At 43.3% G+C, this 69,511-nt stretch overlaps 6 protein-coding genes across 8 annotated transcripts; 4 read left to right on the top strand and 2 right to left on the bottom strand.

Annotated features, from left to right (window-relative positions):
• Positions 1–7,666: 7,666 nt before the first annotated feature.
• On the top strand, positions 7,667–11,510 carry elovl1a (ELOVL fatty acid elongase 1a). Its single transcript, XM_056292766.1, has 7 exons — positions 7,667–7,751; positions 7,889–8,079; positions 8,277–8,357; positions 9,010–9,066; positions 9,179–9,284; positions 10,904–11,043; positions 11,202–11,510. Exons 1-7 carry the CDS (start codon positions 7,691–7,693, stop codon positions 11,508–11,510), a joined length of 945 nt encoding a protein of 314 aa, XP_056148741.1. The 5' UTR covers positions 7,667–7,690.
• A 9,514-nt stretch (positions 11,511–21,024) lies between these two features.
• Positions 21,025–25,364, bottom strand: cdc20 (cell division cycle 20 homolog). Its single transcript, XM_056292765.1, has 11 exons — positions 25,247–25,364; positions 24,513–24,714; positions 24,223–24,365; positions 23,980–24,076; positions 23,771–23,896; positions 23,360–23,556; positions 23,148–23,242; positions 22,810–23,047; positions 22,547–22,672; positions 22,288–22,405; positions 21,025–22,130 (listed from the first exon to the last, which is right to left on the bottom strand). Exons 2-11 carry the CDS (start codon positions 24,688–24,690, stop codon positions 21,952–21,954), a joined length of 1,497 nt encoding a protein of 498 aa, XP_056148740.1. The 5' UTR covers positions 24,691–24,714; positions 25,247–25,364; the 3' UTR covers positions 21,025–21,951.
• A 2,185-nt stretch (positions 25,365–27,549) lies between these two features.
• On the bottom strand, positions 27,550–31,587 carry LOC130124180 (uncharacterized). Of its 2 annotated transcripts, XM_056293629.1 has the most exons (6): positions 31,350–31,587; positions 31,026–31,220; positions 30,680–30,925; positions 29,598–29,696; positions 29,258–29,275; positions 27,550–28,824 (listed from the first exon to the last, which is right to left on the bottom strand). In XM_056293629.1, the coding sequence occupies exons 1-6, from the start codon at positions 31,402–31,404 to the stop codon at positions 28,739–28,741; spliced, it is 699 nt and encodes a 232-aa protein (XP_056149604.1). In that variant the 5' UTR covers positions 31,405–31,587; the 3' UTR covers positions 27,550–28,738. The 2 variants fall into 2 exon arrangements, with proteins under 2 accessions (XP_056149604.1, XP_056149605.1); XM_056293630.1 differs by lacking the exon at positions 29,598–29,696.
• Positions 31,588–32,961: 1,374 nt separating this feature from the next.
• Positions 32,962–39,995, top strand: LOC130124400 (uncharacterized). Its single transcript, XM_056293855.1, has 2 exons — positions 32,962–33,071; positions 39,614–39,995. Exons 1-2 carry the CDS (start codon positions 32,962–32,964, stop codon positions 39,993–39,995), a joined length of 492 nt encoding a protein of 163 aa, XP_056149830.1.
• Positions 39,996–44,085: 4,090 nt separating this feature from the next.
• On the top strand, positions 44,086–49,757 carry ppp1r7 (protein phosphatase 1, regulatory (inhibitor) subunit 7). 2 transcript variants are annotated; one of them, XM_056292982.1, is made up of 10 exons: positions 44,086–44,164; positions 45,019–45,114; positions 45,388–45,443; positions 45,554–45,619; positions 46,381–46,511; positions 46,729–46,891; positions 47,073–47,189; positions 47,365–47,469; positions 47,616–47,702; positions 47,874–49,757. In XM_056292982.1, the coding sequence occupies exons 1-10, from the start codon at positions 44,110–44,112 to the stop codon at positions 48,048–48,050; spliced, it is 1,053 nt and encodes a 350-aa protein (XP_056148957.1). In that variant the 5' UTR covers positions 44,086–44,109; the 3' UTR covers positions 48,051–49,757. The 2 variants fall into 2 exon arrangements, with proteins under 2 accessions (XP_056148957.1, XP_056148958.1); XM_056292983.1 differs by having other exon boundaries at positions 47,616–47,727; positions 47,874–48,016.
• Positions 49,758–51,193: 1,436 nt separating this feature from the next.
• Positions 51,194–61,787, top strand: ubxn7 (UBX domain protein 7). The gene is made up of 11 exons (XM_056292906.1): positions 51,194–51,290; positions 53,648–53,804; positions 54,419–54,483; positions 54,597–54,662; positions 54,819–54,931; positions 55,718–55,864; positions 56,538–56,628; positions 58,211–58,341; positions 58,603–59,107; positions 59,250–59,329; positions 59,460–61,787. Exons 1-11 carry the CDS (start codon positions 51,221–51,223, stop codon positions 59,619–59,621), a joined length of 1,587 nt encoding a protein of 528 aa, XP_056148881.1. The 5' UTR covers positions 51,194–51,220; the 3' UTR covers positions 59,622–61,787.
• Positions 61,788–69,511: the final 7,724 nt, after the last annotated feature.

Raw genomic sequence — 69,511 nt, 5'->3', positions numbered from 1 at the left:
TTTTGTTAGTTCACGACTTTGACTATGTTTCATGAAATCCACGGGAAGTGTTATGTTTTAAAGGAACCGTTCAATGGGTCAGTGTCGGTATTTGGCTCTCTCGCTGATCTTTTGCCAGAGTTTACGTAACCGTGCCTTGCAGAGGCCGAAAGTGGCACATTTCTAATCCCTGAGAGGAGGGTTAGAATTAGATGTCCTGCCCTACACGTGGGACTTTGCCTTTTAAAGCTTCTAAAGACCACCGTGATGTTCTACAATAAAGACAAGATGGATTTGTCTGCGCCCCTTTTGACACGCAAAGCACACTTGGCTGTTTTTTCCTTTCTTTCCATGTTACAGTGCCTCGGAGGAGCGATTTTGGCTCCCAAAATGAAGGTAAAAAGCATGGCCGCCCCGTTTGGATGTGACCCAGTGATCTTCTCACTTAGCACCAGACTCTGGGTTTTTATTCCATAAATCATTAGAAAGATAGGCTATGTTGATAGGCATAAACGTTCTACACAATGTGAATACAAAAATATAGCCGAGTGCGCATCCAAACCAAAGAAGGGCAGGTGCAGGAGAGAGGTTTTACCATTAAATTGTTGCAAAATAATGTCACTTTCATTCAGAATATTACAAATAATACAACTGGGTTTGAACAACGGGTTTAAAAGTCTGATTGCCTTGTGGCATCACTTCACTTGAGTTACCAATGGGATGTATGAGCGCCCTCTAGCGCTCAGACATGCCCATATCCTATAGAGGTCAATGAGGACTAACGGCTAATGGTCTACTGAGGAAATCCCCTATAACTTTATATCATAACATCTTGCGAGGAAACGTAAACGACAATGTAAACAATCAAGCACTAAAACGCTAAATTTAGAACAGATATTACAAGGATGGTATTGTGCAGGTTCGTAAACCTGTATCCACAACGTTCAGTATTCAAAACACAAGCTTTTATTACTCCCACTCCATTAATAATCTTCCAAGGTCTTCCCAAAGTAACAAATTCAATCTAGCGATTTACACAGACATAACTGCACAGCGAGACAAAGTTATTTCCTAATATCTTCCCTACAACATTATCTGACTTCCACATTAACAAGGGGTGACTGTCAGGTCAGGTCAGGGGTGCCATAAAGAGACTGTGCTCACCAGGTGTTTGTATAACGGGTATCTTAGTAGTAGTCACATGACTTCCTTCTTCTTCAACTGCACTGTGTAATAGTGAGAACAGTTCCAGCTGCTGACATCCTGGTCAAAGGTCAGGGCCAACAGGATGGGTCGAGGATGGTGCAGGTTAAGTTGCAGGTTACACATGTGATGCTGCAGGCTGTGCAAAGCATTATGAATTCTGGTCAGAGGTTGAATGAAGCTGGTGCAAAGGACTGACCCTGGTGATTTGTTCATCGCCTGGCTAATTTGTAATTTGAATCTCCTGTTACCCGCATCACTGTTGACGGTTTACCTATTCTACACTATTGCACTTGACATGACATGCACTCTTGGCTATAAGATTGCTGTTGCCTGCAAGTTGACACACGATTATAGGTATCTATTAACTGCTGACTCTTGCAGGTTGCTGTGGATAAATGTGCTTGCTAAACAAGGAAATGCCAACGTAAAGGTGTTAATAATATGAATATACTCATATTGCAGTGTCTAATTCTGTTTGAATTTTCAATTTCTTGCAGAATGGACTGCACACGCCAGTGCTTCCATAGAACAACATACAATCGGAATAACAATGAAATAAGATCAAACACTTTGATCGAGAAATTCCTGAGCAACCCATTGTCAGGACGGCAAGGGTCAAATCCCTCCCCTCTGACTTCGGAAGAGCTTTAACAAATATTCCCGTGTCTCTTACACAATAGGAAAGAGGATGCTCAAGACAATAGTGGGATTGTACTCATGAAGCAAATGGTCCAGTGTCACATTTTGCAGCGGGGCCACACGTTTCCAGCAGCACCCGGTCGGACTTAACCCAACATTGAGAACTTGATGGTGATTTTTTTTTCAAATATCATGTTTTAATTTGTGCCTCTTGCTCTTGCGTTGTCCTTTTTATTTAATAAATTAACCAGGATTACTGTCTATAGGGATGTTCTGCCATTGAGGCAATACTCGTCCCTCTCATCCGCATCCCTCTCATGAGCAAACACAGTGACATTAGCCATGTCTTTCTGTCGTTTAGCCAAGCTTTTCTCCTTTTTCTTTCTGTCTTTGTCAGCATCTCTTTTTTTCTCCCTTCTGGTTCTTTCTTCTCCTTTTCATTCTCCTTCATCTTTCTGTCCTCGACTCTTTTCTCATGCTTCCATTTCCTCTAAACTCTCTCTGCTTCTCCTATTGCTCGGCTCTTCATTTCTCCATTCCCCAGCTGCTCTGCTTTTTCTCTTCGGTTACCTTCTTCCTTAAGGGTCATTAGTAATTCACCATCTCTCTTCCTCTCGCTTCAACCACCCCCCCTCGTTCTATTTATGCTCCGTCTGCTTTTCAAGGAATTGGCCCTGTTCTTTTTCTTTCCACGGGGAGATGTCCATGCAAGTATTTCAAATTCTGTCTTCCTTTCAGTTATTTCTCTTCTTCCTTTCTTTTTTTAACATTTTTTTCAGTCTCCTTAATCTTTGTTTCAGTGAGGTTAATGCTGTCCTTTTTACACTCCACAAGCAAAAGAAAAAAAACACAAACTATTAGATTTCCCATTTGGATTGAACATTGCTTTACCCTTCAGTGAAAAGGCATCAAACCCATTTGCCATTGTTTTTATCCTGTCCATGTCTGCAACACATTCACTGGCTTATTTAATTTATCTACTTTCGCCACAGTGGAAACTTGTGTGTTTTTCTATGCAAGTCATCTGATCCCATAGCTCTGTGACTTCTGTCCTTCAAGCCAAATGCTATTTTGATTCTATCATTATTTATTCCCAGGCCTTGCTTTTCTTTTCTTTCTATGGAGGTTCTTCATAAATAGCAGAGGAAGGTAGATGTCAGTGCTGGAATGAAGACGAGGCCAGTTGCCCATTTTTGGTGGAGTCCTGCTGCAGGGAATACTTATGTATGAGTTTGGGAATATTCCCATTCTGATATTAATGGATTAGTATACTTACTGCAAATCCAAACTTTATTGCATTTGGCAGGTGCAAGCACTGAACTTAAAAAAAAGAGCAAGTGTTCAACTTTGCAGAATTTTAACTAAGAAAAAAACACCCCGACTGCATTTGCAGTACTTGCACATACTTTGTCTCGGTCTCCCCTGATTTTATTTAACAGAAAGGGGGAAAAAAACAGAAACAAGGAGCAGAAAACATTGAATCCCGTCATTTTGACAACAGGTGGTGTGGTGTTTTAAGCCAATTATATAGCTGGGGACACCTCCAAGATTGTGAACTGGCTGGCTTTCTGAGCTCTATTCACTGTGGGCTTGCACTGTGGGCTTGCAATCTCAGATAAATCAAAGTTAAATTTAATTAGAATTATGGCAACATTTTCTTACTTTGAAAGCATTTGGTCATTTATGGGGTGGACAATAATGCAATGCATGTAAATGAATAACACTCAGGGATACAGAGTAAGGTGTCTAATCCCCCAATCCAAATTTTCAAATGGTTTTCTAGATGTTCACAAGCCTATCAGGGCACATCATTCAAATTTTACAGATTTACCCGCTATCTTTGTCATGCATTTGATGTCTCCCGTGCTTTTGTGATGACATTGGGAACTGTAGTTGCCAAACTGCTATATCTGCTATACAACTGGCTCAGATGCAATGTTGATTTACTGGTCAAGTTGTTAACCATATAGAATCTAGTTTACACCTATGTCTGTGAATGTTCTCATTCATCCAGGTCATGGTTATCCAAAGGAATTGAATCGAGTGCAACTGGACTTGGTATATATCCGTGAAGACGTTTCGCCTCTCATCCAAGAGGCTTCATCAGTTCGTGCCTTTCTGACTAGACCAAGCTAGCCTGACTGGCTGGTGATGAAACTCAGATATTATAGTTTGCACCTAATAGATTAAATAGACAAGTGATGGAACAACAGATTCCAACAATGTCACTGTCATTGCAGAGAAAATGTTTATGTGCTTTGGAAAGCAGGTGACTGGTGTCACGCAATCTCAACCACTGAAAATGTAACACCGAGTCCACCATTTAATTCAAGGCTTTTCAGCAGCGTAGCCTCAGGTCCATCCAACTTGTCTAATTTCACAATCACCTGAAGACAAAATTAAATGTGAGTCTCGTGGATTCTGTCTATTCCCTTACAAGGCTGCTCAGCAAGGAGCTGTGGTAGTCCGCTGACAGCATTGTGTTGTAATGTTGTTTGCTACTTCCCGAGTAATGTCGACTATTTGGACAAAATGTAGAGCCAAGTGAGTATCATATGGTCACAAGATCCACAAGAACAGCCATTGTTTTGTGGCATGTAGTAATATGGCCACTATGAGAAACAGATGACCCTCTCCTCTCACTGAAAGGAGAGACAATAGTCAGAACTTTCTTGTTCACAGCCTATGGGGGTCCAGACCTCCTCCTCCTCCTCAAATCTTTCTATAATAGTTTGGGGTTTTACAGTCCTAGGTAGCATAATACAGCTGTGATCTACAGAATACTGACGTTCAGTTCAATCACATACATTTACCTCATGCACACTGATCGTAATGGCCAAGTGGTGTCAACATTTGGACTCTAACCCTTCGCCAATTAACATGTCCTTTTGATGTTAATTCCCTGCAGTCTTGGTTATGTGAATGAAGAGGTGATAGGCTTTAAAGTAATCCGTTGTCAAATAAGTACCAATGCAAAACTCTAGCTCATGGAGGTACTGTTTGTAAGCCGTTGTTTAAAGTTACTCCCTGGTGAATGTGGCTCCTTTAAATGAAACTGTCGGACATTTTAAAGAGCATAGTATCTTTTCCGCATTGTAGCGAATTCAGGAGGCAGCCAGGAATCGAACCCGAATAGCCCGGGCCACGGCGCTAACCAGTCAACTAAAGCGTCCGACTGACTAACCAAGGGCTAGCGAGTCTAGCCATCCTTGGTCGTTACACTACCCCCCCCCCCTTCGATAAGCGCATCCCCGCGCTTATATCTGCTCCCCCACGCCTCTGGGCGCAGGTGCTTCCGATGGCCTCACGGTTTCACCATCCTACTTCTGACGCCAATGTAGCGAATTCAGGGGGCAGCTCGCCAGCCGCCGCCGCAGCCGCAGCCGGGTTCGATTCCCGGCTGCCCCCTGAATTCGCTACATTGGCGTCAGAAGTAGGATGGTGAGACCGTGAGGCCATCGGAAGCACCTACGCCCAGCGGGGACGAGCTTCTTTAAGAAGGTCGGCAATGTAACGACCACGGATGCCCATAGACTCACTAGCCCTTGGCTAACGGGTTGGACCCTTCAGTTGACCGGTTAGCGCAGGGCGACCTACCCAGGTTCGATTCGGCGGCTGGCCAGCTGGCCTCTGAATTCGCTATAATATGAATGTTTGATGAGCCGAGTCTAAGAGAGCACACCTTTAAATGTCCTGATGGTACCCAACAGCAGTAGCCTTGTAGCTACTATTTCTGGAGTTTCAGTGGACCGATGTGAAATATGTACAGCTGTGATTTAAGGCCTGCGTCTGCCTAGTTTAGCTTTGGATTGCACTTTCTATCTTCAGAGTATCATAAGACGTTTGTAACTGCTTTCTCTGGCCTTGTTTCTTTCCCCCGTGGAAGATTGCCTATGTTATGCTTGCAGTATGAATTGTACAACACAATCACATGCACGAGTTTTTCCATGATGTGTAAGCATGCACGTTATGAAAAATCCCTCCCTCCTCCACATCCTAAAGCAAATTAATATGGAAACAGTAATATTTCCTATCCTTCGGCTCTTTGTTTTTGTTTGTTTGTTTGTTTGTTTGTGTTTTTTTTCACTTTTGCATTTCCCTCTGACACATTTGTGCCTGGATGCCAGTCATTCCAGACAGCCTGTCATTCCAAGGTGCAGGTTCATGAATCAATTTCAAGGCTCTTCCACGCCACACACCCATCCACGGTGCTGGGGAACAGGTAGAACCAGAGCCACAGGAGAGCCGCCTAGCCTGTCACAATAGCATGGGCGGGACTGGTGCTGCCAAGTGATCTGTGGGTATGCTAAGAAGGGATGGGTAACAACACATTACATTAATTTTTGTTTCATATAAGTGACCTTTAACCCAAATTCAGCTGGGATGGATGTAGCTGAAAATCCTCCCTATTCAAATCTCGAGCTCCTTGAGACTGGCGTTTGAGGAAAAATAGGGCAAAATTGTGTTTGATGAGTAACATCTAATACCATGGTGAGCCAAAATATGCGTTTCTCCTGTTACATTTTCTCCCAAGTGAGGTCATCTTCTCAGGTGAAGGTGTGTTTTTACTGTGTAAGAAATATGCGTTCGGCTGGGGTTTTTTTTTTTAAACCAGTGCCTCCAGCTGTCAGACCCCATCCTTTCAACAACCATTGATGAGATGGACCAATCACAAGCAGGCAAAGTCACGATAAGAGGGCGGAGCTTAGAGCTGAAACAGGGTGTGGTTTTGAAACTAGCAAGGCGTTGTCTGTAGTAGTAGACAGGAGTTTAAATTGAGTTGAATGATTTCACTTCCACGCTTCTCATAGTTAGCCTACCAGTTTAAACTCTTCTCTTTGTTTCGGTCTCTCTCTCTCTCGCGCGCGCACACACACACACACACAGTTGTGAGTGTTCTGGTTTTTGGTGGATGTTCACATATTTCAACATTTAACATTTGAAGACACTGGGAAGCTACAACACACGGCTTGGGATCACATTTGCTCTGTTTCCATATCGTCAGTCAAAATTGTGTTGTTTATCTAATGTGGCCTGCTAATTGAGCACCTACCAACACTGCTGCTTGCTCTGGCTGGTGCAGCTGCCTTTCACACTGCAAAGAAACTGGGCTACAGATTTACACTCGGCAGGTGAGTCACTAACGCAACAGCATGTACCCAAATAAGCCTTCAGGGGTGCCAACATGAATGATTAATTCCTGTTAAGATTCGTTGGACATGTAATTCATAACTTTGCTGGTACATCTGTGTTGTTTAGCAAAAGCTTTCGCTCTGCTGCATTGTTGTCAGACTAGTATCGTTTATCAGATACACGTACCCCATACAGTACTCCGAGCTTGTTAGGCTGCAAGATAACGAGACATTTTTCCTATTTTGATAGTTTAATTTGCAATTGTGCACATAGCTAGTGGGCTCACCTCTTTGCCTCACCTGTCAGACTTGCCCTGTTAGTCAGTGAGAGTGCCTCATTGTTTGAAATTGACAATGCAGATGTTTCAGAGATGCATCATAAAGCCAACATACACCTGGATTATGCAATGATGTAAATCCTAGAATGGTAGTAAGGGATAGTTAAAATACTATGCTTTGAATTGTTTGGTGAACTTGGCATTACTCCTTGCGCCGTGCAGGTTGCCCTGTTTATCTGTTGGTAGGCTGGACATGGGGTCTCTGGAAGGTGCTTGATGAGCTTGTTCAGCTGTTTCCTGTTTGTTCAGTCTGTGGAAAAGCAGCTGGACTGGCTACTGTGTTACTCACCTGTCTTGTTGTTTCAGCCTCTTCATCTGCCTTAACCCTCAACTTTTGACTCTGGCTTTTGGTATATTTCAGGGTGGGTTTTATTCTGGGTGAGGAAGGTAGTCACCATGCTGCAAGAAATTGTATCACATGTCCAAACATTTCACAACTACCTTCTGAAGAGAACTGGTGAGTTATTCAAATGTTCCTCACATCATTCAGCCATGCTGCATTGGGCGATTTAGTGTAATGTATGCTCTCTAGGTGACCACCGATGGTTTCCATGTGTTTAGATACTGATGAGTTTGGAATTTTGTTTTCCCTAGATGCCAGAGTGAGAGACTATCTATTAATGCAGAGCCCCATTCAAATGACCACCATCCTGTTTGCCTATATAATTTTCTCGGTGTATGCTGGGCCTCGAATCATGGCCAACCGCAAGCCTTTTCGTCTCAACGTGGCCATGATCATCTACAACTTTACCATGGTTGCACTGAATGCCTACATAGTGTATGAGGTATTTTTTTGTTTCTTTCAGTCAAGAGGGACAGTTGACGCTAAATGTTTTTTTTAACTTGATTTTGTTTTTTGAACTAAATTTGATCATAAACCTCAAATAAACAGAATCAAACCACTCGCACAGTGAAAGGAGACCTGAAATTCTACTTTTTATAATCAATTAAGAGCTGATAATGTGGGTTTTTTGCCTCCTAGTTTATGATGTCAGGATGGGCCACCACCTTCTCATGGAGATGTGACATTTGTGACCCCTCAAATAGCCCACAGGCCCTCAGGGTAAGCCAACAAATTTCTGGTTCAATTAACAAGCCTCTAAATAGGAGGACACTGTTACCCCTTTTCCACCAAGGCAGTTCGAGGGCTGGTTCGGAGCCGGTGCCTAATCTCGAACCAGTTCTTCGCGTTTCCACAGCCGAAGAACTGGCTCTCAGCCAGGGAAACTGGTTCCAGAGAGGCACCGACTCTTTGCTGGGCTAGAAGAAAGAACTGTTTATGTCAGAGGCAGGGGGCGGGACTATCATGACCAACAAAAAAATTCAAAATCTACACCCAGCTAGGGCATTTAATCTCTCCCTTGCTGAGAAAGCGGAGATGTATACAGACGTATGCAGTAACGTAATGGCATGGCTCTCTAGCCAGCTCTAGCCTGTGGAAACGCAAACCAGTTCTTAGAAGGTTTGCAAGTTGAACCAACTGAGAACCAGCTCCAGCCCAGAGCTAGAACTATGCTTATGTTGGTGGAAAGGGGGTAAGAATCATTCATCTAACACCCCTCATTCACCTTGTTATGGTCTTTTTTTTCTTTTTTTTTTTTAATTCAGAATTAGCAGTCTTCTGAAGGCTAGTTTTGAATTAAAAAGTTGTTCAGTGATGCTGTTCAAATTTTTGCCCATTGATTTGATTTCACTTTTGCTCCTCATTCCCCTAGATGATTCGAGTAGCCTGGATTTTTTATTTCTCAAAATTCATCGAGCTCCTTGATACAGTAGGGATGCTTTTATATTTCTGTCTGAGTGTACTTGCCTATTGTTGTCACATTTGAATCATTAACACACTTTAAAAAACATGTGAAAGTAATGTGGCCAACTGTACTCCAGGTATTCTTTGTGCTGAGAAAGAAACAAAGCCAGATCACATTTCTCCATGTATTCCACCACTCCTTCATGCCCTGGACATGGTGGTGGGGCATCACCCTGACCCCTGGTAAGATTAACCTTGCATAATATCATTTCAACAAACAATCATTCTCAGTGTAACTAAAGGTTTACTGTGTACTGGATCCAAACACTATTTGGTACTTTTGTATAAAATAATGATTGTTCAGTTTGGATCTTCCAACTTTGCTATACAAGACTATTCCTAGCAACAGCCAAATGGAAGTGAGTGCAATGTTGAGGTTATGTGAGAATACCATGGTTGAGAATACCATGTCAGCAACCTTAATAGAACTGCTAGCAAAGTTTTTTTTTTTTAGCATTTAAACCAACATTGCTTTGAATGCAACAACAGTACACGTTGTACCACAATTAATGAGCCAAGCAGAAACGCAAAGATATCTGGGTAAATTCTGGCAGTTCATGACACAAGGACTTATAATGGTGAGATGCAACATCTAAGATTGTTCCAACACCCCAAAACGGTCTGCACTGCATAGCTAACAACCACCTTCCCAGTGCAGTTATGGGAGGCAATGACTGTGGTTGCGGAGTGCAGCGGTAGGGCTCTTTCATAACCAAACAATGAACTTGACCATCTTAGAGTGGCACCGGGAAATGTTTTTGCTTTAACATACCATCATTAACTTAATTTTGGGTGCATAGTGAGGGAGAATGACACAATTACCATTCAAAACAGTTCCCCAGAAGCCTTGTTTTCACAATGCATTTGTCTGCCAACAAGCACCAAGCCTCCCAGGAAATATAAAGATTGCTTTCTGGCACACATAAGTATAGAAGTTTTACTTAACCTCAACCATGAACATAGTTTCCACTTCTTCTGCAATAATCTTTTGAGCTACAGCTTGTACATAAATACATGTATCTTGTGGCTACGCTATAGGGAGGGGGCCGGTTTGTCTTTACAACAGCTGACGTAAAAAAGATTTCGCCAAAATTAAAAAAGTTACCTGGTGCCACTTCAAGCATTAAAATGAGGATTGATAACCTTTTGGCCAACACTATGCAAGACCTGTAAGTTGAGCGAAAAGCAGCCTACTGAGGCTGACAAGTCTCAACATTGTTTATAGCATGGCTTTTAGCTTTCACAGTTTCACTTCACCAAACATCAAAAATACTGTAATTTACCACCAGCATAAGTGTTAATGAGGCTATGGTAAGACATGTTATCTATGCAAGCTGCATAGTTTCCGCTAAATAACTAAAGTTTCATGCAAAACATCATAAAAAAAACACAATTACTTCATTGTTGGCAAACAATGTTATGCAGTCCATGGCAAGATGGCTCACACTTGCACACTACAATCTTACAAAGTGAGCAAGACCCTATCTACAAACAAAAGATGTCTGTGAAAAAGCACACATGGAGGAAATTTATATTCCCTATGAGACCATTTGATGGGGGGGAAATACAGAAGCAGGACCTACCCATACAGTTAAAAAGAAATCACTCACATTATAGCTGACAGGTTGCATTTTAACCAGTTATTGTCCTGTTTGACATAAGGTCTTAACGTGCACCCAATATAATAATGATATTGGTCAAGTCAATTTTATTTGCATAGCCCTATATGTGAATTATAAAAATCTACTTTTGAATGACTCTGGACAAACTGTGTTATCGTGTTGGTGTCTTTGTCTCTCTAGCAGGGGGAATGGGCTCATTCCATGCCATGGTGAATGCAGCGGTCCACGTTATCATGTACTTCTACTATGGACTGTCTGCTGCAGGACCTCGCTTTCACAAATACTTGTGGTGGAAGAAATACATGACTGCTATCCAACTGGTATTTCCATTTTAACACAATATTTTGACATACTGCAACAGGCAACATAGGTGATTGGGCAATAGTAGTTCTGTATATTTTGAGACTGATAACAATCGACGTGAGCCATCATCCTTTTAAACCTGGTGTCTCTTTTTTCTTTTTTTTTCATTCTCCAGACCCAGTTTATTTTGGTTTCCGCTCACATCAGTCAGTACTATTTCATGGAGAAGTGTGACTACCAGGTGCCCACCTGGATCCACCTTATTTGGATCTATGGGACCTTCTTCTTCCTCCTCTTCTCCAATTTCTGGATACAGGCATACATAAAGGGCAACCGGCTTCCAGTCACTGTGGACAAGCCCAAACAGAATGGCCTAAGTAATGAAGACATCACCGTCGTGCCCACAGGCAAGCAGTTGGAGAATGGGACGACACACCACTACACAAATGGCAAAGCTCTCTCTGGAAAAGTGAAGAAAGTCTAGTGTGTTGCCGTTTGAGGAAATTATTTCCTAGAGAGCCGATGTGAAGGCCACAGATTCAAAAATGGTACTCCTTAATAACTGTATAGTCGTTCTTCAAATTTACATACTTTGGCCCAGCTCTTGGGACACAAACTGCATAGCGAATTTAGCAATTTAGTTCTACTTGCCGTATGGTGTTGTTCATTTGTTGATTGTTGTGGAAAGTGACAACTGTGATGCACATTGTATGAAGATAAGTACTCACTTGTCACTGATGGTACCCTGAAGACAGACGCAGCTCACCGACTGGCAGTGTATTGTACAATATCCACTGGAAAAGAAAAAAATAGCACATGTAAATTATTTGCTACAGAATTCTCACCTAATGAAAGTTGTGTTGTAAATGTCCAATGTTTTTTTTTCTTGTTTTTTTTTATTTAAATGTATATTTATCTTTTGAAATAAAATCAGTTTTAGATAAAGACTGTCATATTGACAAAAGTTAGGGTTAGCGCTGTTAAAACAATTTACTTTGTGTAATATTGATGAAATCTCAGCAACTCGGGGTTCCAAAACAAATTCCTCTATTGATAAATTAGGCATTTACATTCTATTCATGCAGAATTTTTAGGTGAAATATATTAGCGCAAATGGCTATTAATCATCCCCCCCCCCCATATAGTTTGTGGCAATTTTGTGTCAACATTGTTTACGTGAGGCATGGTACTCTGAATTTGACTGAATTTGAGGATTAATGCCAATGTTTTTGATATGTGGGTCAAATGTAAGTCTTGATAGTTTTTTTTAATCTTTTTGACGTCTTGTTCCAATAATGAGATATGGGTATCCATTTTGTGTAGATTAAAGCTCACTCCAGTCACATGGAGGACATGTCACGCTAACCTCATTTGCTGTTGCCTCATTGTGACTGAGCACTGAAACCCACTGCTTTCAGCCCGTCTCTGTTCCTGACACATTTTGATGCATGCTGAATACTGGAATTGTAGGAATTGCATTCCTACAATTACCTTAAAATTATAGGCCCTTGTTTTCATTTAAATTTCAATACTGCACAATAGAGCAATCTGCAAGTACCATAATCAAACAGTATTGCACAAAGTCCGCTGAATTCTGATCTAAAAAGTGATGGTGGTGAAATATACACCTTGAAACTGGGAATTGCGCAAATTTTATGCTGGAAGTCAACTGCAGAGCCTACGACAAAAGTGAGTTTTTCATAATTGCACACAAATATTGAGAAGAGCTGTGACTGTAGCAGAGTGTTTCTTTCCCGTCGTCAACCTGCAGTCTGTTTCAGTTTGAATGTTGCAAACATTTCAGTTTCCTACACTCTCCTACACCTCCATACTCAACCCCTGATGGCTTATTGCCCTGGAGCTGTAGCTAGTGTAACCTTAGTTACTGTACACAGTTTAACTATTATTTTATTTATACGGGCGGCACAGTGGTTAGTGCAATCGCCTCACAGCAAGAAGGTCCTGGGTTCGAGCCCTGGGGTAGTCCAACCTTGGCTGTCGTCACGGGTTGTCCTCTGTGTGGAGTTTGCATGTTCTCCCCATGTCTGAGTTGGTTTCCTCCGGGTGTTCCAGTTTCCTCACAGAGTCTAAAGACATGTAGGTCAGCTGCATTGGCCATACTAAATTGTCCCTAGGTGTGAATGTGTGTGTGTCGGTCCTGTGATGGACTGTACAGGGTGTCTCCCCGCCTGCCGCCCAATGGCTGCTGGGATAGGCTCGAGCATCCCGCGATCCCGGTTGGGATAAGCGGCTTGGTGGATAATGGATGGATTTTATTTATACATCCATCCATTTTCCAAACCGCTTATCCTACTCTAAGGGTCGCGAGGATGCTGGAGCCTATCCCAGCAGTCATTGGGCAGCAGGCAGGGAGACACCCTGGACAGGCCGCCAGACTATAACACAGGGCCGACATACACACACACACCCACACACATTCATACCAAGGGACAATTTAGTATGGCCGATTCACCTGACCTACATGTCTTTGGACTGCGGGAGGAAACCGGAGCCATGGAGGAAACTCAGGGACAAGGCATCGGGGGCGGCGGCATGGCTGCTTGGGGGCAGACTTCGGGGGCGGCGTGATGGCCGTGTGGGGAACACATCTTAGAGGCGGCAGGACGGCCGCACGGGGAACACACTTCGGAGGCGGCGTGACGATCGTGCAGGGAACACACTTCAGAGGCGGCGGCACGGCCGCTCGGGGACCAGTTTTCGGAGGCGGCGGCCTGGCAGGCGCTCAGGGGAAGGCCTCGGGTGTCAGGCTTCGGAGGTGGCCGGACCGCTCGGGGAGCAGGCTTCAGAGGCGGCCGGACTGCTCGGCTTAGTGAAAAACCGCCACTCTTATTTTAATATACACCGTCTATTTGACCCCCGGACGTCATTCCTGAGTGTGTCCTTTCTTTAGATGCGGAAAACAGTGTTTGACCGCGGGGAGAAGAAGTTTCTATTTGCAATTTTAGAAAAATTCGACTTTGGACCTGGTTTTGTCACGTTGTTAAAATTACTATATTTGTGCCCCACTGCTTCAATCCTCACCAACTCTCAGTAGTCACAACCTTTTTACCTCCAATGGGGAACTCGCCAAGGGTGCCCCTTAAGTCCACTACTTTTCGATCTGGCCATATAGCTGCTAGCAATTGCATTGTGCAGCTGCGAGGATATTTCAGGGATTTGGAGGAAGGGAGTTGAACACGAAGTGTCCCTTTATGCGGACGATCTTTTGGTTTTCATATCAAGCCCGGACACCTCCCATGCTGTCATTACTCACTCAATTTATTCAGTTCTCAGGATACAAACTAAATTTACACAAAAGTTAACTTTTTCCTGTGAATGGGGAGGCACCTACATCAGCGTATACCAACCTCCCTTTTAAGATGTGGAAAACCAGTTTACTTACCTTGGTATTACAGTCACAAGAAAACATAAGTTTTTTTTTTAAAGAGAATTTCCTTACCCTGTTAAAACATGTGAAACACCTAATGCAGTGGTCACCCTTATCTCCATCCCTGGTGGGCAGAATTAACTCAATCAAAATTAATATTATCCCTAAATTTTTATATCTTTTTCAGTCTATATCAACCTTCATCCCTAAATCCTTTTTTGACTCATTAGATTCAGTTATATCGTCCTATATGGAAGGGTAAGCACCCTCAGCTAAACAAAGTCCATCTTCAAAAATCAAAGAGATGGAGGCTTGGCACTACCCAATTTCCGCTTCTATTACTGGTCGGCTAATATACGCTGTCTTGCGTTTTGGTCGCACTTTCATAACCGAGCTGACTGTCTAGACCTTAAAAGTTAAAAGACGATTGGCCCCAACAAAGACCTTAAAACTTAAAAGACGATTGCCCCCAACAAAGTTCATCCCATTATCTGAATGAATCTCTTTCACTTGTCCCCTCCTTGCTATGAAGTGCCGGACTGCGTTTATGCACGAGTCTGTGTCCAATGATGAGGCAAGCTCAATGTGAACTGCGCGAACAGCTAAACAAGTGAATATAACACCATATCTCTTTGTGAGGCTTCTTCCACGTTTCACCTCAAATGGTCCGAAATAGTCCACCCCAACTCTGGTGAAGGGTGGGTCCTCTGACATCAACCGATCTCGTGGAAGATCAGCCATTTGTTGTTTCCCAACTGTTCCATGTAAGCGACGGCATGTAACACACTTTGAGAGAACCTTTCGAAAGCTGTGTTGGCACTAGGGATCAAAAATCTCTGCCGCAGTTCGGAGAGCATATGATTGCAGCCTCCATGTCCAAATTCCTCATGGATCTGTCATAGAACTACATCCACAATGGGAAAGTTTCTAAACAGAATGACAGGCTGCTTACAGCTTTCTGGCATAGCCACTCGACATAGCCTTCCACCAACTCGCAACAGACCATCTTGAAACACAGGGTTCAGCTTATACAAGTGGCTACTGCGCTTCACATTATGTCCCTTGAGTAGAGCTAAAATCTCATCAGAGAACTTCTCTTTCTGACAGAATATGATCACGTCAAGCTCTGCTTCGTTGAAGTCTTCCACTGAAATGCATGTATGCTTGAAGCTTGCTTTAAAACGATCAATATCCCTTTGGATCAGCTGGACCTGTTGACCATTGGCTGCACGCAGCTCTTTAGGTTTTCGACAGAGCCCCAAAAGTACAGCTTTGAGCTTCAAGAACCAGGCCACACTTCGTCTCAGCTTCATCCATGATGAGAAATGGTTAATCAGTCTCTTGAATGGAGTCATATTTTCTTCCACCTTTATGGAATTTACCTTGACTGTTTTGATCTCAGGATCATCTGAAGTGATTTCCGTACGACTGGAATCCTTGGCCAGTACTCAACTGGACCACAGAGGAAATCTGGACCAGACACCCAAGCTTTGTTCTTCATGAATTCGTCCACCTTTTGCCTTCTTGAGGCGCAGTCAGCTGGATTCTTATCGGTAGTGACATGTCTCCGCTGTTCTACTTCAAAGCCTTTCAGAATAGCTGAAACTCTGTTTGCTATGAATGTACGGCAATGCGTGGTCTCATTCTGGAGATACTTGAGTACCACTGTACTGTCAGTCCAAAAGATCAACTCTGCAAGATCCAGTTGTAGCTCTCTTCTCAAAACACCATCCATTTTCACAGCTACTGTCGCTGCAGTCAGCTCCATACGGGGAATGGTAGGTTGCCTGAGAGGCGCCACTCTGGATTTTCCCATCATAAATGCACAATGCATCTTGTTATCCATGTTCTGCAACAAAAGATAACCGACTGACCCATATGCATCTTCACTTGCATCGGCAAAGTGATGTAATTGCACGAATGCATGAACTCCAAAACTCTCAGGTTTAAGACATCTTGGAACTGAGAAGTGTTCCAAAGCTGGAAGGCCAGCTAACCAGTTAGACCACCGCATCTTAATGTGTTCAGGTAGGTCGTCATCCCATTCGATCTTCAGTCTGCATAGGTCTTGCAGAATAGTCTTTGCTGGCAAAACCACTGGTGTCAGAATGCCTAATGGATCATAGACTGAACCAACAATGGAAAGCAGTCCTCTTCCGGTAAAAGGGTGATCTCTGGTGATCTTAAACTTAAATGTGTCTAACTCAACACACCAGATGAGACCAAGGGCTCTTTCCAGAGGAAGTTCATCTTGGTCCAGATCTAAGTTCTTCATCTCTCCTGCCAATTCAGACTTTGGAATGGAGTCTAGTACCTTCCGACTGTTGCTTACCCATTTGTTGAGACGAAAACCCCCTTTGGCACAGATTTTGATCAGATCCTGATAAATTGATATGGCTGCTTCATCTGTAGCAACAGATTTCAGGCAGTCATCCACGTAGAAATTCTGCAACACTGTCTCTGTCACTTCAGCTTTGAACTGCCCACTCTGGTCTTCAGCACACTTTCTCATAGCAAAACTGGCACAGCTAAGCGAAGACGTAGCCCCAATACAGTAATTTTGTGCTTAGTCAAGGCTTGGTTATAGTCACCACCTGTCCACCAAAGGAATCTGAGTAAATCAGAGTCGCCATCAGGCACTCTAAAGCTTTGCTACAATAGCCTTTAAGTTCACAATATTATCCAGTTCTTCCATGTAACTCGCTTCAGTCATGGTATTACAGCATGCCGTTAGAAAGAGTGAAAATACATTTAAAGCTTCTCCATCCTCTGGCTTGATAGGTGTCCAGCTCAAGACCTTGTTCGTGTAGGCTGCAGCTCTTGTAATCATTCCAAAAATGTTCTTTGAGCAGCTGTTTAGCCCTGCAATAACCTACATCTGACTTCATATGAAGACAACTTTTTATCAACTCTTTAGGTGGACCACTAGTGAAACTAAACTTTAAACTTACTTGAAGACATACAGTTAAATAATGAACTGAATCCATGAAATGCTAACCTTTATCCTGACCTAATACACGTATGCACAAAGCACAAATACACATAGGGCTATGCACGAATACACGTAGGCTATGCACGGTCAGAAAACCGTGGCTCCACTCTTCCAGTCTAGGCAACTCGCAATTCCCCTTACTTCCCCTAACCAGAGCGTGTTAACCCAGGAACACTCTTCTCCAGTTCTTAAAGTGGCATGCACCTATTTAAGACTACACAGCAAACGTAATACATACATGAAGAAAGCGGTTACCTGAAGTATACAATGTGTAAAAAATATTTAAATAATTATTCAAATTACTAATTAAAGCATTAATTATTAACCATTAGGAGACATTTGGCTCCTACATTCATCTTTGTTTAATGTTGTTCTCACTCTTTCCTTCTCAAGTTGGTCATTACACACTTCATTAATAGTCTCAAGGCATTTACTTATGAGGTCACCAATTTCTTTCATTAGAGTAACACAAGCATCCATTTTCTTAACAATCTCTGGTGTGGTATAACAGGTGTGTATAATAGGCTCATACTGTAGGCATACAACATCCTTACATTACATTACAGTCATTTAGCTGACGCTTTTATCCAAAGCAATTTACAATAAGTGCATTTAACGTAGGAAATCAGGAGAACTACTAGTCATCAGAGGTCATAAGTGCATCTAAACAAGCATCTAAGAGTAAAACCAGTGCTAAAGTAAAAGTGCAAGAAAGCGATTTTTTTTTAAATGAGTGAATACAATAAGTGTTAAGAACAAGTAACAGGGTAGTAGTTCTTAAAGAGGTGAGTTTTCAACCAGCACCGAAAGATGGGCAGCGACTCCGCTGTCCTGACATCGGTGGGGAGTTCATTCCACCACTTAACTGTGGGGCCAGGACAGAAAAGAGCCATGACCGGGTCGGTCGGCAGCAAGGGCCTCTGAGCGACGGGGCAACCAGCCGTCCCGAGGCAGCAGAGCGACGTGGTCGGGCGGGGGTGTAGGGCTTGACCATGGCCTGGAGATAGGAAGGAGCTGTTCCTTTCACTGGCCTGTAGGCTAGCACCAGAGTCTTAAACTGGGTGCGAGCAGCTACTGGGAGCCAGTGTAGGGACATGAGAAGAGGAGTTGTGTGGGAGAACTTAGGGCGGTTGAACACCAGACTAGCTGCAGCTTTCTGAACAAGCTCCAGATGTCTGATGGCCGACGCTGGGGCGCCAGCAAAGAGGGAGTTGCCGTAGTCCAGCCGGGAGATGACCAGAGCCTGGATGAGCACCTGTGCCGTCTCGTCGGTGTGGAATGGGCGAATCCTCCTGATGTTATAGAGAGAAATCTGCAGGAGCGAGCAACCGATGCAACGTTTTCAGCAAACGACATCACATTTAGTTTGAATATCTTGCTGGATTTTATCAAGGTCTTCTAATGAACAGATGGTTTTCAATTTTGTTCTAGCCTCTCTTACTCTCTGCTTCCAAGAGTCATAGGCCTTGTTAAATGCTTTCTCACGTTTTTTGATGTCTTGGTTATACACTACCGTTCAAAAGTTTGGGATCACATTGAAATGTCCATATTTTTGAAGGAAAAGCACTGTACTGTTCAATGAAGATAACTTTAAACTAGTCTTAACTTTAAAGAAATACACTCTATACATTGGTAATGTGGTAAATGACTATTCTAGCTGCAAATGTCTGGTTTTTGGTGCAATATCTACATAGGTGTATAGAGGCCCATTTCAAGCAACTATCACTCCAGTGTTCTAATGGTACAATGTGTTTGCTCATTGGCTCAGAAGGCTAATTGATGATTAGAAAACCCTTGTGCAATCATGTTCACACATCCGAAAACAGTTTAGCTCGTTACAGAAGCTACAAAACTGACCTTCCTTTGAGCAGATTGAGTTTCTGGAGCATCACATTTGTGGGGTCAATTAAACGCTCAAAATGGCCAGAAAAAGAGAACTTTCATCTGAAACTCGACAGTCTATTCCTGTTCTTAGAAATGAAGGCTATTCCATGCGAGAAATTGCTAAGAAATTGAAGATTTCCTACACCGGTGTGTACTACTCCCTTCAGAGGACAGCACAAACAGGCTCTAACCAGAGTAGAAAAAGAAGTGGGAGGCCGCGTTGCACAACTGAGCAAGAAGATAAGTACATTAGAGTCTCTAGTTTGAGAAACAGACGCCTCACAGGTCCCCAACTGGCATCTTCATTAAATAGTACCCGCAAAACACCAGTGTCAACATCTACAGTGAAGAGGCGGCTGCGGGATTCTGGGCTTCAGGGCAGAGTGGCAAAGAAAAAGCCATATCTGAGACTGACCAATAAAAGAAAAAGATTAAGATGGGCAAAAGAACACAGACATTGGACAGAGGAAGACTGGAAAAAAGTGTTGTGGACGGATGAATCCAAGTTTGAGGTGTTTGGATCACAAAGAAGAACGTTTGTGAGACGCAGAACAAATGAAAAGATGCTGGAAGAATGCCTGACGCCATCTGTTAAGCATGGTGGAGGTAATGTGATGGTCTGGGGTTGCTTTGGTGCTGGTAAGGTGGGAGATTTGTACAGGGTAAAAGGGATTCTGAATAAGGAAGGCTATCACTCCATTTTGCAATGCCATGCCATACCCAGTGGACAGCGCTTGATTGGAGCCAATTTCATCCTACAACAGGACAATGACCCTAAACACACCTCCAAATTGTGCAAGAACTATTTAGAGCAGAAGCAGGCAGCTGGTATTCTATCGGTAATGGAGTGGCCAGCGCAGTCACCAGATCTGAACCCCATTGAGCTGTTGTGGGAGCAGCTTGACCGTATGGTACGCAAGAAGTGCCCATCCAACCAATCCAACTTGTGGGAGCTGCTTCTGGAAGCGTGGGGTGCAATTTCTCCAGATTACCTCAACAAATTAACAGCTAGAATGCCAAAGGTCTGCAATGCTGTAATTGCTGCAAATGGAGGATTCTTTGACGAAAGCAAAGTTTGATGTAAAAAAAATCTTATTTCAAATACAAATCATTATTTCTAACCTTGTCAATGTCTTGACTCTATTTTCTATTCATTTGACAACATATGGTGGTGAATAAGTGTGACTTTTCATGGAAAACACAAAATTGTTTGGGTGATCCCAAACTTTTGAACGGTAGTGTACATCTCTTGGCCTTTCTCTGTTAAGTGTTCTTTGACAGGAGCTGGGCCTGACTGGTGTGTCTGTGGAGTTGTCTTGTCTCTTTTGTCGGGAGTGACATTTTGTTTTGTCTGTGCAGCTGCTTCAAGTCACCTGTGGCCTTTTATTGTCCTTTGCCTGGATTTAAGTGTTTGATCTGTGGTTACCCCTTACTGAGTAAAGCTATTTATGTCAGATCTTTACAAGTTCTGGACATCCAAAACAGATTTTTAGCATAAAACAGCAATGACACAAAATGTCATAGACAGGTACTGAGAGCATTAACAGCTGAAAAACACTTCACCCTTTAACCTTTTCATAGAACATGTCATTGGTTATGGTGTCCGGCTGGTAGCTGGGCATCGCGTGTGATGGCATCAGTCTGTCAAGAGATGGCAGGGCTGGTGTAGTGGCGAGTTTTCACTTTCGCAGCCCCTTGGCTCGAATAAGCAAGATGCAGAGTTTCAAACGGGTGTCTATTTATTCTCTTCTTTCCACTTGAGCACCGTGAAAACTACAGAATGATAAAATAAATGCAATACTTCTCTGTAGTTTCATAACTCACACAAATTATGAGACCAATTGACAATACATTACAAGCTTCTGAAATATGCTGATGACAAGTATAAAACATAATGCAATGCACCACGTGACTTCTTTCAAATGAAATGTATTAACTTTATGTTCACAGAAGAAATCCACTGCTTTTAAGCTAGCAAACATGGGCAGTGTTACTCATGAGCAAATTAAATAGTGAAATTCTTTTTCCTTGCATGAACATAAATCACACCTCTAGTAATGCATACAATGTTCACATTCCTTGTTCCGCTTACCAAGGGCGCTAGTTTAGGTTTTTCTGACAGCCCTTCCTGCTAGTGTTCTTTCTAGCTTGCCATGCGCTTCCCTAGTTTGGAGCTCTTAGAGATAAGAGATACAAACAACGCAAAAGCAACAAAGTAACTCACACAATAAATTTGTCTCTCTTACAGAATAAAAACATACGAATAGGATACACGACGAGTTTAGTTTCATACTTTGGCTGTACCTTTGACGATGTCTAAAATGACCGTGTACCAGGAGAAGAAAACGGAAGTCCCCAAAAGTATAAAGACGAAGATGGAAGTCTGCAAATTAAATTGCGGAACAAGCCACAAGAGGGGGCACTGTAGCACTACATCATTTGACATTATAGCCTATGCCAACACTCACTGCATAAGGCAATATCAAAGTACTTTAGCAGTCATTTACATTGATGTCCACCAAAGTGAAAACCTTTATTGGAGAGCAATATTAAAAAAAAAAGTTTTTTAAATTCTGTAGATAAAAAAAAAATGAAATAAAAACAATGATCAGCAACTTCAAGAGCAGGGTCATCATCTGATTGATTGACTGATGAGGTCCATCATCTGATTGATTGATGAATTGTACCAGTGGCCAGTTTGCCCATCCTCTCTTTGGCCTTCTTCTTAACAGCATCCAATTCAAAGCACTTCCAGAGACGAACGGTCTCATCACCCGCAACAGTGGCAATAGAGGAGCAGTCTGGACTCATTGTTACGTTTAAAACTCTGTCCTCATGGCCTAAAATAAAGAGCATTGAATTACTAAGACCAGATAAAATATGGAAATTCACAGCTGTTTGATATATGTTTAGAGGTCTTAATGCATACAGGCAAGTTTACGTCAAACCTTTTAATGCTATGAATCAATCCATCCATCTACTGAGCTGGTGACTTACCATTGAGCTCTGTAACTTTGGCAAGCGAAGGATACTTCCAGATAACAATATTATTGTGGGCATAACCATGGCCAGACACTAGCTCCTTGTAGTTGGGTGCAAACAACAATGAAGAGATCTGAAAGATAAAATTAACATGCAAGTTGAACGCAAAAGACAGACAAGGTAGTCAAAAAGGAAAAAAAAGACCTAGTTCTAGTTATTTTTCATGTGTCATACTGTGGTAACCACCATTGATAGTACAGGCATTGGAAGTTACCTGGGCCTGAGTGTCAAGCGAATTGAGACACGTGTTACTGTTGACATTCCAGATACGGATGTGTCGGTCACTGGTACCACCTCCTGATACAAGGATGTTTGGCTGCCATGGGCACCAGGCTAAAGCCTAAGAGAAAGATGAGAAGGGGAAAAAAATGGAAACAACCGGTCAGTCCACACCCACATGTATAAAACCCATTTTAAAATTCCTATATTTCCTCTCTTTAAGAATCCATGACCAAGTATCGAACATAAACTGCTCACTTTGACTGCTCCTTGGTGTTCACTCCAACAACGGACTGCCTGGCCATCATTGCTGTTGCTGCCATCCTGTACACCCGGCCAGATAAACACCATGTTATCATTGCCGCCACTGGCCAGATATCTGCCATCAGGAGACCACTTCAGGCCACACACCTCCTGAGAATGGCCAGTGAGTGTGAAAATGTGGTGGTTTGCCACCCTGACATCATGGTGGTGAATGTGCCCTGACCTGGAGCCACTAGGGTGGGGTATCAAAACCATTAGATTTAAACATTTAAATTCACATCAACTGTCTCACTTTAGAAGACTAATATATAGGAGGAAATTGGCAGTTGTACCTGGACAGAATGTGATTGTTCCAACTCAGGCTGCTAACTCTCGCTGTGTGGCTGGCCATGCTACGTAAACGTTTCTGGCTCTCCACATCCCACAACTACAGCAGAAGTGTAGAAATGGACAAACGGGAACCAGCACATTAATGTACCAATATGCAATTCGTCAACAAAGCCAAGAGTTGGTGAGGTAAAAGTATATCAAATTATACACTTGCCAGAACTTTGTTGTCACTGGTACCAATGGACAAGTAGTTTCCGTCCTTGGTCCAGCACACTGAACTGATGTAGTCCTCATCACGTTCCATCTTCGTCAAAAGAGTGATGTCTCCTTGAGTGGCATCCCACAGATAGACACTGTTGTGAAGAGCCACAGCAAGAATGTTCTGGCTGCTCCAGTCAATCAGATTCAAATCTAGAAGAAACGGGACCAAAAGAAAGCATGATTAGTGCATAGGAACACCCTTATCTTAACTCAGGGGTTCAGGTCAGACTCTGAAAAGTGAATTATTCATGAAATACAGCAAAGTCTACAGCAAAGTCATCAACTACATCCAAAGACAATTGGATGACTGTGCATGAAAAGATTACTCTGCCCATAATCCAGTAGTCAAAAATAGTAAACTCACAGAAGTCATTTTTTAGATCTGGAGCATCCAAAATTCTGTCAGGAATAGTAGATATGTATCTTGTCTTTTTGGTGGAGATTGGAGTTGTAACTTGACTATAAAGAACTTTCAAGTTGTTCTGATAACCTGTAAATCAGAGCAAAATCATCAAGCCTGTGTCTCCCCATGTCATGCAGAGACTTCAAGGTTATCATCTCAAACTTCTGTACCTTCTGGAGCATTCAATGGCTTCCCTGCCAAATGCAAAATTTTAGCCTCTTCAATGTCATACCCATTGAGTGTGACAGACCAGGCTTTTTGGTTTTCCTTCAACAGACAAGATGACATGATCAACAGTTTCATTAAAAAGACAGTATAATTAGAGAATATATCATTTCATTTTTACATGTGCCTGCACATTGTTTTTAATGACAATAAATTAAATTAAATTGAATTGAATGGGGTGGCCTCACTAGTGTTGTTGTAGGATTGTTCAGGTCCAAATGCTCATTCTCTTTGGAAAGCAGGAAGCTTGCCACATCCATCTGTTTGTTGTTTCGGACAGGAATGTAGCGGTCGCCTCCAGCTTTGGATGGGGTGCATTTTTTACTTTTACCTAAGAGGGGTGACTCTGGTTATCTTTGTTTGAAGACGGTGTCAAAAGGTTAAACCACATCAAATCATACACATAAGTGAGAGTTACCTGATGTTTTACCTGGCGTTTTACCCGGAGTTTTACTTGGAGTTTTACTTGGAGTTTTACCTGGAGTTTTGGATGTACCCAGTGATGTGTTGGCAGATTTTGCAGGCGACAAAGCGTTTGTGCTCGACGTGGTTGAGGAGCTGGCTTTCCTTTGCCACCTCGCCATGGGCGCGTTTGTTATTGGCATGTCCAACTTCAAGATGCCGTGGATGTCGTTGTCGAATACGAACTGAGCCATCTTTGAGCGATTCTTATATGCGTCCTGTGAATCAAGCAAAACATTTAAAACGTCACCTCGTTAATACCATGTAATTCAGAATAAAAGATCTAGGACAAAACTACGTAATAACTTTTGTTGCCGCACAGACGTTTTGGGCACGGCGGGCAGAAACAAGCCATTGCAAAGATGGAGATGCTAATCGATTTTTAGCTAACCTGCCGCTATCATGATAAAGTTCGCAAAGTGTCGACCGAAAGACAGTGACCTTGATTTAGCCAAATACTTTATTTCGCTTGAGTGGACGCCCATCCGGATCACGTTAGTCTTCCTTACGTTAATTTACTGGTCGTTCATTTATCATCTAACACTATCTCGCTAGCTACATGACACAGTATACTGTCGTCGAGTTACTCAACTTGCGTTAGCTAATAATCTTAAATTAGTGATCATCCAGACATGCGGCTTTTTATTGAAACCACCAAATACAATAATCACCCCCAACCTTACATGTTAATCGAGTTAAAAAAAAGGTTAACTTATAAACGACGCTAGCAGTGAAGCAAATCAAACTCACCCAGGCGCTCACTAAAATGCAATACAAGATTCCAGCCTGCTGTCGATCAGACCCATAGAAAAAATTCAAACCTTGCGCAGAGCACGGTTAAAAGCTCGAAAGACGTCCTGTGATTGGCTTGTTCCAACTTTGTGGAGCTACCGTTAAGTTATGGTGACGTGATGTGTCCAAGTGATTGGTGGAGAACGTTTCCGGTTTTAAAAAAAAGCCAGTAACGAAATGCCTCCTTCGTCACCAAGCAGCGACAGAAACAAAATAGTGTCGCCTCCTACAGGTTAAAGGAAGACTTGGGGGGGATGGACTCAAAATTGAAAATAAAACCAACTGATAAATAATGCCTCCTAGCATTATTATTGTCATTGACATTATTATTGTTGTTGTGTCCACTGAGTGATGTTCAAGTTATGATTGTGGAATTGTTTCTTGTTTCCCTTTGTTGATTAAGAGAAATCAAAAATGTTTCACACAGAGTTTATAGTAGTGTAGCATTAAGATGTTTATAATTGGTATCCCGCTAAATCCAAGACCAAATCACTTCAAAGTTACTACAACCACGATTTGGAGAGTAGGTAAGAGTAAAAATTTACAAATACGCTCTTGGCCTTTCAATCTAAAGCAGGTGGCCATAAATACAATTGCGGATATAAATAGATATTCCAAATCAAGTGTTAAATTATCAGAGTAGTGACACAGGGTGGTGAATTGTGTCATAAGATCCCTCCATGTAATTCAGCTTTCCTACATGACATTTAACAGTAAAGATGTGCTCCTTTATTTATTTGAATTTTTAATACATTATATAGCATCACTTCATCTGTATGGGAATATGAACAAAGCAAAATTACAAACATTCAAATACATACGGTAGGGGTTTTAGTACAAAATGCATTGAAATGAGATTTCTCTAAATGAAAAGCAAGGAATTTTCAAACATAAGACAATGTTATTTGTCTTATCATGACAAATCTTCCAAGTCTCAAAGGTAGCAAATCTCTGAATGACAAAGGGATAATCTCAAAATTACAGCAGAGATCCGGCGTTTCAGAACATGAAAGAACTTTGACTGAGTTGCTGACATGTGCCATGTGTGACATTTTGGCTTTCCTGGGGCATTTATATGGCGGTCCTTGCCATATATGGTGGTGACTGAAAAAGTAAACTCATCTCTCTCTCTCACGCCCCCCCCCCCGCCCCCATCAACCCACCCCACACCAGGTTTTGGTATTCAATAACACCGGAGCTCGGGCTGCTGAATGGTTTGTGTTGTTGTTTTATACACCTTGAGCCCAAAAAGACTTGTTCACACAGTCTTCTGTCAACTATGCAGTGATCGCACCAAACAATACCTATTGAGTCTTGATGCATGTTCAATAATCCAGGTAAGGAAATCCCAGAAAGTTGAATTGTACATTGGGGAAGCTAAACACGTGTACGCTGGCCAAGAGGATGGCACAACACAGAAGAGCTAACACGTCAGGCCAGGACTCCACAGTCTACACCCATCTACAGGCCAGTGGCCACTCTTTCAAGGATGAGGATGTGTGTAATCGGGTGAAATATGTTCACACTGAAATCGATTTGTTAGGACTGAATCGGTTTTTAATTGCTCATGTCTGAGGAGATGTGACTAGAGGGCACGCTGGGGGCTGTCGTCATTAATACAGTTGATGAAGAGTCAGCAGCTGTCCTGTATTCATTTCTTCCTCTGTTCCAGGGGTATTACAAGTGCACATCCTTGATAGGGAGGAACGCTGGTTTGAACGGGGAGTCAAAGAGGCCATCTATGTGAAGAGGGAACGACCATCCCTGAACTGCGGGGGGGGGGGGCTAAGAGTACATCAGTCACCATCTTACAATGCTGCGATTGCAAACATTCCCAAATCCTCTGTGAATAGTACACATGGCCACTGTAACTCTAGTTAATAGTCACAGCAATTTGCATATGAAACCCATCGTTGGTTTCGGTCGTTACGCTACTGTATTGTTTATAAGGGCGAGGATACCTGCAGTCAGTTGAGACTGAAGAGGTCACTTAGATGAGTGATGAAATATTTCTCTCAATAAACACTGTGTCCAGATGAACTGATTCAACTTTCTGGGAATATCTACTGAGAACTTTTGATAATGGCAGATGCCTGCAAATTTGTTGCGTTTCCATGACCAATCTGTTTGAATTTGATTTTACTTGCTTGCTTTTCTAGTAGAATTTCACATAGCACTTTTCATCAAGGTAATAATATTGAATGGGCTTAAAAACCAAGTCAACAAAAAGAATCCCTTTAGATGAACTGGTATCACTGCAGGTAAAAGATTTTATTTTTTTTAACAATGTAATGTAAAAGCGCAACTTGACAAAAGGGGTTTAATTTGGATCTAAACAATGATGAATAGGTCTGAGCACTGTTACAGCCAAACAGCCAAACAACAACGGTATCGCCATTCATGCTCACTCAGTAAATCAACGGCAACATTAAATTTAATCAAATTCACAGAAATCACATTCAGTCCTTAATGTTCTGAGCAACTGCTCCGAGGTCAAGCAGTGCATGAAAGAGAGAACTGTGAGAACGCTGAGGAGCCACCAGTAAAGGTCAATTACTTCTGCTATGAATGTCTAAAAAAAAATCCCCATCCATTTTGCTTTGTTTCTTTCTTTCACAACAACCAAGTAGAATCTGATTATGTATGCAGTCAGAGTAGCGGGAGCTTTGACCCAACGATGCCATCAAGACCCAAATCTTAAAGATCGCCTGTTCTCAAACTGAAATTGACTTTAGGCTTCCTGATGTACACCCTCCAGCGTGCCTATACGATTTGACACCTCTACAGCATCACATGTGATGCCTAATCAATAGAATACAATAAAACAAATCTACATGGTAATCCCAAAACACAGTGTCAAGACAGATAAAAAATAATCTATAACAAGTTCTGAGAGGTTCATGGGCTAGTCAGACATAGTGGATATTTTAGCTGTATTTATTGTCAAGACCAGTCTGGATCAGATTTGGACAGATGTATACACAGTCTTAACCATTTTTTTTTCACAAATTTCATAAAGATGCCCAAATAAATTCTTGATCTTGCAGTTCTTAACCAGCATTTGTGCTAATTGATGTGTTTATTGATGAAAATGGCCATGCTTATAGCTTTTGATTCTACATTAAAAAAAATATTGTGGTCACAAAGCCCACTATTCCACAAGAGACAAAGCCTTTCTACAACTGACCTTGTGTCCTAAGGTACAAAGAAGTACCAGTGTAATAAGATGCAAAGGATATAATAAAGTGCAACAGGGAATCCTGGAAAAATTACCCGGAAAATTCAAGGCTTAAAATATTGTCATCCATTACAACAGGCTTTTGAAAAGAAAGCTTTAGTTACTGTTGTGATTCAAAAGCATCCATGGGCATGGGTGGCAGTGTCCGTAATAGCCAGAGTAACGGTGCAAGAGCTTATATGAACCTGATAAAAGTTAGCATCCTCTTTGACTTAGATGGCCTGGTAACCATTGCCTTTTCTTTCTTGAGGTATTTCTGTGATGTTCTGAGGATAGTGTATAATTGAGCCAATAACACCTGCAGAAAGAGAAAAGACACACTATTCATCAATCGCCAGAAAGTAATCAGGTTAATCAATCAATAAGCTGTAGGCATGACTTCACTAGGTCTACCCCCTTTTCCCAAACGCATAACCAAGCAAAACACATTCACACTATAATTCACATCATCACTTTTTCATATTTCATATCCATTAACAAATCAAAGCACTGTCATTCCTGAAACACTGGCTGAAACGAGAATGAGAAAGTGAGGTCACCCATTACATAAGGCCATTTAGGCCCAACACAACCACGGGATTGAGAGATAAACGCTATAAAAGAATGGAATATATAATGACCATGGCGCTCGTGGGCATTTAATCTTTAACTTTCTATCAATCTTCTGCTATGCCAATTAAATGAGAAATCTGTTTAACAAAGACAAAAAATACAAAGTACATGTTTTTTACCTCCAGGGTGCCTGAAGCCTAGGAAGGGAGAGAGAAAGAAACACATGACCATGCCTGACATTTTCTGCATACCAAATTCACTCTGGTTAAAAACAACAAAAGGGTTAATAAACAGATTAAGCTGGAGCCTAACTGAAATCACTACAGGAGGACAGTGGGGACTGATATTATAAGCAAAAAAAACACTGAAATTTAGAGGCAAATTACTCCAGATATCTCTGCAAATTGAATATCTTGCGCCTGATATTTGTTCTATATGCACGACTGAGAAAAATACAATGCATTGAGGGATACAAATGAGTCAGGTCCACTTTGGGGAATGTAACTCTCATTCACTTACCATACTTTTTAGAGATGAGGAGGCTGATAATAACCAGCAAAATGGAAACGATTAGTGCCAATACTGGAGTCAAAACAGCAGGCACAGGAAGACCCGAAACTATGAAAACATTCTGAATTAGTGACCATCTTGCATTTATGATACACTCGTTTTGCATGACACTGCAAAATTTGAGGCCAAGTGTTTGACCAATTACAGCTCATATTTGACAAATTACAGCATATTCATGCAACATTGACATATTCACTTTACCATGAGATTTCCATGAGATCTATGGGTTGGCACCATCACTACAAGCACAAGTTGTTAAACTATCTGGGCAGTCAAGGGCAGCTGACAAATGAATTGGAGCCACTTGTCTAGCTGATAAGTAACTTTAGATCAGTGGCGTCTAACCATGTGTATATCTTCATTCCAACCCAACACTAGACCAGCTGATTTCACTAACACACATTCAACCGGACGAATCGGGGAAACCCTGATAGCTGTTGGTTTGGAATGAAAACATGCATACACACAGCACTCTGTCACATGATTGGGTACCTACCACCACTTTGGATGGATAGTGTGTTGGTGAACTCTACAGGGCAGAAATGTACAAAAACTTGAGTCTCTGTGTGCAAGATTGGTGTGTTGTCCAGGATTGTAGAGGGGGTTCTTGTCCAAATCAATGTCTGTGTCACAGCTGTGTGAAGTTTTAGATTCAGATATGTGTTTGTAGGTAGGCAAGCACTGTGCAAACCTGACATCCTGCATGTGTCTATGTTTGTGCCCACTGTATATCCCAGAGCACCCACTCCAAACAATCAAGGGAAGTGATTAACATTGCCTAGAGAAGAAAAAAAATCTCTCCAGTGTGTCCAGTCCACCCATGAGTAACACGCTATTGTCAGAATGTGATTGCTTGGCTTGTTTCAAAGGAGCATGCCATACCAACTCTGACCAAAACCCAACTCTTTTATCAGTAATTCTAGCGCAGTCAAACAGCAGCTTCTTGGCGCTTGGGAGTGAATGGTTAAACGATATTCAAGCCGAAAAGTTAAACATTGAAAGTGCTGGGGCAAGTGAAACGTTAGACATACCGGATTTGGCTTGAGAGAGCTTTAACTCTTGCATGAGGTGGATGCATCCCTCCTGAAGCTGTCCCCTCTCATTCCCAGTGCTCACTGGATTCTTGTCCCGCAGTCTTTTGGGTGCAAGCCGTGTGTCCGTGGTCCGATCCAGGGTCAGGTACACCTTCCCATTGCACAATATACGATCGGACAATTGCACCGATAGGGAGGACCCGTCAACTATGCATTCGCGCACACGGAGCAGAGTGTGGTTTTCTGCCGAAGACAAACAAACATGCAAAGAAACAAGCGTGCCATGCAAAGTGCTTACGATCTCAAACAGAAGTGACAGATGTAGCCCACGGTTGGCTCTTACTTGACATCGCAGCTTCGCTGACTTCCGTGTGCAAGTCAAAGGCTTGCCTTCGAGTCGGCGCATCGCCCAGAATGGTCCGAATAATCTTGTTGATTTCATCGTTTCGGTTTGTTAGATTGACACCATTAACCAAAACCTGCTCCAATACCCGCTCTCCGCCGACCACTCCCCATTGCCGTATCTGGATGACTGTGTCTGATGATAAAGGGGAAAACGCGCACTGAGCCCAAACGCGTAAAAGTTGCATTACGTTACATTATAAAATCGCTCGTTACCTTCATATTCATATCATCGAACCATAATGCAGTGCAACGACATACTGACCTGTTGGAAGACCCAATGAGAACTGACACAGCAGCATGATGGAAAATAAGTACATCTCGAATACTGAAAACTAACGTTGAAGCGTCTTTATATGATGACGCAAACGCCTTTTGGTAATAAATTACAATTATGGTTTTTAACCACGTTTCCCCGATTGACTGACAAATAAATGTGCCGCACGGAAGTCAACCTTGATGGAAGTATCTGGTCTTCCCTTTTTCTTGGGCTCTGTGTTTGTGTCGAGTACGCATCGAGCCTTCGCCTTCGATTGGTGGGCTAACACGTAAGCTAGGTCCTTAAGATTATAATGACAACGAGGCTGGGCCACAAGCGAGTCAGGTTGAAACAAAACGGGCCCTCACATACTTTTGCTTTTATCATTTTGATTTAAATGAAAAGTTGCAAATAAGCTTTGACGGCAAAAGTTAAGCCTGGCATTTTTTTCATGTCGTGTTAAAGGTTACAAACCTCTCAAAATTGATTACGATAACTCCAACCGCTATCAGCTTGAGGAGGTTTATGTGAACGATTTGCTGTTTGTTTGACTGACTGTTGGAACGATTTATTACCTTGCCTCCCAGTTATGAATACAAAAAAGAGTGCAACTTTCAATGTGTATCTAAGTCTAATGTGTTATGCAACAGTCATGTCAGTGTAGTTATTTGCAGAGATCACTATATTGCGATGCAGCACTGTGTGTGCGCGCGCACGCGGGTGTGTATACGTGTGCGCGTGATGGGGCTGTAGTAATGGGCACGTTATATTCTCTAACAAGTATGACATCTGGGGAACACTGAGTGCAGCATGATTCCCATTGTGTCAGTCTACAGTCAAATCAAACGAATATGAAGCAGTCCCGTAGTGTGTTGTGTTTAACTGTTGTTATCCTGTATGTATGGCAAAGGGATTATCGTTGTAGTGTAAAAAAATAGCGTGTCTGAAAACCCGCAGACACCAGTTACACCTCCTAGGGCAGTGTTTCTCAACCCAGTCCTCAAGGACCCCCTAACCTGCAGATTTTCATTGTAACCCTGCATAGGTAGCTCTGCTTGTACTTACTCGACCAATCATCTCACAGCACTTAATTATGCAAGGTGTGCAAACTCTTGACATTCACTGCTGAATTACTACAAACAGGTACCTATTCAGGGTTGAAAAGAAAATCTGCAGGATAGGGGGTCCTTGAGGACTGGGTTGAGAAACACTGTCCTAGGGCATGTGCTTTTACTTTAAATGGGAGGTAGGCAGACGGGAAGAAAATCTAAACAGTCTTGAGGAGTGGAGTGAGGTGGTGTGGGGCACGTAGAAGGGGATACGGGCAGTCTGTTTGTCTAACTGGTATTGTTTTCGATGATAATGCCAACTTGTTGGGATTAGGTCTGTTTCTTAGCGGTAGAACGAGTAGAGTTTTCCTAAAAAATCCCTGTATGGACTCAAACAAAAATAATCCCTCTCAATCATCACTTATGACCCATCTAGTGAGGAGGTGTCTGTATCTGCAGAGACGCTGTCATCTGCCTATATTTTCTTATTTTGCTGTATACGGGACGTTTCTGGGCATTAACCTTTGGGACTCAAAACGTAAGCACACATCCAAGAGGAAGCTACGACAATGTCGGACACAGCGCCGCAAAGACGCAAAATGGCAAAACACCGAGCGGACAAAGCTCTTTCCAAAACGAGAGCGAATCTGGGGGTGACTTTCACCCGCTGGCGAGCACTGTAGGAGAGGATAGGGATGAAAAGCGACGCTGAGTTGGCCTGTACACTGGGATGTGTCCTGGCAACTGAGGTCAGGGGGCGTGTCCTTCTGGTGTCGCTGAGCCGGGGAGAGGGGCCAACTTTGAACGCTGTGTTTACAACCCGCAACCGACAATCCCTACTCGTTCTGCATTTAACGCTCTCCAAGAATCCCTTTTTGAAAATTTACCCCAAATAATGCTGGTTGTTACTCTCCCCTAACTATGGAAACTATGAAAAAATGGTAGTGTACCAAAATGCCCCATGCAAAAAAAAAGGTATTGGCTAGAATTCATTACAAGAAGAGTTTAATTTCTTCAGCGCCACCATTTCTGAATCCGGATCATATCTCTTTGTAAATGCTGTAGGCTACAAAGGGTAACTGGGCTTTTGCTGTTAAAGCCCCCACACTATGGAACTCTCTGCCTATTGATCTCAGACACACTAAGTCTCTTAAATCTTGTCTTAAAACCCTTCTGTTTGTGAAAGCTTTTGGAAACGTTTGGTAGTTTTTATTTATTTATACTGTTTTTTATTTTTATTCCTATTTAATTTGGTATTATTCATTTATTGTCATGCGCTCAAGTCCTTTGATCTTATTCGCATTTTTGCCTTGTGTTATGTTGTGAGTGTGTGTTGTGTAAGCATTGTATGTATAAGTAAGTAAGTATAAGTAAGTAAGGCACGGAACACAGTAGTGACGATCAAGCGTTTCTTCTTCTCTTCTGACTTACGTTACACGTAACAGGGCATTGATGACATTGGTGCCACCTACTGGCCTTTGCATAGAACACAACATATTCCCCCCTTCACGTAAAGACAATACTATGCCATCAACAGAACCTAGCATAGCTAGCGATAGAATTAATAATTAAGAATAAGTGCATAACCTTAAGCACTCGAAAGTATCATCAGCATTCAATACCATAAAGCGTTATCGCTAGGAATGAGAATAGTAATAAAAAGAAACATATTGTTAACATTCTAAAATATAATTGGTAACTTTAAGGAATAGAATAATAAAAATGGAGCAACATGTCGTTTACCACTCTAAGCATCAATAGAAATTTGTGGAATAATTCACTCTCAATGTCCAAGCAATATTGAACATTTTCAAAAGGTTACATTAAGCAACACGAATATGGCTGTAAAAAAGTATGTATAAAAATAAGTAGACACGTTAGCCGCTGGCTGACGAGTCTGACTCTTTAGTCGAGCGGTTAGCGACGTCTCCTGCGGTGCGGGCGATACGGGTTCGTGTCCCGACTGTGGTGACGGTCTCCCGGACTGCCCCCCTGAATTTCGCTACATTGGTGTTAGAAGTGGGGTGGGGAGAGACCGACCGTAAGGCCATCGGAAGCGTATGCGCCCAGAGGCGTGAAGGAGCTGATATGCTTAAGCGCGGGGACGTGTCGCGCAGCAGAGCAAACTGACATCCGTATGAGAGCAATGGAGTTTGCAACAACACCGCAGCCGGAGGCAGTGCATGCCGTTGCTAGGCAACCTAGACAAAACCAATGGAAACAGAGCAATCCACCCAGAACAGCAGGAGATGCAGGCAATTGCAAATATTGTGGCAGCTCGCATTCAAGGGGCAGAGAGCATTGCCCGGCCTTCGGGAAACAATGTAGGTCATGTGGGACACTTAATCACTTTTCTAAAGTGTGCTTAAAGAGCAAAAAGGGGCATGCTGAGGGCAAGGTAAACTGTGTGGAATACACAGAAGAACCCCCAGAGCATAGTAATTATGCAGATGATCTGTACATGTTTGAGTCAATCGGCGCAGTGCACACCAAAGGAAAGAAGTGGTTTGTGACTCTGAAACTCCACGACAAGCCACAACAATGTCAGCTGGACTCTGGAGCCACCTGCAATGTAATGGGCTTTCAAGACAAGAAAAGGCTGGCCCCAAACACACCTCTCCGCCCGAGTGACACCAGACTGAAGCTGTATTCGGGGGAAACACAGCTCTATGGGCACCTTTGAGACTGACTACTGTGAGAGGCCAAACACACAAGCTCTCATTCGAAATAGTGAGGACCAGCCAACATCCTCTTTTGTCAGGCTCCACCTGTGAACGTTTAGGGCTCATGCATTTCACAATTCCAGAGGAGGTGCTCAAAATGGAACACACACAACCAGGAGCCCTAACTAAAGAACAGCTTATCAACAGATACAGTGACGTGTTCAACTCCCCTGTGGAATCCGTGCCTGGGGAGGTCCATTTTGACCTTGATCCTAGTGTTGCTGCAGTACAGAGTGCCCCTCGCAATGTCCCAATCGCAATGAAAGCAGCAGTCAAAGCCCAGCTGGACGAGTACGAGGCTGACGGCCACCTTGCGCCTGTCACAGATCCTACAGATTGGATCAGCAACATGGTGATTGTTAAAAAACCGGAGAAGCTGGGAATATGCATTGACCCTAAACCATTGAACAAAGCCCTAAAGCGCTCTCACTACATCATGCCTACCTTGGAGGACATTTTGTATAAATTGCCCAAGGCCAGAGTCTTCACGTTAGTGGACGCTCGGGATGCATTCCTGCAATGCAAACTGGACTATGAGAGTAGCCTCATGACCACGTTCTGGACCCCCTGGGGGAGGAAGCGGTGGCTCAAGTTACCATTTGGAGTATCGGTGGCGCCCGAGGTATATCAGCGCAAGCAGCACGAGCTCCTCGCCGGTCTGAAGGGCGTTGAGCCCATTGCAGACGATATCCTGGTCGTTGACTGCGGGGACACAGACAAGGAGGCTGGGGACGACCACGACGTCAAGCTTGCGGCGTTGATGGAACGCTGCCGCGAGGTCAAGCTTCGCCTCGGCCTGAAGAAGTTGCAGTTCAAGGTGGCTGAGGTGCAGTTTCATGGCCACATTCTCTCATCTGCTGGACTGAAGCCCGATCCAGAGAAGGTGAGAGCCATTATTGACATGCCGAACCCAACAGATGCCAAGGGCGTGCAGCGTCTCATTGGCTTCGCTAACTATTTAGCCAAGTTCATGCCTCATCTATCTACTGTCTGCGAGCCGTTGCGACGCCTGTTGGACAAGGACACACCCTGGCACTGGCTGCCTAAGCACGAGGCGGCGGGTCATGAGCTTAAGGCGCTGGCGACAGCCATGCCCGTCCCGCGCTACTATGATGTAACTAAACCAATCGCAATCCAGAGCGACGCCAGCCAGAGCGGTCTCGGATGTTGTCTCATGCAGGAAGGTCAGCCCATCGCATTTGCCTCGATGGCTTTTACCCCCACCGAAAAAAACTATGCACAAATTGAGAAGGAGTGTCTCAGTATCGTCTTCGCCTGCCAGAGGTTTCACCATTACCTATATGGCCGCGACCCAATCACAGCAGAGACGGACCATAAGCCTCTGATCTCTATTTTCAGCAAGCCACTTCTCAATGCGCCCAAGAGACTCCAGAGCATGCTCATGACTCTGCAGAACTACGACCTGAGGGTAATCTACAAACCAGGCCCAGAGATGTTCATAAGCGACACGCTCAGCAGAGCTACGGCTGGATGCTCCGGCAGAGGGACTGCATATCAGCGACACACTATCTGCTCTCTGCAACAAGAGCAGGAAGACATACAGCACGTGAACCAGGCAGAGTACCTGAATGTGACTAACCAGCGGCTGGAACAGATCAGACGACACACCGACAGAGATGAATGCTTACAGGCACTGAAGAACACTGTTCTCGTGGGCTGGCCAGATGTAAAGGAGGAAGCGCCCCTCATCGCTAGGGAGTACTGGCCCTTCAGGGATGAAATCAGTGTGCAGAACGGAGTTCTGTTCCGGGGGCAAAAAGTCATCATCCCAAAGTCACTCCGCCCAGAAATGTTGACGCGCATACATTCAAGTCACATAGGGGGTGATGCATGCTACCGACACGCTCAAGAGACATTGTACTGGCCCAACATGCAGTCAGAGATAAAGGACTTTGTAAGCAGCTGCTCGACCTGCAATGTGTACGTCCACAATCAGCAAAAGGAGACCATGCTCTCTCACGAAGTACCAACCAAGCCATGGCAGGTCTTGAGCATGGACCTATTCAGCTTCAGACAGAAAGACTATCTCCTAATAGTCGACCACTATTCCGATTTTTGGGAGATTGAGCTTCTACCCGATATGTCTGCAGAGACAATCATCAAGCGATGTAAGGCACAGTTCGCCCGACATGGTCAGCCAGAGAAGGTTATTACAGACAACGGCCCTCAGTTCACAGCTCAGTTCACACGGTTCGCTTCTGAGTGGGAATTTGAGCACGTGACCTCCTCTGCCAGACACCCGAAAGCGAATGGCAAGGCCGAGTCGGCCGTGAAGATTGTAAAAAATCTTCTGCGTAAGGCCGCGCATGATGGTGAAGACCCCTGGAAAGCCGTGCTTCACTGGAGGAATACACCTACGGAAAACATGGGCAGCAGCCCAGCACAACGCCTCATGTCCCGCCGGTTGAAGACGTCCATCCCGGCGGCAAGCAAGCTCCTGGAACCAGCTGTTGTCATGGGCGTCACTGAAAAGCTGCGCCACAGGAAGCAACTTGCCAAATCCTTCTATGACAGATCTGCCCGTGAATTACCGGCACTTGAAATTGGGGAAGTCGTACGGATGAAGCCCCTGCCAGGTGATAACACTGGCCGCTGGAGAGTCGGAACTTGTCTCCGCAGGGTTGCGCCGAGGTCTTATCTTGTGGACATTGATGGCTCCCTGTACCGTCGTAAGAGGATCGATCTCAGAGTGGCTGAGCCAGCTGCACGAGCCGCGCACGATCCTGTTGAACCCGCTGCGGCACACACACCGGACGGGGATCCAGCTACAGAAACTGTCATTGAGACCCCTCAGGCTGTGTTCGAGCCGAGCCCCATCAGGTCCATGCCCAAGGCGCCATCTACTCCTGTTGGCGCACCGCGTTCGGATGGACACACTTACACAAGGGTTGGACGGCTGTCTAAACCTCCACTGAAACTCACTATGTAATCTGAATAATGTTGATGGTTGCTATGTGGGAGAGAGGGAGAAAAGAGGAGAAATGTTATCATACGCTACTGCTGTTGCACTGTTATTGGTTGTTCGTATATGAAAGTAATTTTATTTTGCACTTCATGTGTATGTGTTTATACTTGGAAAAGGAGGATGTTACGGGTCTAGATAGATCGATGCCATCGGCTATCCACTAGTTTACCTTAGATACACATGACCCGCGCTCAAACATGTTACAACACTTTGATTATACTTGGCTGCACTGAGCAACTCGTGTGTGTGTCATTCTTTATAAGATAGCCTACTGAAACAGTAGCTTGAAAGTGACCGACGAAATTCTTCGTTGATTTTGTGATGCCACGTTCGGGAGTTGGACGTCCTTCTGCAATAATAATCTTTCTCTCTTCAAAAGTCCTTCGAGAAAACGGGAGAGAACGTAACGATTCTACAATATGCGAATTGTCGCTCGTATTGACAAGTACTGAAACGTATGGCGGTGAGCTAACTGAGCAAGACAGACAAGTGCCAACTTACAGTAACTGGCTCGCTAGATGACAGTGTTGCACATGTGTTTCCGGATAAGCTGGTTCTGTAGTGGATAGGGATACATAATTCCCCTTATTGAGCCAGTAGGAACGATTGTTTACAGCTGCTGTTTTCTCGGTTCGTGTTTACAGTGACACACTTCCGCTGCGCGGGTTTTTGTTGTTGTTAGGCTGAAGGAATAAATGGTGCACGTTGTGTAGCCGAAAGAGAAAGTCGTAACGACCCCTGATTGAGCTCCCCTACAGTTCACAGCTAGACTCACAGGTCAGTCTCTACCCAGCTAGCAGGGAATGTTCCCACAACATTGGCTAACATTCCCTACAGGTTCTGCTTATGTTTTAAAGAAGATGTTTTAATCTAATGTTAAAAAAACATTTGAAGGATGTTTACCATTTCAAATAATGTTCCTATGACGTTAAATGTTAACAAAGGAAGAACGTTTCAGGTGCAACATTCTGAGGATGTTTTTGGGTAACAGATTATAGAATGTCCTTCTATAACACATTCCTGCAATGTTACATGATAACAAAGGAAGAACATTTGCAAAGCAGTATTTTGAAAATGTTTTTAGGATGTTATTAAGGCCTGAAATTACAGCACGTTTTTCTATAACACGTTCCCAGAATGTTATCCTAGGAGGTTCTGTGGACGCAACGAAAACTTCCCGCTGAAAACACTTAAGAGAACATTCTGAGATTTTTTTTCCTAACATTGTCATAACATTTTTATAACAAAAAATTGCTAGCTGGGTAAAACGCTTCGCTCAACTACCGACCGAGGACATTCTTCCAGCTTTCGTCTCTAAAACTGGGTGGAAACAATTAGAGTTAAAAAAAAAAAGTTCATTGCAGAACCAATCCAAAGTCTTTAGGGCGAACGCCCCAGCCGTTTTCCAGGCCCTCATCAACGATGTCCTGTGGGACATGCTGGACAGGTTCATGTTTGTATATCTTGACGATATACAAAGACCCGTCAGAAGCACGTCCATCATGTCCTTAGGGTCCTGAAGAGGCTGCTGCAGCACTACCTGATCGTCAAACTGGAGAAGTGTGAGTTCCACGCCACCACAGTCTCCTTCCTGGGCTCCATCCTCTCCCCTTCCGGCATGTCAGTGGATCCAGAGAAGGTGCGAGCTGTGTCGGAGTGGGTCCAGCCCAAGTCGGTGAGGCAGATAAAGCAATTCATGGGCTTTGCCAACTTCTATCGCAGGTTTATCCGGGGCTTCAGCACAATCGCGGCCCTGATAAATGACACCACCAAGAAGAGCTCCTCCCCATTCCGCTGGACCCCCCAGGCGGACCGGGCCTTCGCCCGGCTCAAACATTGCCTCACATCAAGCCCCGTCACTGTCCATGCTGACTCGGCGCTGCCCTTGTTGTGAATGTGGATGCGTTCGAAGTGGGCATTGGGGCCGTCCTGTCCCAACGGGTGCCCGCGGATGGTAAGCTCCATCCGTGTGCCTTTTTCTCCCGGAGTCACAACCCCCACAGAGACAAATTATGACGTTGGGGACCGGGAGTTGCTGGCAGTAGTGGAGGCTCTGAAACAATGGTGGAACTGGTTGGAGGGCTCGGGGCATCCGTCTGTGGTTTGGCCCGACCACGAAAACCTGTCCTACATCCACAGTTCCAAATGGCTGAACTCCCGGCAAGCCAGGTGGGCTCCTTTCTTTAATAGGTTTGACTTTGGGCAGTAAAAATACCACAGCCGATGGATTGTCTCATCAGTTTGATGCTACAGGGAGGAGTGCTGAGCCCGAGCCCATCCTGGCCCCATCCTGCATCATCACACTGGTCCTGTGGGGGATTGAGACCGAGGTGGTGACTGCACAGTGCACTGATCCAGGGGCTGGGGGTGGCCCTCAAGACCGTCTGTATGCGCTCCCTGCAGTCCAGCCACAGGTCTTGGAATGGGGGCATTCATCTCGTCTGGTGGGCCATCCAGGGGAGAGGAGGACTCGGGAGTTCGTCGGCCGCAGGTTTTGTTGGCCAACCATGTGGAGGGATGTTTCCTCCTTTGTTGCAGCCTGCATCACCTGTGTCCAGCAGAAGTCCCCACGCCAGCGTCTGCCCAGCTGGCTCTGCCCGTAGCCTATCCGACGTCGGCCCTGGTCCCACCTGTCGGTGGGCTTCATCGCCGGCCGTGGATCAGTTTTTCAAGGTGGCGCGGTTCGTTGCTCTGGCCAAGTTCCCGTCTGCTCGAGAAACCGCAGCTTTGATGATGGCGCATGTGTTCCGCGTGCATGGCATTCCTCGTGATGTGGTGTCGGATCATGGCCCTTAGTTTGTCTCCCGTTTTTGGAAGGCCTTCTGCTCCCTCCTCGGGGCCACTGCCAGACTCTCTTCAGGCTTCCACCCTCGGTTCAATGGGCAGACGGAGAGGGTCAACCAGGATCTGGAGACCATGCTGCACTGTCTGACTGCTTCCAATCCGTCCTCCTGGAGCTCGCAACTGCTGTGGGTGGAGTATGCGCACAACACCTTGCAGTCCTCCTCAACCGGCATCTTGCCGTTCGAGTGCCAGAAGGGGTACCAGTCGCCATTGTTCCCGGTTCAGCAGGCTGACGTAGGGGTTCCAGCGGCAGCCAACTTTGTGAGGCAGTGTGCGCAGACCTGGAAGAGGGCCCAGGCTGCGCTGTTACATGCCAGGTCAGGGTATTCTCTGCAGGCCAACCGATGGCCGCGGCCAGCGGTTTCCTTTAAGCCAGGGGATAAGGTGTGGTTGTCATCCAGGGACCTCCCACTGCAGGTGGAGAATCAGAAGCTGGCTCCACGTTTCGTGGGTCCATTCGCCATGGTGGCACAGGTCGGTCCAGTCTCCTACCGGTTGCAATTGCCTGCTTCCATGTGGGTCCATCCGTTGTTCCATGTGTCTCTCCTTAAGCCAGCTCTCTGTCTCCTCTTCTCTGTCAGCTCTCTGCCAGCCCACTGTCTCCTCCAGTCCCACCCCCGCCTCCTCCTCGCCCGATCGGTGGGCTGCCTGCCCACACAGTTAGGAGGATTCTAGACTCCTGCCGGGTGCGTCGCAGCATCCAGTATTTGGTGGACTCGGAGGGTTATCGGCCGGAGGAACGGTGCTGGGTTCCGGCGTGGGCCATCTTGGACCAGACCCTCATCTGTGATTTCCAGCGCTGTTGCCTGGGCCGGGCTGTGCGTACATCAGTTGCCATCGCTGGGAGGGGGTTACAGACACGATCACTGGCCAGAGGATCAGCAGCCAACAGTTGACATTTTCCTATCAGCCTGCAATCAGCCAGTATGAGTGGCACCTGTGTACTCGTTGGCCTGTGATTAGGTGCACCTGTCGTGGTCTGTGATCTGGGCTTTCCCATCTCCTGATTGGTGCTTTGGTTCACCTGCGCCCAGTCTCATTGATTGGCCTGTGATGTTGTGCACCTGTGTTGGGGACTATTTGACTGGGTGTTTTTGAGACGTTCCCGGTCGAGTCTTGGAGAGGCTTCACGTAGGTCTGCAGAAGCACTTGGATCCTGAACCCTCATCTGCATCCTCTGTGAGAGGGTGTTTTTGCGCAGTTTAGTTTTGTATGTTTATTCTAGTGTGCATTTTTGCCTGCCCTGTGTGGCAGTAGTCTTTTGTTGTGTGCTGTGCTGAAGGCCAGTAAAGCGACTTAGTATTTACCAACTGCCTCTGCCGCTTCTCTGCAACTGGGTCCAAATACACAATGTTACAGTGAGCCACAACATCCTACTCACCAGATTGAAAGATTTCTGTGTTGAAGGCACCATACTCGGCTGGTTCCAGTCCTACCTTTCCAACAGGTCACATTTCATCTCACTTCACAACCACTCCTCTGTTCCATCCACAGTCACACAAGGTGTTCCTCAAGGTTCTGTACTTGGCCCACTCCTTTTCATCATCTCCTCCCTCTTGGTCAGATTCTCCGCCATTTTAACCTGGACTTCCACTGTTAATGCTGATGACACCCAGATATACCTCAGCACCAAATCCCCTCACATCGACACCTGTCTGTCAGCAATTAAAGTCTGGATGCAGCAAAACCTCCTCAAACTCAACAATGACAAAACTGAACTCCTCTTCATTGGCTCCAAGTCCACTCTCAGCCAAATCAACAACCTCGCACTCAGCATCGATGGCACTACACCACCGTCTCCCTTGAGCCCCATATCCACCAAATGGTCAAATCCTCCTCTACCACCTTCGCAACATTGCGAAAATAAGACCCTCTCACACACCCTGCTGCTGAGACACTGATCCATGCCCTCATCTCCTCCCGCCTTGATTACTGCAACTCACTCCTCTAAGGCATCAGTGCTAGCTCTATCAAGAGACTCCAATCGGTCCAGAACGCATCCGCCCGACTTTTAACTTTCGCCAAATCCTGGCACCACATCACCCCAGTCCTAAAAGACCTCCACTGGCTACCCATCACCCTTCACAAACTGGCTCCCCCATACCTCACCGACCTCCTCTCCCCCTACCAAACCCTCTCGGTCCCTCAGATCCACCTCAGCCTCTCTTCTGTCTACCCCTAGGTCCAACCTCCGTGGCTTTAGTGACCGAGCCTTCGCCAGGGCAGCTCCCAGGCTCTGGAACTCACTCCCCCAAATCATTAGAGACTCAGAATCCCTCCAACTCTTCCAATCCCGTCTCAAGACACACCTCTTCTCCATTGCCTTCTCGTGCCCCCCCCCCTCCACCCATCCTCTCACCCATCCCTAATCTGAAGCAGACTAACGATCGAGCACTCGACCTGCTGCCCCCTCCTCTTGGAACACCCTCCCCAAGCACATCAGGCACTGTTGCGATCTGCCCACATTCAAGTCATTAATCAGGACTCACCTCTTCAAACTTGCTTTCATCTGTGATTTATGTGATTTATGATGTTTGTTTTTCTTCCGTTTTTGTATCTGTCTATGTCGGAGAGTACTGCTGGCGTCGTGTGTGGCTGCCGCTTCTCCCTCTCGTAGCCCCCTTCTCATCCACCCCTGTATGTCTGTGTTATGTTTATCTGTTGTCTTGTTTCGCCCTGTTTATTGTAAAGCGACTTTGAGTGTTAGAAAAGCGCTATATAAGTTTAATTTTTTATTATTATTATTATTATAACGAGTAAAGACTGTGATGAAAACATCAGCTGACTTTTCATGGAAAGTTGTTTTTTCATCCAGTTCTCTAATTAGATATTTTAGGTAGCATGAAATGTATCAAGTCATGAAACTACAATTTAGCTGCCTTTCTTTAGGTTCCTGGCTGGCAAGCTGCAGGGAGCATGCGCACCCAGTGTAAGATTGGGATTGGCATACTGTACTGGCACGTCGAGGCAAATCATCATTAGACCCTAAAAGTAATTTCTTACATTGTCTTAAGCAAATATGTTCAGGGAAAATGAGTACAACAGTTATGTACAGGACAATGCAACGCCCAAATCGCCATTACGTGTGTTATTAGCGCTATCTTGTGGCCATATGCAGTACGAGCCAGCTGTGCCGCCACCGGATTGGTTGAACGTCCGTCCAAATGTTTACAGGAAATATGGCTTCCCCGTCTGTTGGAGATCCTCAAGAGATGGAAGGTGAGTATTTATGAAATGTGCCATTGTGTTATAATTGCGGAGATGGTTCAAGGTACTTCAATGTAGACAAACATCACTGTGTCGGAGTTCATCAGTTGATCCGTACGAAATGATTTTTCCCAGTTGCTGCCTAGACCTTGATTCTGGGTTTTGCTAGCTGGTATGCTAACAACAAGGCTCGTTACCTAATGTACACATATAGCCTAGCAGTAAGACGTGAGTTACACGGTATTGGCCCATTGTCGTGCTGATTGATCGCCAATGCCAGTTAGCCTTTCTGCCTTGAATATCGCAAACGGAATTGCTGTTTAACTCGAGTTGTTTGACAATTTGTCTCAGGCGTTTTCTAGTTTTTAACAGTTTCACAGTAGCTGGTAGCTGTTACCAGCTGTACGTTAGCTAACGTAGTGGTTAGCGGTGATTAGCTTAACTACCATTTAACGCCAATGTAGCTAACGTTAACTGGCTAGCAAGCTAACCACGACAAGAAACGAGGAGTTGCCCATTCAGTGCCATAAACAGTATGCTTTATAGCCTGTTCGCGTTTTTTAAACATGTTTCTTAAGTATGAGCTCGCAGTCGCACAGAATACAGACACACAACTGGTTAATTATTGTTTCTTTAACCGATTGATACCCAAGGTTCAGCCAGGGACTGTTGGGTATGGGGTTTTCTCACTGTCATTGGTTACATGGGAAAGGCCAAGTTTTTCCATCCCATTGGTTATAACATTAGCTGATGATAATTTCTCAATTTCCAGTTGGATATACCTAAACATGACAAATGTGTAAGTTAACAGCTACACCTCAGGCTACATGATGATGTGAAGCATCCCTCCCTGTCCCTTTCTGTAGTGGACCGGCGGGGTGAGTCTGAGGAATCTGGTGATGATGAGATCCGGAGGAAGAGTATCAATGGTGAGACGGATCCAAATCAACCCGCAGCCACAAGTAAATCAAAATAATATTTCTTTATAATATACAGTGTGAATCTGTCTAATTATCAATTGCAACTTAAACAATCAGACTCTTTTTCATAGCATCATGTCTATGAACGTTCATGTTGCATGTCAGTTTTTTAATACGGGAGTGAGAGGGTTAACTTTTAAGAGTGCAGAAGGTGGAAGAGAAATTCAGATTGGAACCCTTTATCTAGTTGAATATGGACTTTTGTGTTTTCAACATCCATATAATTATTGTGATTAAATCTGTTGCACATTTTAGGTAAAGAGGAGTCCCCAGTTGATATGGACACCATAACCCTGGACCCAGAGGAAGAGGTGAGAAGTTAGTCTTAAGATTGTTACTGTTTGCGTCCATCAACAGTCACAAAGCCTGAACCATATTTTATTACACTGACGTTGCCATCAACTGCTTCTTATGCCTCCAGGATGTTGACCTTGTTCACTGCCGTATTGGTAAGATTGAAGGATTGGAGGTGCTTCAGAAAGCTAAAGTAAGTTACTGGTCTGTTCTGTTATGTTCTATGATTAATTAATGTCTCTTTCTCTGGCAACCTTGTCTCTGACTTGACAATGAATAGAACTCAAAATTACAAAGAAAGGAAGTTGAATCAGATCATCTGGACACAACGTTTATTGAGAGAAACGTGTTGATGCATGCTCAATAATCCAGGTAAGAAAATCAAAGAAAGTTGAGTCAGTTCACCTGGATATAACATTTATTGACAGATGCCTTTCATCACTCTGTGGCATAATGACTAAAAATGATCGGTGCCATGAGAATTATCTAGAGTCTCGATGACAATGTGTACTATTCACAGGGGATTGGGGAATGGTTGCAATCACAGCATTGTAAGATAAGGTCTGTCGTACATCATGCTGACAGCAATTTGCATATGAAACCGATCGTTTTTGGTTGTTATGCCACTGTATTGTTTATAAGGACCTGACCTGCAGTCAGTTCAGACTGATGTGGTCACTTAGATGAGTGATGAAACATTTCTCTCAATAAACATGTCCAGATGAACTGATTCAACTTTCTTTCTTTAATTTTCTTGCCTGGATTATTGAGCATGACAACTCCAAATTACACTTTTGAATTAGAAATAAAGAATTAGGTTTCAAGCTTATACTTTTTTCTTTCTTGGCTATTTGTTTGTGCTAAAGGAACAAAGGAACTTATTGTATTATAAAATTACCAATAATTAATAGTTTCATTTGATTCTTCTTTTTTTCTCTGTGTGTGTTTATGAAGACACTCTCCTTGCGTCAGAATCTCATCAAAAAAATAGAGAACCTTGATAGTCTGAGCTCGCTGCGGGAATTGGATCTCTATGACAATCAGATCCGCAAACTGGAGAACCTGCAGAACCTCACAGAGTTGGAGTGAGTCAAGTCTGAAACAGTAGGCTTGCAGACCAAAAATAAGCAACACAGAAAAAACATCGTTCCATCCTTACTGTTCACAGTGTTTCACTCAGTTCTCAGAAACAATATTGAATGGCAAAAATGGATTGTATTATATTTTATGGCTGACATTTGATGTCTTAGAGAACTCTGCATGTTTTAACATCCACAGAATGATTGTTGTTTTTATTTACAGACAACTGGATGCATCCTTCAACATCCTTAGAAAGGTGGAAGGTCTGGAGCGATTGACTCGACTGACGAAACTCTTTCTACTTCACAACAAGATCAATTCCATTGCCAACCTGGATCACCTCACAGTTCTGGAGATGCTGGAGCTGGGCTCCAACCGCATTCGGGTTAGGCCAAAAAAGCCTCTCAAAGATTGACATATTTTAATGAGAAACTGATTGTATGAAATTGTGTGAAATGCAGTATTGTTGGGGGAGTAAAACAAGTATAAAATAGAGGAAATTTGTAATATGACTATTTGGACTAATGTTTTTTTTTCTCTCTTTCTCCATTGTGTTGTTCCTAAAGGTAATAGAGAACTTGGATTCACTCACATCCTTGCAAAGTTTGTTCCTTGGCACTAATAAGATAACTCAGCTTCAGCATCTAGAGGGTTTGCACAATCTGACTGTTTTAAGCATCCAGGTATACTCACATAAATCATCTTTCACCCTTGAATAGGTGGCAGTAATACAAATGGATGTTTGTGATACACTTTTTGAAATTCAAAATGTAGCATTTACTGTGTGTGTGTGTGTGTGTGTGTGTGTGTGTGTGTGTGTGTGTGTGTGTGTGTGTGTGTGTGTGTGTGTATATCCAGAGTAACCGCATCACTAAAATTGAGGGTCTACAGAGCCTGGTCAACCTGAGAGAGCTGTATCTGAGCCACAATGGCATTGAGGTCATTGAGGGCTTGGAAAACAATGTGAGTCATAGAAATGCAACAGGTCTTTCTGAAAGGCCTGGTTGTCATGCTGTTCACCCAGCACTTTGCTAGCAGTGCAAAACATGTAATAAAGTTTACAGCAATATACCAGAATGACATACCAACACCATTGTTTTTCCTTACAGAAAAGGCTCACGACTCTGGACATTGCAGCCAATCGAGTAAAGAAAATTGAAAACATCAGCCATCTGACAGAGCTACAGGAATTCTGGGTATGCAAAAAGGATGAATTGAAAAGTGAATATTAATCTCTTTTTGTTTGTTTGTTTTTTCATCTTTAATCTGCAACCCTTTGATTTGCCTCAAATTTCTATCTGAGCTGTATCAGCCAAAAAAAGTTAAAATTCTTTTAATTTCCACACAATGTCTCCCTCTATCTTCAGATGAACGATAATCAAATAGATAACTGGTCAGATCTAGACGAGCTGAAGAATGCAAAAAATCTGGAGACAGTCTATCTGGAGAGGAACCCACTACAGAAGGACCCTCAGTATCGGCGAAAGATCATGCTTGCATTGCCCACCGTGCGCCAGATTGATGCTACTTTCATACGCTTCTGAGTCACAGTCTCACACTTTGCCTGCTGTTTTTCCACACTGTTCTCCCTCACCACCCTGCCTGCCCCACCCACAAAATGGACCTCATTTTGAAACATGTTGGCCTCACAGACACTGGTCTATGCGCACAGAGTCTTACTTGCTCATGTACAAATATACATGTACACTGACGTTAAATTCACCCATGGTTCATCCACATGCAATCACATGTATTCATGCACAAGTTGATCTATGCTATAGTCTGAACGCTTAGTAATTTATTTGGCTGGATATGAACTGTGAAAACAACATTTCAAAAAGTTAATTCAACAATATCCTCATTTATCCTCCCTATTCCCAATTTTTTTGCATGCATAATACAGTATGAGACGGGGGCTTATTCTGCCGTCATCATGACAATGCCCATCTTATAACAGAGAGGCAGTCTTATTTTATCACGGTATTATTGAAGTTGCATTGCAAAATCACAAGGTGTTGGTGTCAATCCTACTTTTAACGGTCTTAAGGAATTTTACAAGTATTAATCACTTGTTCTGACAGGATGAAACTGGTCTCATAAGATGTATTCCAGGTACTAGGCCTGTGAATAAAGCTAAGAATGTGCATCCAAAATTCTGTAACATCAAGATGGCTGAAAGGGAAAATCCATTCTATAACAGCTTACAAAAATTAACCCTTGGTATGTTATATGTTTGACAATTTAGCTCAACATGCACCTTGGTACCTTCTGCCTCGAAATATTGTACTGAGTTGGGTAGCAAATGGTACTGTCATGGAAATATTATGAATGCTACTTCATACGCCATACCGAAACCCCACAGTACATTTTTTGAAGCAGTTCAATAAAGCTGCACTTAAACACACTGGTCTACGAAGGAAATTATATGCTACAAAAATTGGCCAATTTAAATTAATTGCTGAATCTGCATCTAATTAATCTTGCTCTGATGTGCATATCAGGCTGTCCAGCAGGCTGTGCACTCATCACCGGTTAGTGTGATGATGTAACATTTGAACTGTAAAGTCATTAAATTCTCAAGGAGACAGAAATAGCATCTGACCGAAGTGATCAAAAGAAGAGCAGTACATACATATTCTTTTATGCTTAAGCTTCTCAAAGTTGTTTGTAATTGCTCTGATATGGGACAGCTCAGTCCCACAAGTCTGTCCCAGTGTGACCCTTAGAGCTGCATCTTTGACGGTATTAGAGACTGACTTTGTTGACACCACGACAGTATCTAAGTATACAGAGTTGGCAACAGTGTTGGCAACAGGGAGCACTACGATGAAATAAAGCTTGTTTAGATGTGAAATGGCATTCTAATGTGTCTGTAAAGTTAGTTTTGGATTTGAAGTCAGTGAAGCAGTTATTGCAGTTTGGTTTTGTCTCGTTTAATTTCCCAAGTCAAAGCTTTGGTTTTCTGGTTTCTAGCTTTGGGAAAAAGTGTTCCTGTACAGAAAAGGCAACCTGTTAAAAATGATTAAAGTAATATGTATGAAAGTTATGGCATTACAGTAACCTCTGCTTTCTGTAATATTGTTAGGCTAAAGTTCCCTACATGGGAATATTTTTGGTGTGAATGAGTTGACCACGTTCTAACGAAAGATTTATTTGTTAATCAAAAACTGAGTTGATCACACACAAATACTGACAGCCATCCTTGTCTTTTGTACATAATTCAATTAAAATATGGCTTTGCTTTTGAGTCACTCCCTGGTTCAGGACTGAGGTTTTTTATGCTAATAATGCTACACCCCTTATGACTCCCCTTATGCCACTGTATTGTTTAAAAGGGTGGGGATGAATCAATCAATCAAGTTGCATTTTATATAGCGCTTTTCTAGCTGCAACAGCCACTACCTGCAGTCAGTTGAGACTGAAGCGGTCACTTAGATAAGTGATGAAACGTTTCTCTCTCAATAAATGTGTCCACATGAACTGATTCAACTTTCTGTGATTTCCTTACCTGGATTATTGAGCGTGCATAGAGACACCTGGTAATATCAAATCATTGACCTTCTCTGGAGAGGAAAGACTTTCATTGTCCTGCAGTTACATGCAATTGTGGATTAGACATAAAGAGAAAAATAACTTGCTTTGTGCAATACATTGATCATAGTAATATTCTTGATTTCTCTGATCTGCATTTCCTTGGAGTTTAATAACCAAAATGCAGCTAGTTTTTATAGGAAAATAGTAATATCAAAAGATTCAATTCTTCTGTGTCTGTGTGAAGTGATGTGGAATAGCATGTACATTCTCCTTCAATGGGGTTACATATTGGGGCAATAGGGATTATGACCTAGTCATAACAGTAGATGTATCTAACCTCAATCCACTCAACAGATATTTTCTATTATTGATTCAATTTAAAAAAACAACAACAACAACAACAACAACATGAAGGAGCCATGTCTGAAAAACTAAGTACACCTTTACTGCTTCCATAGCCCTTGAAACGGGAACTAGAATGCGATGCTGTTCAGCAAGTGCATCCCAATTTTTTATCACGAGGAAGTACTACCACCTGAAAACATGTAACTTTGGTGTGGGGCAATCAGATTTATATATATATTATGTGTATGTAAGGAATCAGAAATACGCTTTAATATTTATTGCTATCTGTTATAATGTGGGAGAATCAGTGCATTCTCCCTTCATCGTGCCTCAGTGAATGGGCAGTTTTGACTGAGCTAGCAACTTATGCGACTTGGGGTTTTTCACTTAGTTTTTGACTATGACTACAAGGCTAATACTACAATAGCCCTATTACTACTACTATATTATTATTGTTATTATTTTTATTATTAACTGATTACTACTACTACTACTACTACTACTTCTACTTCTACTACTACTAGTACTAGTACTAATAATAATAATAATAGCCGCCTGTCGCCCAATGGTTGCTGGGATATGCTCCAGCATCCCCGCGACCCTGGAGAGCATGATAAGCGGTTTGAATAATGGATGGAATGGATGGATAATAATAACAATAAATCGAAAGCGAAAAAAAAAACTACCCTTCCCTTGTTCAACGTCTAACAATAGTGAACTACATTACCCATAACGCCGCATAATACCCACAATTCCGTGACGCGCGGGCCTTGCGCCAGGCAAAAAAGCGACACAGCGCAAGCGCAACATTTGTGTTGTTGTTTGTGGCGGTAAGATGGCGGCGCTCGGAGATGCATCAACTCCGGGGGTGAACGGGTTAATACAACAATTCACAGCGATAACAGGTAAACGAAACATTTTATTTTATTTTGCCTTCATAAATTCGTCATGGGCTATCCCCCGAAACAACCCATTTGCTCTAGCACTCCAGATTTCCTGCGTACGAAACAAAAATGGGTATTGAAGTCTTGCAGTGCCCCCTGTCAATGCTCCTCTTAGGGAAAAGAACAGCAGCCAGTCACGGCCGACAACTGTGTTGCTAGCTGGTGAACTTTCAAGTGAAACGATCCCGAAAAGGGCTTACGAAACCATGAGGGTGACATTTCAGCTATCTCAGGGACTTTTAAATTTCCCCCATTACGTTGTACTATTGATTTCAGCGAGGTTACTTTCGCCAGAATTTGCTGTTTACTGTTTTCTTTAGCATGTTTGATATAGAATGGACGTCGGGTGTTCAACATTTTCCCCCACGATCAGCCTTGAGGCTCCGCCTTAGGGTTACTGGTGGCTGGATGAAAATGAAACATCCTCAGTTTGGTGTGACCTTATCTTGGTGTTGAGCGGTTTTTGTCTGTCACTGGTGCAATAAAAGTTGCTTAACAGTTTGTGTGTGCTGTGACCATCACAGCACGCTCCCTAATATCTCGGTGTTTTAGTCAAACAGATGAGTCGGGAAGCGTCTTTTTTTTTGGCAGATTCTGTTGAGGACTTGGAAAGTGAAACGGACATGCGCAGTTAACACTAAAGTCGGCATCGTATACAGACTTGACCGTACGCTTTCAATTTTCAGTCAGTTTTAAAATTATACCTCACATTTCATTTGTACATACATGCAAATACCTTTCAAATCCATGTCGCTGTATGGTCGATGAGCTCATCACGTTTAATGAGCTACTAGCAACATATACCGTAGAGGAGCGGTGCATTGTTTTCCACTAAGTCGAGCTCAAAGTTATTCTTCGTTTGCATATTTGCACAAACCCAGCTCGGAAAAAGATGGTATGGAAATGCAAATAAAAAAAGAAGGCAGTGATATATAAATTTACTTTGAGCAGCATCCAGGAGGGGGCTAGTTCTTCAGGAGCAAAGATGGGTCGAGGATCGCCAGTTTCCCAACAAATGCGTGAGAAAATTATTTAAATGTTTAGAAAACAATGTTCCTCGAAGAAAGATTTAGGATTCTTTATTTGTTACGTCTCATTGTAAATTATAAGATACGAAGGGATTTGGATATTTCACCCTTAATGGTGCATAACATAATTAAAACATTCAAGGAATCTGGAGGAATTTCGGTTTAAAGGCAAGGGCACAAGCCCAAGCTGAAGTGTGCTCTCCGATCCCTCAGACAGCACTGCATCAAGAACCACCATTCATCTATAAGCGATACAACCACATGGGCTCAGGATTACTTTGGCAAACCTTTGTCAAGCATGACAATACGTAGTTATATCCACAAATGCTAGACAAAACTTTACTGTGCCAAAAATAAGCCTTATGTTAACCGTGTCCAGAATCGCCGTTGACTTCTCTGGGCTCAGACACATCTAGGATGGACCATCACACTGTGGAAATGTGTATTGTGGTCAGACGAATCAGTATTTCAGGTTATTTTTTGAAGAAATGGATGCCATGTGCTCTGGAACAAAGAGGCAAAAGACCATCCAGACTTACCAGCAACAAGTCCAAAAGCCAGGGTTTATCGTGGTATGGGGTTGTGTCAGTCAGTGCCCTTGGCAAAGGTAAATACACTTCTGTGATGGCACCATTAATGCTGAAAAGTACATGGAGATTTTGGAGCAACATATGCTGCTTAGAGATGACATATTTTCCAGGGAATTCCATGCATATTTCAACAAGACAATGCAAAATCACATTCTGCACACATTACAAAGGCCTGGCTGCAGAGGAAGAGGGTGTGGGTGCTGGACTGGCCTGCTTGCAGTCCCAGCCTGTCCCCAATAGAGAATGTGTGGCACATTTTGAAAAGCAAAATGTGGCAATGACGACCCAATACTGTTGCACATCTTGAGATCTGTTTGCAGGAAGAATGGGACAAAATTACACCTGAAACGCTTCATTACTTGGTGTCTTCCGTCCCTAAACATCTTTTAAGTGTTGTATAAAGGAATGGCATTACAAAGTGGTACATGCTTTAATGTCCCAACTTTTTTTTAAATATGTTGTAAGAATCAAAACTGAAATATGTATTTATTTTATTTTAAAAAAATAAAATTAATGAGGTAAAAAAATCACTGTTTTCAGTTTTAATTTTAATTTAACAAGTTTTTCTGATTAGGGGTTGTAATTAAACGGTATTGCCTGGCTTTTTTTTTTTTTTTTTTTTTACAATGTCCATCAATCCTGCATGGATTTATCATGATAATGTTATTCAGAATTATGAACTGCTGTGCCTCTCTTCCAGGGGCCACAGAGAGTGTAGGAAAACATATGTTGGAAGCATGCAACAACAACTTAGAAATGGCAGTCACTATGTTCCTGGATGGAGGGGCCATCGCAGAGGAGCCCAGCACCAGCTCCAGCTCAACAGGGGCTTCAAGCAGTCGAGGGCCACCTGCAGAGTAAGTACATGCTTTGATGTTGGCAATGGGCACAGCAGGGGACTGTAGGGGAACTGCAGTTAAACCTAGATGGACACCATAGTGAAGGGTTAAAGGTCCCATGAAACGAAAAATGTATTTTAATTCTTGTTACCTAATTTATCTTAATTTAAATCTATTTAACATTATGCTCTAGAAATTCACAAAAAAAGTTATTTTTGTGTTTTTAAGAATAATGTTCTCTTTGTGAAAACTAACTTTTTGTTGTGTCAACCTGCACTTGTGGGTGCACCCTAAAAAATGGCCCATGAGCGGAACGGTAGATTGAAAGAAGACGAGTGATCTTACCACCAAACTGAAACTAGCTAATATATTGATGTTCACATTCTTCTAAAGATACCCAACCATTATGTGCTATTAGTCAAATCAAACTCCCTCACCTCACAAAATTCCAATTGACCACTGTGTCCAGTGGCACCTAGGGGACAGTCTTGGATAGTAACTCAGACCACTTTCCTTTTGTAACTTAATAATAGTCCCTTTTCTTTTTGTCAGCACTGGATCCACACTGGCTTTTTAGTTGTCAGTTGAGGGGGGGGGGCATATTGAATTGAATGTGGTGTCTTCTGTTTCAGTGAAGTAAGAGCGCCCATTCCCCAGAAGCAGGACATATTGGTGGAACCAGAGCCTTTGTTTGGAGGTACTGTGCTGCATCTGTATCATATTCTTGGAAGTTGACACTAAGTCATTGTAGTTGCTGACATTCTTTTGATTACTTTTTGGATGTGACTTGTAATGTGATGGTACTTGAAGTGCCAAAGCGGCGAAGACCTGCCCGATCCATATTTGATGGCTTCCGGGACTTCCAAACAGAAACAAGTGAGTTTCTTGAATCTTTCCATGCTCCGTTTCCTGACAATTTAAGAGTTAGGTTGGAAAAAATTAGATTTGCACTATTCAGTGTAATCTCACCCTCTTTCACTAATGATAGCTATTCCATAACATTGATTGATAACTAAAGATATCTTTTTCTAGTCCGCCAGGAGCAAGAGCTGCGTAACGGTAGCCTGGTGGATAAGAAATTGAGCACCCTGGCAGACCTTTTCCGTCCCCCTATTGAGCTCATGCACAAAGGCAGCTTTGAGACGGTGAGGAGTTACTTACTGGATCTGTTACTTTTTTCTGTTCACTTTTAAGGGGTTCTAAATTTCCAGTAATATTTGGCCATCTATGTAGATGACTATATATATTCTCTGTCTAACCCCATCAATTTTTCAAAGTAATTTTTTTAGTCAGCAGTAATTGACAAGATAGATTCTTGATTGTCCATCTTGAAGAAATGTGTTGCCACAGCCTGTACATTAAAATATAAGTTAACCTCCATTCAAATTGACATGAATATATCAGTATACTCACACATGTGTACACAGGTACAACTACTTAACTACAAACATGGAGTATGCACATGACATTCGGGGGGCATGGGTACACAAGTACAGACAAAGATGTGACAAGATCACGCTTTGTTGGTGTTTTTTTTTTTTTTTTTTTTAAGATGTCACTTTATTATTTGTCATACAATGAATTTTGTTTTCTGTATTTAACCCATCCTATGCTAGGAGCAGCGGGCAGCTGCAGTGTAGCGCCCAGGGACCAACTCCAGTTCTTTTTTTCCACTATTGCCTTGGCCAGGGGCACAGGCAGGTGTATTAACCCCAACATCCATGTCTTTTGATGGTGGGAGGGAACTGGAGCACCCAGAGGAAACCCACGCAGTCCCGGGGAGAACACGCAAACTCCACACAGGAAGGACCTGGGACGGCCTGGGGTTCAAACCCGGGACCTTCTTGCTGTGAGGCAACAGCGCTAACCACTGCGCCACTGTGCTGTCGATTGCTGCTACTAATTCTATATTTTCTCCTCCATGTTTATAGGCAAAAGACTGTGGACAGCTAGAGAACAAATGGCTGATGATCAACATCCAGAATGTACAGGACTTTGCCTGCCAGTGTCTAAACAGGGATGTGTGGAGCAATGACGCAGTCAGGACCATCATCAGAGAGCACTTCATATTCTGGCAGGTCTGCACTCGTTTTGTTAAGTCACATGACTGAGCCAACCTGCTGAAGGAGTTGATATCTTGGCCAGTGAATACAAATCAGCCAGTTAATATGGGCAAAAGAGCATATAGAGCTAAGGAAACATCACTTTGGCTTCGGCATCCATCATGTGCAATTCCTTCTTCTCTGAACTAGTTGAATTCTTTGTAGCTGCCAGTGTATTATCATCTGCAGTGGTTTAAAATATCACATAATCGCTTGTGTTTTGTTGATTTTTGAGCTGGTGGTTTCTAGTAAGATTTTAATGCTAACATATTGAGTCATTTCCAGTTGAGGTTGACAAGATAGTTAGAGATTATCTACATCTTTACAAATGATCAAGTAGGGAGTATTAAGGTAGTAAAATGTTATTCTTCATGTACGCCCCGTACTGTCATGAAGTATCAGCAAACAAACAATAAAAAAGATGCAGTAAATATACAAACATTTGTATAGGACCACAGAACGTTGTTGAGTTTTTGATCACTTCGCTTCCACAGTTGGTAGACTGATGCTACATTGACATTTCTCCCACCTTTTCCCAATCTTCACATCTTCTAAAGAAGGTCTTGAGACTCAACACTTGTTAAATGCTTCCCCGCATTTATTCTTCATCAGTTGACCAGTTTTTCTTTTGTTTTGTTTTTAATTACAGGTATATCATGACAGTGAGGAGGGACAGCGATACATCCAGTTCTACAAGCTGAACAAGTTCCCCTACATCTCCATCCTAGATCCCCGCACAGGTGGGTCTTTAATAGAGGCTGATGGGTCACAGATACACACATTCAATTCAGGTCAAAACATTTAAACTGTGTTGTATTTTTTTAACTGAATTGTCATCAAATAAAGTTAAGTGATTAGAAAGATATTGAATTTGGGATTGAAGATATTGAACACTAAGAGGTGACACTTATATATTATTTATAGATGTTTTATCACAGACCATCTTGATACGTGTGTATGAATTGTGCAATGCCTCTCCTAATATTTGTTGGAGCTGGGGGTTTTTTAATTCCAGTTTATTCTCCCTTTGTATGCAAAAATCAGAGGCAGAGCTTTTATTTGATATAATTAATTAACGAAGCTACTTTATCCTTTGTCAGTTGACTGGGACAAAGCAAGAGATGTAGGATGGTAGATTAAATACAGTCCAACTATAGGATTTTCCTTTAATCTCTAAAAACATACTGCATGTTTTTGTAATCAGTGAATTGATAGAATCAGAATCTGCTATTTTGCAAAGTTATTTTCCACATGCAAAAAAAAACTTGACATTATGTGCCGCTAAGTGCGACACTTGGTCATAATACAGATATTAAGTAAAGAAAAAGTAATCTAAATCCAAAAAGTCAAAAGTAACAAATATACTAACACATCAAAGATTCCATGATAATGTAGACATTAATTAATGTAGACATTATTGGGCGGCATGGTGGCGCAGTGGTTAGCACTGTCGGCTTACAGCAAGAAGGTCCTGGGTTCGAACCCCAGGGTTGTCCAACCTTGGGGGTCATCTGAGGTCATCCTCTGTGTGGCGTTTTCATGTTCTCCCCATGTCTGTGGTGGGTTTTCTCTGGATACTGCGATTTCCCCTACCATCAAAAAAGACGTGTATTAGGGTTAATACTCCTGTGTGTACCCTTGACCGAGGCATGGCAAGATGAACTAGAGTTGGTCCTCGGGTGCTGCGTGGTGGTTGCCCACTGCTCCTATCTACACAGCTAGGATGGGTTAAACGCAGAGCATAATTTCCCTACAGGGATCAATAGAGTATATCAAAATCCCAAAAAAATCCCACGGGAATTAATAAAAGTACATCAATCAATCAGTCAAGTTGCATTTTATAGTGCTTTTGTAGCTGCAACAGCCACTCAAAGCGCTTTATATTTCTGGTCAAATCTGAATTTCAGACACCTGTTATAATAGAACACAAGCTGTTTTCTGTACAATCGCTACTGATTTCATATGCGTAAAGCCAACGAAATGTGATTTACAACGATTAACTTATTCACACGTGTATTACATAAAAATTTGACATGGGCCATTTGAGACTATTGACATTAAGCAGACCAGTGACAGACCTTAATCGGTATATCTTATCTTATCTAAAGAGAGAAGTGAAACCATACCCATTTACAGTGTATGTAGTCTATATGTAAGATTTGGGCATTTAGATTCCTCTTTTACAATTTTTTAAAAATCACCTACTTAATGAGGATGGTTTTTTTTACAATCATTTAGTTTAATTTAAAACTATTTATATACACGTGAACCCTACTGGGATATCCATTCTGTAGCTCTGCTCCCCCATATCTCCACTTATAGGTCAAAAAATGGTGGAATGGAACCAGCTGGATGTGGCATCCTTTCTAGAGCAGGCAACTGGCTTCCTGGCAGAGCATGGGCAGTTAGATGGGCCATCCTGCCATGCACCCCCTGCCAAACGAGCTCGCTCTGTGAGTCTGATCTCTGTTGTCTGGGTCTGCTGTGTCACTTTCTGCCTCATAATGAGCTATTTTTCTGTTTCTCTCACTCCATATTTGTTTTCCTTAATGTCTGTTGTTCTTTAGAATGAAATTTTAGGAGTTTGCACTCTCACATTTCCTAGTCATATGATCCGCTGTTCTCTCTATTTGTTTGTTCTTTCATTTTGCTCGGATTTTTTTTTTTTTTTTATTCATCCAAACATTTTTACACTTTGTGTTTTTCCAACCCAGGAGAGTCTGATTGATGCCAGTGAGGACAGCCAGCTGGAGGCCGCCATTCGAGCCTCCCTTCAGGAGACCCACTATGAGTCCTCTTCCATCCCGGCAGTCCCAGACTCCCCCCGATCAGATGATGACTCTGACGCAGAGCCTTTCTCCGACAGTGAGGGGCCCATCTCCGTCGACGGTTCAGACAACGAAACACCAGAGCCCCAGGAAGAGAGGAGCTCCTCCAGCAGACACACTGTTGCCCCTTCAACTGCCGCAGTCCCCCAGCCCCGCTGCGCTGATAGCCCCCCTTCCTGCCACAGAAAGTCCCCTTACAAAGAAAATAACCACAGCCATAGGAAAGAGGACAGCAAAAAGAACCACTTGGAGCCTCCCGCTGCAGGGCCAAGTCGTTCTCAGCCTGACCCAGACTCTGGAGAGAACCATTGTAGCACAACAGCCCAGAACGCTGGGCCTTCCCAGCCCAGCACAACCGAACCCAGTGACTCTGAATACCTTGATGACAATGGTATGACAGACTGCATTTGTTGTCCTTTCATGAAAATATGCATAGATGTGTCTTAAGAGTTAAGATGAATGTGACAATACATTTCATCTCTATTTACAGCTGCCTGTCGAATCTGACTGATTTGTCTTTTTTTCCCCGTCAGGTCCTAAGGCCAGGCTGATGCTTCGTTACCCAGATGGACAGAGAGAGCAAATTTCCCTGTCATCCAAAGCCAAACTTATGGTGAGATTATACATATCTACCTTGCATATCAGGCCATTCTTCAGGTCATTCAGCCTTTTATTTCAACTTGTATCATGGCATAAGTAATAATTGATTTTCATCTTTACTTTTTTACCCCTTCACATTCAAGGCCCTGGTAAGACATGTCCAGTCCAAGGGTTATCCCAACGAACGCTTCGAGCTCGTCACTAATTTCCCCAGACGGAAACTCGCCCACTTGGACTATGACATCACATTGCAGGAGGCAGGTCTTTGTCCACAGGAGACTGTATTTGTTCAAGAGAGGAATTAGACCTCATGTTGTTTTCCTGCCTATCTCTGGTAGACCTCACCCTGTCACCAATGACCTTGGATGATGTTGCTGGCCTTGACCCCTTAAACTTTTGCTCTTCCGGAATTAGGCCCCCTGTTGGCAGGACACTTGTAGTGGATGTACTGCTTATTCCACCATTCCACTCTGGACTGAATGCAGAGGTCTCAACCAAAAGCTTGAACTCTTTATAGTGTTCAGCAGCTGGCCAGTAGGGTGTTCTTGAAGCCAGCAATGTTTCATTTTCTTTTACTATGTGATGTATTCTATTCTGATTTAGCATACATTTTCTTTTGTGATTTTTCAAGCTAATCAGGATAGAAAAACATTTGATATTAGTTACAAGAAAAGGAAAAGCCCAAAATAATGGATCACTGATAACTGAGGCACTGGGAATTTGTAAAAAGACTTTTACCTCCCATAAAGTATGTCAAATGTCAGAATATATTTTCTAGTTTTGTTATTTTCTGTACCTGGGGACAGGTAAAGGAGGGCTTTTTTTTAAACCTGAACAACTATTTGTCCCGAATGTGGTTTATCTCCTGCTCACTGGTCAAGGCAAAAGTCTAAATTGTTAGGGGAGGGAAGGGGCACTGAGATATTTGGTCTATAAATGGCAAATCTGTTTGAACGTGGCTACTATCCTGTGGACACGTGGACTTAAAGGGTGATTGCGGTATTTTTAAACCTGGGTCCTATTTTCCCATCATTTGGAGTCTCAATGACCAATAGGGACAATTTTCTTTTGGAAATAGAATCATTTTTTATTGGCCATGTAGGTTTGCACATGCATGGAATTTGACTCCGGTTTCGTGGCTCTCGTTGTACTTAACATCGAATAACAACACAAGAATCGTCAGATATATACACAAGGATTGACTATATACAGGCAAAGTAAGAGGCGATAAAGTGCAAGGGTGCAGAGAATATTCTGAAAATGCTTAAATACATGTTAGCAAGTTACTTGCATACATGCCTGAGGTAGATGGACATGACAGAGTGTACCAGTATATGTACAATGTACAGTACAGTATACACAAAATAGTTGGATTTATTTGACGATGTTAAGCATTCATTTGAATGACAGCCCACGGAAAGAAACTTTTTATATCTGTTTTGGGGTACAGTGCTCTGTAGCGCCTACAGGAGGGGAGCAGTCGGAACAGGTTGTGACCAGGGTGTGATGTGATATTGCCTGCCCGTTTCCTGAATTGGAATTGGTCCATTATTGAGCAAGAATGCTTAAGCCAGCAGCCACAAAACGGGCTGTGATCTAATCCTTTAGGGCAATTACGCCCATCAAAGTCCATCCACTAAAAAGTACTTGTTTTTGCCAGTGACAGGCTCAGACTTTTATTATAAATGTCTTCTGCTGTGGTGACCCCTAACGGGAGCAAGCAAAAGCAGTAGTAGTAGTAGTAGTAGTAGTAGTAGTTCCAGTCTCTGTTGTAAAATCCCTTTTACTGCTGCGACTGTTTGCATGTGGGGGTGTGGTTTCGTATGTTATAAAAGAAGAAGTCACGCTGAATTTTATCGGAGCTGACCATTCATTTGAGGTAGCATAGCCTGGGACATAGAGGAACTGCTAACAGTAATTTATTTCCAAAGTCATGATTGAATATTTAATAGCTGATTTCGATAATGTGGATGTGGCATTAGAATTTGATGGCCGCCCATATTTATTTGAGCCTGAGTATATGGATGAAGAGCTGCTAAAAATTGAAGTGAGGACGGGGGGGCAACAGGCAGAGGAGGGTGAACCGGCTTCTTTCGCTGGCAGTAGTCATCGACCAAAACCAGCCATCGGTCGCTGGCTTCATATGCCGGTTTCATATGCATATGAAACCGATCGCGGGTTTCATAAACAGGACGCGGCGCTAGATCAAATCAATAGGACGGGCATTTGATTTTCATGGGCGGGCACAAATTCACCACTGTAATTGCAAAATAGCAACAGCACCACTGCATGCGCGCTGCCGCATTACACAGTACTTAAATGTTTTTGTTTATTGAAAGTGTTTAACAATTATTATTGTTGTTATAATACTACTACTAATGCTACTAATAATAATAATTAATTACTAACAACAGGCTGCAGCAACCCCCTGCGAAATTTGCGCAAATAGTAACAGCACCACTGCATGTGCACTGCTGCATTACACAGTACTTAAATGTTTTTGTTTATTAAAAGTGTTTTATAATTATTAGCATTGTTATTATAATACTACTAATACTACTAATAATAATAATTAATTATCAACAACAGGCTCCAGCAACCCTCCACAAAATTTGCGCAATGGAACACAAAAGGCTGTGTTAGCTTTAACTGAGTATTCCCGCTAGGGTCTATTGTGGTACCATGCAGTTGCAAAAGTCAGTTTCTTCTAGGGCTGCACGATATTGGAAAAATATCACAGTGCAGTATTTTTTTCTCTGCGATATATATTGCGATATGAAAAAATACAGGAATTTTCACCAGATGACTTTAATAACTATTTGGAAAGAATCAATCATTCTAGAGTGATTGGGGTGATTTTGTGGGGGAGTTGTTGGGAAATTGTGAAAAGTGAGCGGTGCCTTTTTTCGGCATTCATACGGGAAGAGGAGATGAGCCAGACGACGCAGCGCAGTGGCTGAGAATAGTGATGCACAGATCGGCTCTGACGTCATCCGAGTCCGCAAGTATGCATTATCTCCCCATCCATGAGGAATTGTTTTCTCCGATTTATTAGAGACCCGCACCCAATCACACATTGCCATTATTCTCAGTGGGATTTATGTAAGTGTGATGCTATGGTAACACATCACTTCATGTTTGAGGTACCAGTTTTGTGGCTATACATACAGCGCTTCGCAGCTGTTGCATGACATTCCAGTACTTGACTCATTGTGGTTAAGTATTTCACTCATTTGCTCCCACATGGGACTTTTCTGCCTTTACTTTTTTGGTTTTAATTCTATTTTAATTTTGTCTTGGTCTTGGTCATTGCTGACCAAGACAAATGGACGCCGCAGTTGGCGCAATGAGAGTGCTAATTCGTGCTTGACAAAAAAACTAAGCTTAAAATTTGTTCACATTTTAGAGAATGTAATTAATATTTTCCTCATTAATTATGAAACCCATCCACCACTAATCGGAATTGTAATTTTTGTGATTCAGCCTGCGCATATAACTTCGATCTGCGCAAGGCCGAGAAGCAGATGAACACGGTGATGTGTCATTTGTCCAAACGGAGCAAGAAATGACAAAGTTCTGTCAATCAGTCATGGAAAATGAGAACTGTGTGGGGTTTCCTTTTGTATCAAGCAGCAAAAAGTTGTGTGCAAGATGTGTTTGAGTTGATTTGCCTTACTTACCATCGCATGTCCTGTGATATGACGTACGCATGCGCACATTGTGATGACGATGCTGAAACAAAATATTGTGCAGCCCTAGTTTCTTCCCTGAGATCATTCCAGCTGGAAACTGTCCAGTTTTACCTGGTTGGGCATACTGTCACTGAGGTCATCCGGGGCTACCGGTTGCTGCAGGGGTGCTTGCTCTGCTCGGTCTGGTCAGATCCGTTTAGCAGCAGGAGTGAGCAGCTGTTGTTGAAGCTGAGCTCGAGGAGGCCTGTGTTGCTGGTTGTGGCACCGCCAATGTTTCAGTTGTGGAACTGGCGATGTTGTAGTCAGAATACAGAATACACATTATTTGTCATTTGTACATACATACAACAAAATTCACTCTCTGCGTTTAACCCATCCTAGCTGTGTAGCTAGGAGCAGTGGGCAGCCGCCGTGCAGCGCCCGGGGAAGAGAGAGGTCAAGAGAGGTGGTGTGCTCACAGGCTGGTGGTAGCACTGGTGGCATGGCGAGTGAGGATGCTGATGTGATGCTTGAGAAGCTTTTTTTTTTTTAAACTAATTTCTGATGTCCATTTTGTTAACCCAATTGCAATACTGATGAAGTGGCGGTCTAGCCTTCTTCCATTCCTACATTGTTTGCTAACGCCAGCCGCCAACTTAATTCAAAAGTCGAGTCATGTGATGCGATGCTGTGACAGGTCAAAATGACATCAATAACACATAGTTTTATATGTGAGGGTAGGGCTGCCGTCAGCAGGCAAGGAGTTCAAATGAGCGGCCATAGCCTGGTCTGGCCCGCTTGATAAGCTTTTTTTTTTAAACTAATTTCTGATGTCCATTTTGTTAACCCGATTGCAATACTGATGAAGTGGCGGTCTAGCCCTCTTCCATTCCTACATTGCTTGCTAACGCCAGCAGCCAACTTAATTCAAAAGTCGAGTCATGTGATGCGATGCTGTGACAGGTCAAAATGACATCAATAACACATAGTTTTATATGTGAGGGTGGGGCCACCATCAGCAGGCAAGGAGTTCAAATGAGCGGGCACAGCCTGGTCTGGCCCGCCCCCAACGCCAGTCATGATCGCTGGTTTCAGTTGATGACTACTGTCAGCCAAAGAAGCTAGTTCACCCTCCTCTACCTGTGGCTCCTCTCTCTCATACTCCTCATCCTCGCTTCAATTTCTACAAGTTCATCATCCATATACTCTTGCTCAAATAAAGACGGGCGGCCATCGAATTCAAATGCCACATTGTTGAAATCGGCTAAATATTCAGCTGTGGCTTTGGAGATAAGTTATTGCTAGCAGTTCCCCTACCGGGTTGTCCTCTATGTCTCAGGCTATGCTACCTCAAATGAATGGTCTCAGCTTGACTTCTTTTGTAAAACCACATCCCTGCACGCAAATGGTAGCAGTGATAAAAGGGATGTTACAACAGAGACCCAATGAAGCGAAACATAAAGAAAAAGGTCTCTCTGTAAGGATCCTGTCCATATGTTGTCAGACACTTACAATAACAATCTGAGCCTGTCAGTGGCAAAAACAAGCACTTTTAGTGGACGTACTTTTGACAGGCGCAGTTGCTTCCAGGGATTACATTGCAGCCCATTTCACAGCTGCCAGCTGAAGTGTTCTCACTCAGTACCAGACCAATTCAAATAAAATTTGTCCCTATTAGTTATTTAGACTCCAAATTATGGGAAAATAGGGTACAGGTTGAAAAATACCAGAATTGCCCTTTGAGACAATTGAGTAGATCTGCACTTTTTCACTCATGTGTTCTGTTGATAAACTGGAGAGTAGTAGATGGGTTTTGAGATTTCAGGGGTTGACTTTTGATATAAAAGTGAATAATGAGGGGCGGCTCATCTCATCCAATCTGCTTTGTACAAGGATGGTGTTGAGAAATTGATATTTAGTTGTAGTCATTCTGTCTCCTCTCTTTTTTTTATATGCTACCAAGAAAATATGCTGATGCTGAAATATAACTGTCAAAACAAGGGAATCATGGCTTGGTTATTCTATTCTATGAATTGATTAGCATTTAATGTGTCATCTCATAGGCACGGTGATAATGCCCTGGGATGAACCTCACAGACAGAAACCTAGTATGCTCCTATTGCACTGACACAAAGCAAGAGGCAAGATTGAGATGGTTTTGACGTGCGGAGGTGAGATGCTGGGTATATTGGGAGAAGGATGCTGAAGATGGAGCTGCCAGGGAAGAGGAGGGTCAAAGAGCAGGTTTATGGATGTGATGAGGGTGGACATGCAGGTGGTGGCTGGCATGACAGAGGGAGATGCAGGGGGCAGGATGAGATGGAAATGGATGAGCCGCTGTGGGGACCCCTAACGGGAGCAGCCGGAAGAAGAAGATATTTTGTTTGATTGGTTTTTTTTCCCCAACTTTTTTTAACCCCTTTTTTCTCCCCAATTGTATGTGGCCAATTATCCCACTCTTCTGAGCCATCCCAGTCACTGCTCCACCCCCTCTGCCAATCTGGGGAGGGTTGCAGACTACCACATGCCTCCTGCGATAAACATGGAGTTGCCAGCCGCTTCTTTTCACCTGACAGTGAGGAGTTTCGCCAGGGGGACGTAACGCATGGGAGGATCATGCTATTACCCCCAGTTCCGCCTCCCCCCTGAACAGGGGCCCTGACCGACCAGAGGCGGCACTAGTGCAGCATCCAGGACAGATACCCACATCCAGCTTCCCACCCACAGACATGGCCAATTGACTGTAGGGACACCTGACCAAGTCGGAGGTAACACGGGGATTTGACCCAGCGATCCCTGTGTTGGTAGGCAACGGAATAGAACGCTATGTTACCCAGACGCCTGTTTTGTTGCTTTTTAATAGCTATGTGTATAAAAAAAATTCAATGGCTACCTGTTTATAGGGCATTCTCTTAGAAAGCCTAGTGTGTTAGAAAGTGTATGCTAAGAGGGTCAAGCTACGTCAATGACATTTTTTTTAAAAAAGGTTTGTTGATTTTTCATCATTTTTATATTAAAAATATTAAAAAGCTTTCTGTAGCTAAGGCCTGCTCATACAAAAGCAAGGCAAAAACAATTGTACCATTGGTGCTTGGCCTCTTAGAAAGTACAGATGATCTTTTCATGCAGTGGAAGTCTTATTGCTGAGTATCCAAAGGAATTGAATCAAGTGCAACTGGACCTGGATGAATGAGAACATTCACAAACTTATTGCTGAGTACCACCAGAGGGAGCTTTTGAATTTTTTTTGGTAATATACATATTAGAAATCAACGAAACATTTTTTTCAAACATGTAATTGCCATAGATAAACCCTCCTATTGTGCACTTTCTAATACATTTGGTTTTGTAAGAGTAGGCCAGAAAGCTACGGAATTATTTGTAATATGAAAGTTTATTAAAAAAACAAAACATTTTTTCAAACATGTAATTGCCGTTGATTGACCCTCCTCGTGCACTTTCTAACACACTTGGTTTTTACCTTTGTTGGGGGGGGGTTTAACCCCCTTTTTCTCCCTAATTGTATCCGGCCAATTACCCCACTCTTCCAAGCCGTCCCGGTCGCTACTCCACCCCCTCTGCCGATGTGGGGAGGGCTGCAGACTACCACATGCCTACTCCGATACATGTGGAGTCGCCAGCCGCTTCTTTTCACCTGACATTGAGGAGTTTCGCCAGGGGGACGTAGCGCGTGGGAGGATCACGCTATTCCCCCCAGTTCCCCCTCCCCCCGAACAGGCGTCTCGACTGACCAGAGGAGGCGCTAGTGCAGCGACCAGGACACATACCCACATCCGGCTTCCCACCCGCAGACAAAGCCAATTGTCTGTACGCCCGACCAAGCCGGAAGTAACGCGGGGATTCGAACCAACGATCCCTGTGTTGGTAGACAACAGAATTGAGTGCTACGCTACCCGGACGCCTCCCACACTTGTTTTTTTTAAAATAGGCCCTACATATATAGCTATTGATTTTTTTGTGTGAAATATATTAATTAAAAATCAAAACCTTTTTTAAAATATGTAATTGCCATAGAATGACCCTCCTGTTGTGCACTTTTTAACACACTTGGCTTTGTATGAGTAGGCCCTATATACAGGTAGCTATTGAATTTTGGCGGTGTCTGTGGGTGGGAAGCCGGATGTGGGCATGTGCCCTGGTCACTGCACTAACGCCTCCTCCGGTCGGTCGGGGTGCCTGTTCGGGGGGGGGGGGGGACTGGCGGGAATAACGTGTCCTCACACACGCTAATTCAGGCACGTAGGTGGTTTTCGTGTCTGAATCCCTCCCGAAACCCCACGGCCCGTCTGAAATGGCACCAATAATTATTTAGTTATCGTTTTGATTATTTGTCACCGCCCCTCTAGCCTACTCATACACTGCATCTATCGTGACTGACAGGCGTTAAACCTGTCAGTTAATTTGTTTCCAAACATGATGTATCTTATTGGTCTGTTTCGTAAAACAAATAAAATCACACGCTTTTGATTGGCTCAGGGGTCTGACGAGTCAGCTAAGCAACCTGCCGCTGGTTATGCTAGCTAAATGGTCGATCTAGTTTGCTTTTCAAAAGCAATGGAGCCGCCGTAAGCTACCTGTAAATCAGGCAAGAGCAGTAAAGTTAATATTCGTAAAATCAGTGAGTTTTTTGTTTCAACGTGTCCCGACTCAAAAAAGAAAAACAAGAACATTACAGATGATCTGGTCACTAACGTTACCGATTTTCCGGAGCAAGTGTTAGCAGACCCACTGCCCCCCTCCTCGGAGACGGAGCCAGAGTTAGCAGACCCGCCGTCCTCTACCTCGGAAACGTTTTCACAAGACTTTGTGGATTATATTGGTGGGAAAATATCAGACGAACAGAGAAGATAAATATACTCACTGGACTGGACGGACAATATCGGACAAACATTCCCTACAAAACTAGGAGGTAAACTACGTTTCCAACGTCATGGGATTGACCAGTTTAGCTGGCTAGTATACTCAACAAGGTCCGACGGTTGTTTTTGTAAACCTCTGCTCCTTACTGCCATCTAAGGTCAGCATGCTGAACGACAGCTCAGCTCAAGCGCTCTCCAACCTGTATCCTGATTAAGTGTCACCGCATCTGGAAGTTGTAAAGTCAGAAATTGACACCTGGCGGGATAAATGGAAAGATGCAACTTATGTTCCACAAAATGCCATTGAGGCATTAAATGCCTGTAACAGTGAGTTGTTTCCAAGCATCTTCAAGCTTCTCCGCGTTTTGACCACGCTTCCTGTCACCAGTGCCCATGTCGAGAGAAGTTTTTCCCGTCTGGGAAGGATCAAGGACAAAATGCGCAGTACAATGACGGAAAGACGGCTTAATGGACTGACATTGCTCTCGGAGCACAGAGACGTTGTGGTGACGCCGGAAGAGGTACTGGACATCTTTTGCAGACAAAAAAGACGATTGGACCTGCTTTTATACGGTAAGACCCACTTTTATTTATTAATGCATTGATGATTATCTATGGGCCATTAATACGTTGACATTTACCGTACGGTTGGGTATTAGGCTATAGTATACAGTGTGGGAATTTTATTTACCGGTAGCTTTCGGCAGTGTTGCCCGACCCCCCCCCCCCCAAAAAATATGTTTCTGGCTACGGGCCTGCACGCTATGTCCCCATGGCGAAACTCCCCACTGTCAGGTGAAAAAGAAGTGGCTGGCGACTCCACATATGTCGGAGGAGACGTGGTAGTGTGCAACCCTCCCCTCCAAGTACAACTGGGAAGAAAAGCTGGGGGGTGTAATTGCTGTGGATTGAACCTCCTGTTGTGCACTTTCCAACACAATTGAATTGTATGATTTGGACATGTTTATGGGCAGCTATTGGAAGTTTTTATAAACGAAAACTAAACCTTGAATGCGGTCCCTAAAATTCCCTTGAATGTCCAATATCCAAATTAAAACTAATGTTAACCCCTGTCGCGGTTTTCATGATATAAAATGAATGAAGGCGGCATCCCCCAGCTATGGGTTAAATAGGGCCACTGCCTAGTGGAGACCTCGGCAGAGGAATAGGCTACGGGAGTAAACCCCTACTGAAAATCAACGTCTACAGTGCTGTTGTTTTTTGTTTTTCTTGCCCTTTTATATTTGTTTAAGTGGGAGAGTACTGCTGGCGTCGTGTGTGGCTGCCGCTTCTCTCTCTCGTAGCCCCCCTTCCCATCCACCCCTGTATGTCTGCCCCCCCTTCCCATCCACCCCTGTATGTTTGTGTTATGTTTATCTGTTGTCTTGTTTCACCCCGTTTATTGTAAAGCGACTTTGAGTGTTAGAAAAGCGCTATATAAGATTGATTTGTTATTATTATTATTATTATTATTATCTGGGTAGCGTAGCGGTCTATTCCTTTGCCCACCAACACTGGGATCGCCGGTTCGAATCCCCGTGTTACCTCTGGCTTGGTCCCTATAGATACAATTGGCCGTGTCTGCGGGTGGGAATCCGAACGTGGGTGCGTGTCCTGGTCGCTAAACCAGTGACTCCTCTGGTC

This window comes from Lampris incognitus, chromosome 14 (assembly GCF_029633865.1).
Source record: "Lampris incognitus isolate fLamInc1 chromosome 14, fLamInc1.hap2, whole genome shotgun sequence".
In the NCBI taxonomy this organism is placed as follows: domain Eukaryota; kingdom Metazoa; phylum Chordata; class Actinopteri; order Lampriformes; family Lampridae; genus Lampris; species Lampris incognitus.
Note: the sequence above shows the minus strand (reverse complement) of the source record. Positions and strands in the feature narration are given on the sequence as shown.

What these genes read in the sequence shown, in the direction of transcription:
- elovl1a (XM_056292766.1), top strand. Translation starts at nt 7,691, where the DNA reads ATGCTGCAAGAAATTGTATCACATGTCCAAACATTTCACAACTACCTT. An exon ending in ATGCCTACATAGTGTATGAG is followed by an intron (nt 8,080 to 8,276) that starts GTATTTTTTTGT and finishes TTTGCCTCCTAG; the next exon opens with TTTATGATGTCAGGATGGGC. An exon ending in ATAGCCCACAGGCCCTCAGG is followed by an intron (nt 8,358 to 9,009) that starts GTAAGCCAACAA and finishes TCATTCCCCTAG; the next exon opens with ATGATTCGAGTAGCCTGGAT.
- LOC130124180 (XM_056293629.1), bottom strand. Translation starts at nt 31,404, where the DNA reads ATGTACTTATTTTCCATCATGCTGCTGTGTCAGTTCTCATTGGGTCTT. An exon ending in CAGCGAAGCTGCGATGTCAA is followed by an intron (nt 30,926 to 31,025) that starts GTAAGAGCCAAC and finishes TGTCTTCGGCAG; the next exon opens with AAAACCACACTCTGCTCCGT. An exon ending in GCTCTCTCAAGCCAAATCCG is followed by an intron (nt 29,697 to 30,679) that starts GTATGTCTAACG and finishes ATGTTTTCATAG; the next exon opens with TTTCGGGTCTTCCTGTGCCT.
- LOC130124400 (XM_056293855.1), top strand. Translation starts at nt 32,962, where the DNA reads ATGTCGGACACAGCGCCGCAAAGACGCAAAATGGCAAAACACCGAGCG. An exon ending in TTCACCCGCTGGCGAGCACT is followed by an intron (nt 33,072 to 39,613) that starts GTAGGAGAGGAT and finishes TCATGTCCTTAG; the next exon opens with GGTCCTGAAGAGGCTGCTGC.
- ubxn7 (XM_056292906.1), top strand. Translation starts at nt 51,221, where the DNA reads ATGGCGGCGCTCGGAGATGCATCAACTCCGGGGGTGAACGGGTTAATA. An exon ending in ACAAAGGCAGCTTTGAGACG is followed by an intron (nt 54,932 to 55,717) that starts GTGAGGAGTTAC and finishes CCATGTTTATAG; the next exon opens with GCAAAAGACTGTGGACAGCT. An exon ending in AGCACTTCATATTCTGGCAG is followed by an intron (nt 55,865 to 56,537) that starts GTCTGCACTCGT and finishes TTTTAATTACAG; the next exon opens with GTATATCATGACAGTGAGGA.
- ppp1r7 (XM_056292982.1), top strand. Translation starts at nt 44,110, where the DNA reads ATGTTTACAGGAAATATGGCTTCCCCGTCTGTTGGAGATCCTCAAGAG. An exon ending in AGATCCTCAAGAGATGGAAG is followed by an intron (nt 44,165 to 45,018) that starts GTGAGTATTTAT and finishes CCCTTTCTGTAG; the next exon opens with TGGACCGGCGGGGTGAGTCT. An exon ending in AGGTGCTTCAGAAAGCTAAA is followed by an intron (nt 45,620 to 46,380) that starts GTAAGTTACTGG and finishes GTGTTTATGAAG; the next exon opens with ACACTCTCCTTGCGTCAGAA.
- cdc20 (XM_056292765.1), bottom strand. Translation starts at nt 24,690, where the DNA reads ATGGCTCAGTTCGTATTCGACAACGACATCCACGGCATCTTGAAGTTG. An exon ending in AGATCTAAAAAATGACTTCT is followed by an intron (nt 23,557 to 23,770) that starts GTGAGTTTACTA and finishes CGTTTCTTCTAG; the next exon opens with ATTTGAATCTGATTGACTGG. An exon ending in CCAGTGACAACAAAGTTCTG is followed by an intron (nt 23,243 to 23,359) that starts GCAAGTGTATAA and finishes CTTCTGCTGTAG; the next exon opens with TTGTGGGATGTGGAGAGCCA.